The sequence below is a fragment of the Zingiber officinale genome, chromosome 1B (genome assembly GCF_018446385.1).
Source record: "Zingiber officinale cultivar Zhangliang chromosome 1B, Zo_v1.1, whole genome shotgun sequence".
Classification (NCBI taxonomy): Eukaryota; Viridiplantae; Streptophyta; class Magnoliopsida; order Zingiberales; family Zingiberaceae; genus Zingiber; species Zingiber officinale.
In genome coordinates this window covers 57,036,316-57,097,263 of record NC_055986.1, presented here as the reverse complement: position 1 = coordinate 57,097,263, position 60,948 = coordinate 57,036,316, and the positions used below count along the sequence as shown (strand labels likewise).

Below are 60,948 nucleotides of genomic sequence, written 5' to 3'. Positions count from 1 at the left end.
TGTTGCTAATAGAGCAATGGCTAAAATCATCGGTGTTGATTCAGCTAAAATAACACCAAACATAAGTTCGAAAAATGTTCTTTATGCTCCCACACTAGATTGCAATTTATTATCCATCGGTAAATTGACTCATGATTTAAAATGTTGTGCTAAATTCTCCCCGCATCATTGTGAATTTCAGGATATGGGAACGAGGAAGACGATTAGCAGTGCTAAGCTGTGTTTAAGACTCTACATTAATCACGAAATTCCACCTCTACCTAGTCATCTGATTTTTAGTAAACGTGCTGAAATCATGTTATGTCACCAATGGTTAGGTGCTTATCTTGCCAAGTTATTTCCAAATCTATTCCTTAATGAAAAAGTACAATCTTTTCAATGCGAGATTTGCCAACTTTCTAAACATACACGACCCTCTTTTAAAAAATTCGCTATAAACCATCCAAACCTTTTGCATTCATTCACAGAAATGTTTGGTGTCCATTCCGAATCAAAACTCTCATAGGAAATCGTTGGTTCGTAACCTTTGTTGATGATCATATATGACTCACCTGGTGTTTCTAATGAGAAAAAAAATCTAAGGTCGGTATATTCGAAAAATTCTTTGTCATGATCCAAATAATAGATGAATTATAAACCACCTTTAAGACCGTGATGAGGGGCACTCTACTAGTAACCCTTTTAGTTTTTCCCATGCTACAAACAATGATTCTCCTTTTGTTAGTTGAAAATTCATGATTTGACCTCTCAATTTTGTTGTCTTAGTCAATGGGAAATACTTATCCATCTGTTCCCAAGTCATGATTCTTCTTGGTGGGAATGAGTATAATTAATCGCTAGCCTTGCTTATTAAATAGAAACTGAATCCCATTAATCTGATTGCATCTTTAGAAACCCCATCCCTCTTTATTGTGTTACAATATGTTAAAAAAAAATTCAAATGCCGGTATGGATCCTCTAATGGCATTCCTCAAATTACTGTTGCTAAATGATAAGAATTACCCGGGATTCAGTTCAAAATCTGTAGCTTCAATCGAGGGCCTCACAATGCAAGATCTCAAAGCCTAAGACACGGGCGTAGAAAAATCTCTTAGAAGTGATCATCCTCATAGCTTCCACTTAATCATCAATATATTACAACTTTGAAAAAGGAGAAAAGTAGACGTAAACAAATAAAATAGGAAACTATGTAAAGAAACAGTCTAATCCAGCCAATCTAGATTTCAGCTAATATCAATCAAAAGCAGTCCTGGTAATAATGTCAAAAACTTGATGGTGATAAATCCAAAAGTGCACGGAAGTGTTGTCAAGTAATAAAAGATCGAATCCATATGGACTAGTGATTGAGTACTAACCTATTACCCAAATTTGACAGTCTAGACTAATCGTGGATGTAAACTGTCGAGAACAAGAAATAGTAAAGAAGAGCGAGGGAAAGGAATAGAATGTTGAGTCAAGAGGGCAGTAGAACGCAGGAGTAGAACGCAGTAGGAAATAGTAAAAGGCAGTAGGAAACAATAAAAGGTAGGAGAAAACAATCAGTGAATGCAATTCTAGGATGTCGGTTTCATCACATTGTTAGTAAACACTTGATCTTTATTTGAAGATCTATTTCTCAATAGTAATTAATGTAGGTAGACTAACTTATTATATCTGATGTAAACTCTTGGAACTACACCGACATATCAATTCCAATTATCGCATACTTTTCAAAACAGTCAAAATTAGAGATCGCTTACTAAGGAGACCCTATCACAAGATCTCACAACCCCCAATTGCCCCCTCTCCTACTATATGATGATGAATTAAGATTGATCTGTTAAGCTCTATATCAGCCTAGAGTTCCTCACGACATATTGATCTACTCTTGTAGTTGACTCTCCGTGTCTCGGTTGTCTATGGGTCAGAGGATTAGGTTCTTCTCTCGGTCCATTCTCGAATCCTCGTGGGATATGAATCTCGTACCTCTTGGCATCAAGATCATGTTTACATAGTAGATTTGGACCATTAATCAACAATTTATTGAAATAGAAAGATCAAATATACATAGATCAAACGAAATAGTATTTACATTACAAAGGGCTAATCTCTAATCCTAGAATCAAGAGTTTATCCTATAGAGACAGGGTTACAACCACAAAACATGTTTAGATCGATTACAATACGAATCAAATTCAGAAATTCAGAGGAAAAGGAGAAAAGCTTAGGCTCGATATGAAGAATCCTCCTCCTAGCGTCTCTCGATCTCCCTTCCTCATGCAAAGGGCGTTGGATTTGGTCTAGAACATCTCCAGGAGCTTCCTTGGGGTCCTTGGATAACACCCGGTTGAGATCCCCAATCAAAGAGGTGGGATCAATTTAAATAGGCCAAGGTGCGATCGCTCGACATGGGCCGTGCTCGCGGACACGGGCGCCTGTGTTGGGCACAACAATTTCAGAGCAAGGGCGACCACGAATCATGCCTGTGGACAAGGGTGCCCATGGCAGGGCACCTGAACGAAACACGACCTGTGTCTCTAGGCACAGGCATCCATGGCAGGGCATTGCAACAAAACACGACCCGTGCCTCTCGGCACGAGCACCCGTGGTAGGGTGAGAAGCCTCCAATCTTGATTTTCAACTTTCGGTTTCTCTCCTTTTCACGTCCTACCAAAAAAATAATCGAGAGCAGTATTTCGAAATAGGAAAATATCGAAACAAAGCATAAAGATATAATTTCGTGAGATTTATGTATGCAAAGTAGGTCAAAAAGTGCGTTAAACCGTATCAAATCCCTATATAAAATACGCACATCACGTGATCACGAAATTTATTTTTTTCATTACTATTTTTATATAGTTAATTCCAGAAGGGGAGTCTTGGCACAATCATAAAGTTGTTTCCCTGTGATCTACATATCACGTATTTGAGTCTTGAAAACAGTCACTTGTAAAGTAGGTTAAGGCTGCGTACAATAGACTGTTCATCGGAACCTCTTATTAGTGGGAGTTTTGTGCACCGAGCTGACCTTATAGTTAATTCCAATTTCTTTTCCTCTTTTAATTTTTTGTCTGTTTCGCCGTTAATGTTTTTTCCTCTTTCATCTATCTATAAAGGTAAATAGATAGGTTAATTTTTTTCCTCTTTCATCCATCTATGAGATAAATAGCGAAAAAAATTCTAATTATTTTTTTTTCTCTCATTCATCTATCCAAGAGATAAACTGATTGTTAGGAACAATAAAAAAATTAAATATAATATAATATAATATAATATAATATAATTTCTAACCTTGTAAAATATACTACTATGAATTAAATATTTGTTGGGTTTTTCGGGCCGCGAAAATCGCGTTTTCGCGTCGCGGAAACCCCGAAAGCCCCAGCCACCGGATCCGTGCAAAGAAAAATGAAATAAAATACGAGTACGAGTTTACAAACTCTAGATCTACACTAGATAAGAGTATTACCCTTGATGCGCGCCCTACGCGAATCCCGCTCGTCCAATGGTGCCGGATCTCAAGGTTGTCAAAGTAGACAACCCTCTAGAAGTATCCACACGAACACAAGAAGGAGATCACCAAACTAAAGTGTGCTAGCACCTTAGTTAGGTTCGGCAAGATGAGGAGAGGGAGAGAAGAAAATGGAGCAAGGAAGAAGATGATAGAATGAATGAGAATAATTCACAAAATGAAACTTATTCCTCCCATTCATGTGGCCGGCCACATTAAGAGCATGTGTAACTCCCATGGAATGCCAAGAGTCACAACTCTTGGTAACTCCCATGAGGTGACATCCCACTTAAGCAACCATGATGATGTGGAGCATCATCATTGGCCCACTCAATGCCAACTCACCAATGAGGTGACATTAAGTCAAGTCAAACTTGACTCTTCATCTTCCTCCCAAGTCAAGTCAAACTTGACTTAATCTCTCTCATAGTTGATCTAATCCAACCATTTAATTCAAGCCAATTTAATATAATGAATCTAATTCATTTAATTAAATTGATTTAATGAGTCATAATCTAAATTAGACTCATTGAACACATGAATCAACTTGAGTCCAACTCAATTAGTCTAATTAGGATTACTCTTAATCCAATTTGATTCATCAAATGAATCTAATCCTCTTGGTTCATCATATGAACCTAATCTCCATCTAATTGTCCTTAGTGTGTGACCCTATAGGTTCTTGTAACGTTGGCAATGCCCCTAAACCCATTTAGGAGCATAAGTAATGAGCGGTATCTAGCAACACATTATTACTACCCAATGTTACAAGAATGTTGAGATCCAACATCACCTTGTGACTACTAATTGTGACTCCTCACAATATATGACAATTGTCCTTCTATTCTACACATCTAGATTGATCAATATGAGGCATAGACCGTGTCATCTTCTGACAAATCTAAATCTTGAACTCCAAGTAGACTCACTAAATCAAATGAGCTCAATATCTCATATTGACTCATTTGGGCATGACCATGCACTTCGTGGTCTCACTCTATCAAGAATATCGATGTCTCTCCCGTCATATAGGAGGGATAGATCCCATCTACATCACTCACATCCCTCTACATAATTCGTTACATACCCAGTAATCACCTTTATAGTCCACCCAGTTACGGGTGACGTTTGACGAAACCAAAGTGCATAACTCCTTATGTAGGGAACCATGGTGACTTCAGGTCTAGTAGTCATACTAATAGCCACATGAGAAAGTATATGACACTCATATAACGATCCATGATACTTTCTCATGGAGGTCATTCAGTATACATTCTCCAATGCATACCCATGTGTCAACTTGATATCTCTATATCCATGACTTGTGAGATCAAGTCATCGAGTTGACCTACATGCTAGTCTTATTGCATTAACATTGTCCCTGAATGTTAATACTCGACTAGGAATGATTAAGAGTAGTGTTCCCTATATCATCTCACTATCGGTTCAACTAACCGATTGATATAGGTGAGAACCTTCTACTCAAGGACGCTATTATACTTAGTTTATTTGGCACCAATGCAAGTAAGTATAATAACCAAAACAATAAATGCCTTTATTTATATATAAGAATATGATACAACAAGTCCATAATATAATCATCAAATGATTGGCTCTAGGGCTCTAACTAACAATATTATATATAAAAATTTGATTTAATTTTAAATTGATTAAAATAAATTCAAATTAAACCTATGTATCTTGCCATGTGTACTTAGTGGACTTCAATTAATCCTAAATAAACATCAAACATTTTCGCTATATAATATCAAAACTTAAACTTAATATTTAACATCTCAAATATAACTTAATAATAAGTATCTATAACAATTAAATATTAATAAAAATATTTTTTTATTAATATATTATATTTTTAAAAAGTACCAAAACCGTATCAACACGACATAATACAGTATCGAAACAATATCATTCTAGTTATAAATTGAAACTTCGACATAACCTAAAATTTTAAACCTTGAGTATTATATATTTCAAGTTATAGTCTATTGACCAGTCCAATAGTAGTTGACCTTTGTGCAGGCTTGTGAGCAAGATTCAAAATCTCAAACTGTGTTATAGTTTTAAGTCTTTTGGTATTATGTTGATGTTCTGATATATGGTGTCAATGACAAATGGGAAGTGGAAGGAGGAAGGGGATGAAAAAGAAAAAGAAAAAATAGGACAACTATATACTTAGGTTCAAAATTTGTTTTTCAATTAGAATAATATGATTGTGATATTATCTTGTATAGAGACAAATTTAAAAAATCTCAATTTGTTTTTTTTCAATTTCTTCCTTTTTCCACTTCCTCTCGTATTATGCTTTACTTATCCACACCATTGATTTCTTTCCCTCCTACATGTGTCCATGAGGGTAAACAAATAAGATAAGGGAGGAAAAAAAATACCTTCTTGTAGTTGACGATGGAGTGGACGTAGTGGAGGAAACATATTACTAGGAGAGATACGAAAATAAATTATAATTCCTAACCTTAGAAAATTCTAATTAAATACGATTGAATCAAATTATTATATATATTAATTTGATTTAATTTTAAACTAACAAAAATAAATTCAATTTAAACCTACTTGATTGTAATCGTCATATCTACTTGGTTCAATCCACGTAACCCTAAAATTGACTTGTATTCAACTCTAATTTTTAAAATATTAGTTTGATTTAACTTGATTAATTATTTATTTTTTTTAAAAAAAAATGAGATGTAAATTTTTTGAATAACCAGCTGACCCCACCTAGTGGGAAAATGTTTGGTTGTTGTTGTTGTAAAATTTTTGAAGAAATAAAATTTGGTGTAATTTTTTTTTTGTGTTCAAATTTTTGTGAAATCAATAGAGATCGAGAGAAATAATGTTAGCATGCTATATGAAAATTAAAGTCCGATGAGATTGTGTGGAGCTTCTCCCTTTTGTTCTCTTAGCATTAGTTCAAATGCCAATAAATAACTAGATTCAACACAATAATTTATTTAAGGAAAAATTTGTTTGATTAAGTTAAAAATAAATTATTTATCTTTATTATTTATAATTTATTAAAAAAATATTATTTAAAATACATTATACTTCTTTTGATATTAGTAATTTCCCTGTTAGTAAATATATTAAGTATTTGTATAAATTTTAATTCAAACTAGTGTTATATCATTTGGAAAAGAGGGAAAGAAATATATTTATTTCTTTAATCCAGATTGTTCGATGTTTAAAAACTTACAAACACTCTTTCATAAATGATCATAATTATATATAATATAATATATTCAATATATTAATAAATCAAAGTCATTTTCCCCTTACACTTTTACTCTCCAATAGAAAATTTAGGCAATACTTGTATATATTCTCAAAATATAAAAACTTCATTAATCCATAAATAATTTAATGTTTTCAAATAAATATAACATAATCAATGCCTAAAATCAAAATATATTTGAAGATATCAAAATCGAAAATCATTAAGTTTTTGGAGTTCATGCCTCTACAATCAAATTAAAATTAAAGATCAATCTTCATCACTGTTATAAGTGCAACTTCTTTTGAACTTGATGCCTTTGTATAATAATAATAAAAATATAGATTTTAGATTAATACATCGTCCAATAGATTTTTCAAGTTAATATCAAAACTTGAAATCAATAGTAAGCATCTATAGCAATCAATTATTAATAAAAATATTTTTAATTAATATATTTATAAATTTTGCCCAGCGTACCTATTTGATTTATCTCGCTCAGCATATTGTTTGTTTACACAGAGAAAATGTGCATTAACTATATTGCTTATGTTATAAACAGGGTCAAAGTAATGCTGACATGAACAAAGAATCTAGTGAGAAGGAAACTATAGAAATAAGAGAAGTGGGAGCCTTGGGTTTTATTGTAGTAGCATCAGCATTTCTGGTGTTACTCTTCTTCTTCATGTCCACAGGGTTTGTGATGCTGCTAACTGTAATGTTTGCCATTGCTGGTTCACAGGTATATATGGGATATTAATGCAGCCGTATCGCTGTGTTGTGATTTGGTGTGCAATATTGTCAATTATAGCTACATAACTTGCTAGCTTTCCAATTATTTAATTTACATATTTCAACCCTGATATCTGTTTTGAAGTTTGTGTGTATCAGGGACTGCATGCCTGTCTTGTTTCACTAATCTCAAGGTACTTTAAGGATCACATCTCACAGTTGGTTGCACACAATTATCTTTAGCATGCTTTGTTTTGTAAGCTTAAAATCTTGTATTGTATTATTGTGCAGAATTTTCAAAGGGTGCAAGCAGATGAAAGTAAATATTCCCCTTTTGGGGGATGTTACAATTCTTGCTATTGTGCTCCTGCCATTGTGCATAGCCTTCTCTATTCTTTGGGCAGTAAATCGACATTCACCACAGGCATGGGTTGGCCAAGATATTCTTGTAAGATAACTACTACTATTTTACTAGTATTGACTTCCACAAAAAGTAGGGAGATGACATGTGGTTAGTAAGAAATTAACTCATTTTATGTAGCAAATTGATTTCTCACCTGCTATATGGATTTCCGAAAGGACAAAATAAATCAATATAAAACCAAATAATCCTCTTTTTAATCAAGTGCTTCTGCTCTAAAATTTTTGCCTATCTTGTTAAATACTAGGGTAATACACTTGCAAGTACTATTTTTTCCTTATCAATAGCAAAGAGATGAGGGATTCAAGAGCATAGATGATGGGGCAAAAATTAAAAGGGTATTCACTTTTAAAGAATCATTAAAGGAGCCATCCTTTTTGAATTATCATCAAAAGAGTGTCCAAGATGTCCCACCTAATTGTCTACAAAATCTGTCTTTCTCAATCAGCTGCAACTTCACTTGGCCCTCTAAAATATTAAACAGGTTGTTTAATTGGTCTAATGTACACAGTTAAGCTACCTCATGTAGTTTTGGTTAAAACTGTTAAATTTTTAAATTTAAAACATGTATAAACAATCAAAATAAAAATAAAAACAAAAACAAAAGTGATAGATTATTATGAATTTTAAAAATTGTAATCTGAATTATAAATTAAAGAATTATTAAAAATGCATGTGTTTTTCTAACTTAGAGTAATTTAGGACTATATAACAGATTTGTTCAAAACTACTATGAGAACCTAAATTGATCTAATTTCACAACAAGCACTCTATGTTTCTTTAACCCTAAAAAGTCATTATATGTCTTCCTTTTCTAATTTTGGACATTTTAAGTCTATGTAACATATATAGTCAAATTCTATATGAACCTAGATTTGATTAGTTCATAACACAAAACTCTTGTGCCTTCTTATATGCCTTCTTTTTCAAATTTAGACTAGTTTAGGACTTTGTAGAATTATTGGCCCAAAAAAATATTACATGAATCTAAATGGTTTAAATTCACAAACAAGCACTTTTATATGTTCCCTAAACCTTATGAAATTTTTGTGTTTTTTTTCCCTAATTTTGAACATTTTTTATCCATGTAATAGTTTTGACCATACCTACTATATAGACCTAAATTTATCTAATTCATAAACAAGCACACTCTTATGTGCTCCCTATAATATATGAAATTGTTATATGTATTTTTTTTCTTCCAATTTTGAACATTTTAGATTTATGTAATAGTTTGTTCAAAACTACTAAATGTATTAAACCCAATTTAAATTTATAAATAAGTACTCCTATGCATTTACTTAGATGTTATAGAGTCATTATGCCTTTTCCAATTTTTAACATTTTAGATCCATGTAACAATTTTGACGAAATTGCTACATGGTCTTGAAGGAAGTTAAAAAATAAGGTAAAGGTGCTTGTGAGTGAAGGTCAGAATCTATGTATTTTGAATTTCTTTAAGGTTAGGTAAAGGTGCTTGTGAATGACGACAACTTTAAAAATAGATACATGAAAATAGAAGAGAAACAAAAATAGGAATACTCAGAGAAGAACAATAATGAAGATCAAAGTAGAAAAAAGAAGCTATTGATGGTAAGGAGATGAAGAGACATTTGTAGGGAGACGAAAAAGTACACGTATACCAAAGTTAAAGACTGTAGTAATATTATCACATTCCTTGATGGATTAGGTGGGACATAAGCTAGAAGAGGACCAATCTAATTTTATTTACTTAAGTGGTGAAAGTACACTAGTCTAAACGGGTTTAGAAGAATATGTTTGGTAAAAAGCATAAAGTGGGATGCTCTTATTGGGACAAGATTGAGTAGATGATGGATGTGCTAAAGGGGGTGAACATTGTATGTACTTGCAAACACAAATATTTAACTACTCATTCTATAGATCTATTAAGGTTACACAAGTTAGCATAGTAGTATAAAAACAATATAAGCATATACCATTCAACACACGACTTATACTTGGTTCACCAATACCCCCGAACTCCTCCTCGATCTTTGATCCATCAGTGGATTACTCTCACTATCTTTTTCTTTCTTACTTAATTACTAAGAGGTGGAGAAACGCCTTAGAAGATCAAGATTACATACAAGTGAAAGGAAAGGAATAGGTTTTTTCCAACTCTATTTCACTAGCATTGAAGCCTCCCCGAAGCCCTTCTTTTATAACCTTCAAAACCACTTGTTGTAATTTATCTATGACTAGTCTGCACCTCGACCATTGTCGAGATCCAATAGCCCTTTTCTACTTTCTTTCCTTGGCATCAACTGATTAGAACTTTACCATTAGTTGATTGATGTGCCACTAGTTGACTTATCGTCTAAACTAAATATTTTGTTCATTGCCTTAGTCTCAGTTGATTGCTTCACCATTCAACTAGATTTCACATCAGTCGATTGGTCAAACTCCAAACCTTGAATCTTTGGCGTTTTGATGTCCCTATTCCATTAGTTGACAAACCAATTCTAAGGCCGAGTTTGCCTACCCCATGCGTACAAGTCACTCATCTCTTACAACTCACCATGTAATTTTACCACTCATAACTTTTTACGACTTGACTTTACCCCTTGGCTATCTTGTGTCAAATTACTTTCTCTCGGATGCACATGAGCCTTTATCTCCTCCACATTATTCTTCATGTCTTCACCCACGCAGTTTGCCTCCATCATCTATCGTCCTCACTCCTCATTGCTTCTCATTCTGTTATCCCTTGGTCGCTTCGTGCAACCCTTTTTGATCTCTTCGGACCTCGAACCATCGAGCTTCCAATTTGGCCAAGTAGTCGTTCCAAAGCTACTCCAACTCCACCTTAATGCTTCTCGTTTGTGGCCCCTTGCATGCTCCATACTATCCTTTACCAATCTCTATGCACCTCAAAGTCATTGAGCGTGCCACCTTTGCTATCCCAAGTCATCATCCACATCATCAATCAACCTCGTCAAGCACAAGCTCTCAAATCTCTATATGTGTTCTCGTAAATCTCTGCATATTTAAACACACACATATAAAAAATATAAGACATTTAATTTAAACTCTGTACCCAAACATAAAAAATCCTAGGTCGCAGCTAACCATTTGGGGCACAATTGCACCAACAACTCTAGGGCGTCCTTTTAAAAATAATGCAAAAATCGATACCCCTTTAATGATAATCTTAAAAAGTTGCACACTTTTAATGTTTGCCCTAGATGATTTTGTTGGAGTAGCAAAGTATGATTTATTAATTATAGCATGCTCAAATCTTTATATTCAATTGTAGATCAACAATGACAATGTTTTAAGTATTATGCACTTTTGCAATTAAAGATGACAAAATAGATTGGTGTCAATGTGTTGTTGCACATGATTCAACTTTGTTAGGAACTATACTAAGCCAAGTATAGCTTGTGCCATTTCTGGTCGTGTCAAATGGCTAATGTCAAAACCACTCAAGCCCACATGCCCTATTTTATTGATTTAATATATTTTAAATTTTTTTAAAAATATAAAATAATAAAAAAAAATTAATTAGGCTTGATACTTGCAACAAGTTTGGTACAACATTTTAAAAAAAAATTATCAAGGGTTCAATTTTTTCATCATAGTTGAATATTGCATGTGTGCCCTTATCTTGTAGGTAGTTCCATAGTTATTTAAGGTGTGAGGTGTCCAAAAGCACATATGTGCTATGGGGCTTGAGGCACACGATGCAAGATGAGATGCACGCCTTATCGAAGTAAGGCACTCTATGTATAAAATTTTACAATTCAAGCATATATAGGGAATTTTTGCCAAAATATTTCACTAAAAAACTATAGTCCATAAAACATTAAACAATAATGTAAATATTAAATTCACTAGCAAATAAATGCATTATATGCATAATTTAAATTAAAAAAACTTCAAATATCTAAATCATCAAAGTCTTTATCATCCTCCTCAATCATATCATTATCATTATCATCGTAACTAGATATTTTATATTTGTATAGCTGAATTTTTATTAGTTTCCTCAAGGCCAATTTCTTCCTCCTCTTTACCAATAAGTTGACTTGTAGATCTTCTCTTAGTTCCTTTTAATGTAGTTGCTTTTTTTTTGAAGAAGATGAAAATCACGATCTAAAACTGTTGGCATCTAAGCTCGTGCAACCTCACTCCAAGTCAAATTGTCATCATCAAATACTAAATCATTTTCTTTATTTGTGTTATCATAGGATCGATAGTGTCACGCATATCATATTGATGCCTCAAAATCATATTATACTTAATAAAAACTAAAGCATTTAGTCTTTTTTGCTTCAACCTATTTCTTCTTTTGGAATGAAGCTTCATAGAAAACAAAAAAAACATTCTAATTTTATTTTGTATAAAAAATTTATTTAATATTTGCTTAAATATTTATACTTACATATTCAAAATCACTCAAGTTTCATTCAAGTGTCACATGCATACTATGTAATTAATTAAAATGGTAATTAAAGGCTGCATGCATGTTATGTAATTAATTAAAATGATAATTAAAGGTATGGGACACTTTAAAAAGTTTTTCGGGCCATATTTGCATATGTATGTCACACTTTAGTGAGGAGAGAAAAATCGCGCCTCACAAGGCGTGTGCTTAAGGCAACCAGATGCAAGAGGCTCACTTGGTTGCACCTTTGAGTTGATATTAAGTTGATGCACATCTCTAAACTTTATTCACTCAAGTGACTTCATGTAGTTACTTGCACAAACACAATAGCCCTCAGCTTACTTAAGACATTGGAATTGTTAGTACATCATCAACTATAGATGTTAAGACAGAAGAGACTCCATTTTTTTTCCACTTAGTCTGGCACATCTATCCCCATAACTTTCAATTAACTTCCAATGTCTCACCTCAAGTGTGTCTCCACAGCCATTGGCATCAGATAAAACTCGTAATGGCCATGTGACAATTTCTTCAATATCTATTGAACATTATTCATTGATATAAACAAAGCATAGTTTGTAAAATACTCCCTAATAAACACTGTCAAGATTACACAATCATAATATAACAAAAGTAAACTTTATTTGCAAAGGACAACCATATAAGTTTTTTCACATGCTGTGAAACTCAAACAAAATGTAACAACAAGGTCTAAAAAAATATAAATATAGAGTTCTACAACATAACAATGTTAAAGGAGCTACAAGTGAAATCCCAAAACATCTCAAAAATCACATAAAGTATTTCACTAGAGAAATCCTAGAAAATCTAACTCCAACCTACCAAGGAATTAGATACTCTCTCCTTGAAGCCTTGGAGTGGTAACTATTAATGTTCCAGGTTATCTATTAAGTCAAAGGTCTTATATGCCATCTAATATCTTCAATACATCCATAACAAGTGTCTCAACATCCAAAGTAATTTGTTTAATGTTGTGTTATGTATTATGTTCACTAGATCCTAACATAAGGTACCTTAAGGATCTATTTAATGTGTTATCTTCATTCGGTGTCAAAACTAGTTGCAATATAAAACTAAAGCTTAGCATACAACCAAATAAACAAACTATCATATAATGGTCTATTTACAGCATATGAATATCACAATGAGGATATACTAAAATATATTTAGCATAAAATAATCTAAGGCATGCCAATTAATACTGTGTATTTACAAGGAATCTGTTATAACCAAACAAATCAATATTAACAAGGAAGACTAAAAAAGAGTGACAAGGTAACATCAAAATTTTCCAATAAAGAATCGGCACTCCAAACTCCTAGGTCCATGACACACTATCACCAACTCAATTCCACTTACAACTTCACATCTGAGAAAAACCACCAACATTGACAAATACCTCAACCTCACATAGAACATTGAACTACCATCTTAACTCTCCACTCAAACACATTATTTGATATCACTCGAATCCTTTCATTTCAGGCTTATGGTCTTCTTATTTTAAAAAAAAAATCAATCATGAATTCTTGAAATATGCAATTCATGAATGTTCTTTGAATACTTAGATGATGATTCGAAGTTTTGGACTAAGCCTAAACTAAAAAAAATAGTTATATCTGCTGCATTAGAATAATTATTTTTCTTCCATGTGCTTCAGGATGGTCCAATTCTTATTTTTTCTGCTTTGTCTTATTTCAATTGAAAACCTTCTTTGTAATTCATTCAGGGAATATGCTTAATGATAACAGTGTTGCGTGTTCTCCAGTTACCAAATATCAAGGTAAGTAGGTAACTCAAAAGACAAAAACATATTTCACGTAACACATTTCTCAATATAAGGTTTTGCTCTTGTATTCAGGTGGCATCAATTCTTCTTTGTTGTGCATTTTGTTATGACATATTCTGGGTTTTCATCTCACCTCTCATATTTCATGAAAGTGTTATGATTGCCGTAAGTTATTATCCTGTCTCTCTTAACTTAATTTCTGCATAATATTTTAGTATGTTAAGCATTGATCTTATTGTCGTCATCATATAAAATAGGTTCATTTAAATTGATATCAAGGATGCATTATTTAAATTCATTTGTTATAAACCATGGAGTTTGTTTATTTTGTATCCACTAATAGCAAAAGGCTTGATTGACCTCTAAAGTTTGAAATATAGAATATCTTAATCTTAATTCCTTATTAAACAAAGTTGGGGATTGTTCCCATTTTTAGTCGAGAATTTAGTAATTTACCTTGGAGGAAATTGTTTTTTTGAAATATGATCTTTACATTGGCTGTGATATGAACATAGTGATTAAAACTAGTCAACTTATTGGGTTTTATTTGAACAAAATGTACTGAAAATTTTATGATCAAGTATTAATGTCCTATGTATACAAGATAATTATCAAATTGTCAATGACACACTATCGATTAAAATTTTGTGTCGTTTGTGAAACATCTTGTTCCGCCCATGGGCTGGCATTGGCACAATGCCGACACTCAGAGGCATCACACAGACTCGAAGAAGTACTTGGATGCGTTGCGCAATCGTGTGAGCCAGGTGACTCATCCAGACTCGTCGCATGAGCCTTGCGATGCATTCAGACGCGTCGTGCGTGCTCGGCGATGCTTCTAGCTGTGTTGCACGAGCTTGGTGACGTGTCTAGACACGTCGCACGAGCCTGGCAAAGAGTCTGGACGTGTCACATGAGTCAGTGTGTTCGCGGTCGTCGTAGAATAGGGAACAAGAGTAGGTTTTATTAATCAACTCCCAACTATGATTGGAATAATTTAAATAGGCTTAATTAAAGCCTAATAAAATTATCCTATTAATTTAATATATATATATATATTATTAAATATTTTATTTTTTATATCTTTTTTTAAATTTAAATTAATTTTTTTAGTTAATATATTTTATATTTAAAAATAACTGACATTATGTCGGTACGACATGATATGGTACCGAAATCGTATTATTTCGGTTCAGGACCAAAACCTTGGTATGACTCGAGATTTTAAACCATGAACACACCCAAGTTCTATTTTTGCCCAAACCACACACCCTCACTATATCTTGTAAATGCTAAAAGATACATGTTCCCTCACCTTCTCTTTTTCCATATCCAGGAGATCACTGTCAATTTGTTTTGAGGAAAAACACCTTAATAGACTAAATGAACTGCAAACAACAGACATATGTGCATGAAATTAGAAATTTTCCAATATAGTTTTCAAATTCTTTAACCTTGAGGGGTAATCCTTTTGCCAATATTTTGTGCAAATTTTTTTTTTTCAAACATAGAGAATTTTTGTGATGCTAACTTCAAGCTTCTTGTTTATGAAATGCTTGTCAATTACACATACTTAGTTCAATCATGTTTGAAAATTTTGATGCAACCCCTGATTGTTCCCTTATTATCTCAACGCAATTGAATGTTGCTTCCTTCTCACTTTCAAGTCATCCAAGATGATCCTACTCAGTGTTCATAAATGTCAAGTTCCCTTGCTCTGAACTCAACCTCTAGCTTTGCAGCTTCTGTGATGACCATGAATGCATTTTCCATCTAAGTTTGACGACAAGTCAACCATAAGGTGTTGGCCTACTGTGAATGTGCCATCATGTGTTCCACATCACTTATGTTGATTGCTTCTTGATATCTCCACAAAAGGTTGACTCTAATGGCATTACCCACTTTGGCGCCTACTCACCAGCTCAACAAATCCTCTCCTTGGCATTGTTTCCCTTTTCATGTGATCCTCATCATGGCGTAATCTGAAAATTTCATCACTGCTAGATGCAACAAATTTCACATCAAAATTATTGAATCTACTGAATTATTTAATTTAGTAAATTTGCAAAAGTTCTCATCAATTCCGAATGATGGCAAATTTCTTTACTACCTGCTTGAAGCCTTCCTACCTTGGATCTTTCCAGCCTTTTGTCTCTCCATGATAATTACCATAGAGAAGTTGAATGGTAAAGACTATGCTTTATAGTCTAAGTGATTCAAGTTTGGTTCATGGGCCAACATAAATTGGAACATCTCACAGCCCAAGATTCTGAGATAAAATGAGTCCTATATAGCTTATGCTGCAATTTCTCCAACTATGAGACAAAAAAGCACTTGTAGCTTTATACAGGTGACAAGTCTCGAACTTATGATGTGATTATTTATGTCTTCCAATTACAATAGTCAGACACTAAGATGACCACTTACATTGGCTTACCCCAAGCTTTTGTAATTGATTTTCGAGATATCTTCCAGATCACTTCAGATGTTAGGGATATATAAGTTCTTACCATCATATTCCTTCTCACTATTCATCCTGAGTTAGAGCTAGTGAAAACTTAGATTTTGGGAATCTTTTACATTTCAACTCAGTCAAACGTGCTTATGTGGCTATTATTGGCTTCTATCATAGTTCACTATCCTTTGATCCCATAGTGGACTGATTTTCTTTAGCAATAAGTTTCCATATAATGGTTCTTGCAGCACTAGTGGAAATTGTCAGTAAGGTCATGATGGACGATCACGTGGATAAAGTATGCCTTGGTGCTCTTGCTATGGGAAACTTAGGCATGTCAAGGATGTTTGCTACCCTATCGTGTCCACCTAGTGATCCTGTACACAAATTATATAGCCAAGGTAAAAAAACCTTCTTAATAGAGTACATTAGCCCTTACCTCTGTTGGGTCTAATTCTAGTATAATAGTTGTTGTCAAAGAGTAGTCATGCTTCATTCAACTCCAAAATGCAGTTTAGAATCTCATTCTGAAATAAGGTTTCAGTTCCTGGTCAGAACCAGACTTGCTAGCTGGGTCAAGTGCTAGTGCCAGTGGTTGTGCTCCTCAGTGGAGAACTAGGTAGCAAATGAAGTGGAGTTGCATACCTTGTGGAAGCATTGGGCCTTTAGAAATCTTGTCATCATTGCGTTGCATTAACTCATAGAAGTGTATTACTAAATCACTTTTATTACAAACCCCCACGTGTAAGCCTCAAGCAAAGCCCTCAATGTCATTGTAGACATATTTTGTTGTCTTGAAGAGTTTTGTATGCCAATCAACAAGTAGAACACAATGATTTTCCCATGTCGACTAGCACATAATGAAATTATAAACTATGTCAAGATGGCCATCAACACTGCATCCAAGTACCTCTTGGCGTATAAAGGTATGACTACTAGCTTTTTATCTCATACATTTGGATTAAAGAAAGGGTAGTCTGATGCACGAAGCTCCCGCCAATGCAGGGTCTCAAGGAAGAGTCGATTGAACTCAACCTTACCTTGTTTTGCAAGAGACTGTTTCTAAGACTCGAACCCGTGATCTCTAGTTCACATGGTAATAACATTATCATTGCGCCAAGCCTCCCCTTCTTTAATTGCTAAAATTTATGATTTTAGGGCCTTTGAGCTTATTTTTTATAACATATTTTCTTTCTTTGCTCTTATAGTGCTAACAACTCCTATTAACATCACAAGGAATTAAAGATTTCACACATAAGTTAAGGGCCTTGGGTTGCCTCAATTTTATGTATTTTACACACTGAAATTTCTATTCTTTATTATTGAGTCATAAAAATTCATTAAATGGAATTGTTCCTTAATATGCCATATCACTTTGGTTTTGATTTAGGATTCAGGATTCATAGATGGGGAGGTTATTAGAGTAGGGGATGAATCTCATAGATTTCGCCAATTAGATATGCCATCATTGTTTTTTGTTCTTTAAGTAGCCCCATCACAACTTTATACTAGGCTTTAAGTTTAAAATATGTAGTTTCTTGTCTGTCTATACTTCAATCTCTTGGGCGTGAATCATGTAAATTAATGAAATGTTATAGGTATTTATTCCTTAGTAGCGTGTATAAGTTTGCATCTAGTGTTCTAAATTTCGAGTTAGACAGTAGCCTAGGTGCTAGGTGGCCACCTAGTCGCTAAGCGGCTGCCTAAGTATTAGGTGATCACCTAGTGCCTAAGTGGCTGCCTAAGTACTAGGCGATCGTCCCGGAAGCGTCGGCTAATAGATGTTGCGTTCTTGTTACCGAAAAAGATTTAATTAATTTAAACACTTCTCAACTGAAGTTTGATATTTCAAATTGACTTTCATAAACCCTAATTAAATTATTCCAATAAAATATATAAAAATATATTTAAAATTTTTAAAAAATAATAAATTTTATTAATTGATATTATTAAATTTTTTTACAATTTTAAATTTTATTTTATAAAATTATAATAAATTATATTTATATTCTGATAATTAGTTTTATTATTTTGTATTTTTGTACTGTTTAATTGATATTCTGATATTTTTTTACAATTTTAAATATATATTATTTAAATTAATAATTAATTAATTTATATAATTATGATATATTAATTTTAATTCGAGTTATTGATAGATCAACTTTCTTTAAAAACTATATTTAATTATTTTTTCTAATAATATTAAGTTCAATAATTGAGAAGAGGAAGAGGAGGATCACGATGATAATATTGAGTTGTGTCCGATGAAGAACAAGTTATTTAAAATTATGGAAAAGAAGCAAAATAAATGTGATATTTTATGTAATTTTGAACTCATTTTAAATTTGATGTTATTGTGTTATAGTTATAGTATGTGATTTATTATGTAATTTATGTTGATACGGTAAAATCCTCCTAGCAGTGCCTAGTTCCCGCCTAGGCGGTCTAGGTGCTAGGCACTGGTTTGACTCCCAACTAGCATCTAGCGAATTTTAGAACCTTGTTTGCATCTTTACCCTTTGTTTTAGTAAATTTCAATGTTTGGGTATGAGTTATGTTAGTTCAACTCTTGGATTATACTTTTTAACTTCTATATATTTTTCTCTTTTTACATTGAGATTAAAACTCAGTACAATCCAATGATAACGAAAAGTATTTTCATACTTTCTAATCATTTTTTAGGTTTAGGTATACCTCAAAATTTCTCTTGTAATCATACCCAATAATTGAATAGTGTAGTGGAAAGGAAGAATTTTCATTGAATTAAGACCACTCACTTAATTTTACATAAAGATGTTCCTTTTTAATATTTTAGGATAATGCACTTCTTATTACACTATTTATAAATCGTACATCGTCCTCTACTCTTCATGTGCAAGTTTCTTTCGTCTTTCTCAAGATGCACTATATCATTTTCCCCTATGGGTACCTTCTTTATGTATTTCTTATCTTATGCACAAAACAATTTATCCTCTAGTTTATTAAGAGTGTCTTTCCCTACTACTCTTGTCTCCAAAAGAGCTACTAACGCTTTTATCTAAAGTCATGTTGCACTCATCTCAATTATTGTAGGTGACTCTTTTTGTTAGTTCTTTACCCTCTCTTTTTAGTCAATACAAAATGTTCTTTATATTCTACTTTATTAGTTATTCTCATAACTCCCACCATAATTTTCAACCACAACAAAAGTATCACCTGTAGAGGTGTTTACTTAAAGGATAAGATTGTAGGATCTATGGTGAACAACTTGACAAAAAAATAGTAGATGACTAGACTAAATAGGCTAGAAGGGAGGAGGTGAATAACTTGTACCTGCAATTAGAGTTTTTTTTTCTCTTGCAAGGATAAATACAAATTCATCGTATATGCATTGTTTGTGTGTGGCTTCAGATGCCATGTAAGATGTATACATGTAGAGGAAATAATGTATAAATAATATTGATAATAAATCAATCTAACAATAAGATTTTACGTGATTCAGAGTCTGATTCTACTCAACGACCTAATGATTCGTCAGCTGAACCATGTTGAGTTACATGCTCTTCGAGACCTACACACTATGTCAGTGTCTCTACATATTTGATGCATATATCACTATTTCATACAAACCTAATTAAATCTTTTGCCAACACATCAAACAACCTGATTGCATTAGGCCACTTGGGAGCATCATAGTACGAAGAAAGATATAAGTATTCTCAACATTTCCTCAAGGCTTTCTAGCTCTTCCTCTTATATTGTCATCTTAAATCTTTTCTCTAATTTGGACCTTCCTAATGCTCTTTGCAAGGCTATTCTAAAGTAATTTTCTTGATTTATTCATCGAATACTTTATTGTCCTCCCATATTTTGCATTTTGTTTAAATTAGTCTCATGGTTAATTCTTATAATTACCTCAAGTCTTTTTGGATCTAGTTGGTTGTAGGCCATGATTGATGAATGAATACCCTTCACTCTAATGATTTTTAGAAGCTAGTTTCTCTTCCTCACAAAAAAGTTTATTAGGCACTGTAATCAGTTTTCAACACCTTCATGGTCATTTTACTAGGGAGATTTATATCAAATACCCTTTATGGTTTCTTGCTTGAGGGCAAATTTACCAAGTGTGCAAGTTGAGGAAATGTTGATCGCACTACCAACGATGTACCTTTATAGCATTTTCAAACAAAAGATTAAGAAGATCTCAATTATTTGGTCTAGAGGTTGTCTGCTGAGGAGAGCCTTGGTGTAACTTTGTTGCTATGTGACCTAGAGGTTATGGGTTCGAGTCTCGGAAACAACCTCTTACAAAATAGGATAAGGCTGTGTAGAATAGACCCTTCCCCAGACCTCGCATTGGTTGGAGCTTCGTACACCGGGCTGCCCTTTTTAGAGCTTGCTTCTTGATGAGCTGCTATATTACTCAATTGAAATGTGCTTGATTGGCTTTAGGCTACTAGGTTGGAAACATAATTAATACTTAAATGATTCTAATGTCAAACTAGTACTAATACAAGAGAAGCGACTTACTAATTTATGGAAGTATAGAGAATAGTAGAGAAATTGAATTACTTCATAACTATAAGAGCTAACATCTCATTTGCATTCAGTGTGATCCATTAGTTTCTAGAAATTATCTACCATAAATATTGGGAGTCATTCCTTAGAATCCTATGATACCTTACGAATGATAGATACTCTTGTTATCTTTAGATTATACAATAACTCGTGGTTGATTTTACAAGTTCTCCCACAATAATTTAAATTGAGCCATTATATTCTTTTGGTGGTAATCTGATCACTTGGACGATTAAAAAGCAGATGAAGTTAGGTCAAGTATAGAAGTGGATACGGTGTAAGCTTGTTTAGATTAAACAACTGTTGATTGAGTTATAATATACTTTTGTAGAGCAAATTAAGTACTATGAGAACCAAGTCATCATGCAAATAGCCTATATAAATGTTTTAAGAAGATAGAACATATAGTGGCTCATTGCCATTTCATCAGAGAGAAAGGTGTGGTCTAATGAAAAATTTCATAATCAGTGATTAGTTGACAAATTTACTACTAGACCATGAAGGAGCCCTAGATTGAATATATATGTGAACTAGATGTTAGGATCCATTGATGAGATGGCCAAATAAGCTAGAGGGGGATAAACAACAATTGTACATACAAATGCAAATTTTAGGATACTCTTGCTTATGCTTAGCCAGGTCAAGAAAAGATTGGCAGTGAAAATAAAATAAACAAAGAATTGCAAGCATACAAATCTCTAACAAGGCATTTGCGTGGTTCAAAACCCTTGTTCCTAGTATACGGTCTATGACTCGTCAATGAGTCACTTCCAAAAAGCCACTATCTTTCTCCTCTATGGTGAGCTGTCAGAGGTAGAGAAACCTTTTACAACTTTAATGATTACAGGCAAATAGAAGAGGAAGGCTGATGAACATATGAACACAAGGGAGAAGCTCTAATAGAATTTAACCAACTTTATTTTTGCCAACATTTAAGCCTCCACCTTGGTCCTCTTTTATAACTTTTATCATCTCTTCATTCTTCACTTGCTGCTTGCCGATCTATCGCCGATCGATTGCTTCCTCTAATCGCTTTAGCAAAGTCTACCAATTACTTCCGGGGTCAGCTAGATTCCACCTTTAGTAGATTGGGGCATTATAGCTTTTAGGTCTGCTACAACGCAACTTTGTCTGAGCAATGAATTCTTCTAAATTTTCTATTAGTATTAGTCGATTTGTATTCTTTATCAATCGACATTGACTCCTTAGTTGACTTTACTCTCTAGTCCATTGGAAATTAGAATCTAACTAATGATCCTAATAATTGAGTCTATTATGCTAGTAGAGTATAAGCCTCTCAACTTTCACACCTCACTAGAGTTTACTTTTGGAGCTTAACTTTGCCACCACGATCGTCTCTTGTTATCTTACTCGTCCCTCGGATGTATTATGTCCATGGCTCACTCCACGTGCCATCTTCATGCTTCACTTACATAGTACGCCTCCATTGACTGTCATTAATGTTGCACACGATGCCCCTCATCCTATGCCCTACCTATGTTCCTCGGATATCTCATTCTATACTTCTCAGATCTCTATAGACCTTAAGACACCGAGTTGCTAACTTTGTTGCACCAAGTTATACTCTATAGCGACTTTAACACCACCTCAGCGCTTCTCATCCTATAGTCCCTTGGTCACCTCACGCAACCTTCTCCAATATATACAAACCTCCAAGTCAATATGCATGTCACCTTTGCCACAACAAGTTATAATCTATTCACTCGACCTTGTTGAGTCACTAGCTTCCAAAGACACATATCAAAGGATTAACTTAAACCCTTTACACAAACATCAAAATCAATAGTCGTACTCGAGCACTTGGCGCACGATTGCACTAATAATGTTCCCTTTTTTGATATTTGACAATCCGTTTAATTTATGGAAATCAATGAATGCTAACGAAATGTAATTCATGCAATAAAACCTAAGCTAGGCTTATCTAATTTTTTACTAGAGAGGACAAGGTTTGTCTAAGTTTTTCTTTCTTCTTCCTCTAATTTTCAAACGAGGCTTCTTTTAATTCTAATCATAGAAGAAACTATAGGAGGAGAATAAGGTAAAATGCACCAACAATTCCCTTATTGTTGGTCTTTTATATCTACAATGATTCTCAACTTGTATTTATAATAAACAATGGATTCTAACATGAATACCAAGTTCCCTTGATCATCATCCACAATGTTGAATGCACCAATTAAAACTTCCAAACTTTCTACATTGTTTTAGTCAACTCCTTCCATGGTTCATTTGATTGAACACAATCTTATCGACTTTATACCACATCTAGTTGACTTGATTGAAAATGGTCTTAGTCCCAATTATGCTAATTTTTTAAATTAATCATAAATTTACCTACCTCTTACAACATCCAACAACATTCAAGCCTTATCCCACTGGGTGAGGTTGGTTATATGGATCCTTTTATGCTATTGGATTTTATCTCTTACTATATCATTATTTATATTTAAATAAATTTTATCTTATTTTATTATTACTAACTAAATTTTTTTTAGTCTTCCTCTTTCTCATTTGATGTGCACATTTGTCATAGTTTCACATCGCCTGACTTGAGCATTATTATTCGTCTAAGTACATGTCTCTCGGAGTTTTCTCTCAATAGGTACAACTCTGACTTTCTCTCTAATATTTGCATTTCTTATCCTCTATACCCTTGTATATTCGCACATCCACCTTAACATCCTGATCTCAACAACTCTCATCTTCTACTCATGTATTCGAGTCATGGCTATATAACATAGCAGGTCTAACCGTTATTTTGTAAAACTTTCCTTTTAAGTTTTAAAGATAATCACATTGAACACGTGAGACTCTCTTCTATTTTAATTATCCTGCTTGTATTCTACATCTCTCAATTCCTCAATCCCTCAATCCTTTTAAAAAGTGATCTTAGATACTTAAAATTCTTAGTTACTTGGAAAGTTTAAATTTACATACCTCTTATAATTTAAAATTTTTGGACATATTTACTTGGGAAAAATAGATTTAATTCAAAATCTTTGCAATTTCTAAATTAGACACTATTATCAAAACTAGCTAAATGGTTAAATAAACCTTTAACCTCAAGTCTTAGTTTTGATCCCAAACAACCCATTGCATTAGTTTATTGACATTTCATACATTTGAATACCATTTCATGCATCTTAAACCTATCCCATATGTTCCCATGCTTGAAACTATTCCAAATTGTCAATTTTCAAGGATTGAGCTCCCTACTTATCCTCAAATCTATTGGCACACCTTATAAACCATTTTTGATATCCTAAGCATCTCTTCATTAGAATCTAATGACCATGTGCGCCAAAATTTATAGGGGTCTCACTAAAGCCTCTACCAACTTTAGGCACCCTTTTAGATCCAAATGCGTTGCCTTCCTATCGCCATATCTAGACCCTTAGACTCATTAGTGAACTTCTCAAGGATCTTTTCTAAATGTTTAAGCTTTGATCTCAAAACTTGGTTCTACGATTCTAGTATCCTAATCCTAGAATTATCATTCTTTCCTTGTATATTTCTATGCTTAGGTATGTGCCTATTTTTCTTAATGTGCGTTACTAGGTCACCTTCTACTTTCCTATCCCTAGGCAAAGTAGTCCTGTCATGAAACTTACTTCTAGAAAGTTATCATGATATTTGAAACCAATATTTTGAATAGGTAAATAAACATACATGTAAGAATTTAACTTTGAATTTAAATTCAAGGAGATAATAACTTATCCTTTACTTTTAGAGGTCCCCTTTGACTTCCTTCGATTTCCTTCCACTCCTTATTTTGCTTCTTCTCCTTTACCACTTTCCTCTTGGGCATTGGGTGTGGTAACAGCTTATTTCATGGGATGTGAAGCAAATAACATGGTTTTCTTCTTTATTTTCACTTTTCTGCAACAACCAGGATTAGGTAAAATATTGGATTGATCAAGCATAGGAATTACGTTGCTTACCTCCTTGAAGAGTGGACACTTGTTCTCGTAATCTCTTCTTTAATCACATCCAAAGCATAAATGTACTCTATACTCTTTACTTGATTAGATGCACTTGAGGCTCTCTCTTCCAAAATCTCTTCTACAATTGTCGACTCATTTCATCCATTAAGGAGGTGAACAATTCTCCACTTGACTTATCCACCGGAGAAGGTCTAACATCCTCATTAACTTCCTCAATTACTGAACTTTGAGTTTCTTCCTCTTCATCTAATGGTGCTTTGGATCTTTCCTTTTCCCTCCATTCCTCTTCAATTGTCTTTTGGACTTAGCCTCTTGATGTTGGACTCCTTCCCTTTTCTTAGGATTCTCATGGTAATGCACAATCTTTTTCCAAAGATCTCTTGCATCCTCACATTCTGCAATTTCATCCAAGATTCTATTAAAAATAAAATATTAATTGCAAGCATGCTTCCCCGTTTCCCCTTGATGTCTTTTGGGCTTCCCTAGCTTCCTTTAATATCTTCTTGGAAATATGTGTTTCATTTACTATTCTCTTGTTTTACATTGTATTTATAGACTCTCTCTTGTACATTTGCTCTATCAAGAAATATAGAATCAAAAGGACAACTAGTCCTATTATTTTCACATCTCTTGGCATTCTTCATGGTATTAGAGCAATTCACGGCCAAGAAACTATCTCTCTGTTGAAACCTCCCTAACTGGATTGCCTTTCTTCTTCTCCTTTTCATATCATCATGTCATCAACCAATATATCCATCACCGACAGTTCATATATCTTTGGCTTCAAATTTAATGGCCAAAATTACCTTTAATGGTCCAACTCTGTTAGAATCTTCATTTACGGAAAAGGGAAAGAAAATTTCCCAACCACCCCCAATCGACGAACCAAATTTTAAGTCTTGGAAGGTCGACAACAACCTTTAATGACTTAGCTGTTGAACTCCATGACTAATGAAGTAGGTGAACACTTCCTACTTCATCAAACTACAAAAGGCATCTGGGATGAGGTGAAAGAAATGTACTCCCAAGTTGACAATACCTCTGAATTATTTGAAGTCAAGCATAGCATTCACGACCTTAAACAGGGAGTCCTTTTTGCAATCCAATATTTCAACATTATGTCTCGTTTCTAAGAGCAAGTGGACACATTTGAATCATTGGAATGGACAAACAAAAATGATGTTCAAACTCACTGAAAGCTCACTGAAAAAAGAACCTTCCAATTCCTTTTTGGATTGAACATCACATTCGACAACTTGCGAGCACAAATTCTAAGCCTCAATCTGCTACCTAGCGTGCGAGAGGCATTTGTTGAATTTCACTGAGAGGAAAGTCGACAAAAGGTAATGCCTAGTTCAAACACAACTGTTGAGGCCACTGCACTCTCCACCCAGCGATGCCAGCAACATCATGCAAATCGAACTGAGGAGCATCAACCTCGCCAAATTCGCTCTTGGTGTGACAACTATCGATGGCCATGCGAGGGAGAAATGTTGGGTGCTTCATGGAAAGCTAGTCGATGGAAGCCAAGGGTTGATCGTTCCCACCATGCGTACGATGCTACTCCACATATGGGAACATTACCTACCTCGACGCTTGCTTTAACGCCTGTCTCGATCACTGCCCTTCAAAACCCGATTGAGTCCCTTATGAAAAACCTTCGAGATGCAGGACTTACACTATGAGAAGAATGAGCCTCTTTCGCTAGACCAAACAATAGAATTGGCCTTGACTTCTAGCAAAGGCAAAATAATGCTCCTCAAGCCCAATTTGATGGGGCCTTTCTCTACCCACTTAAATCCCGCATCCCACTTAGATATTTGAAAATAAAACTAGGTTGTTTGGGCGATGGATTATCGATTTAGGAGCATCGGAACATATGACGTGTAATATATCTTTACTTCATAACTTTGTGCCATGACAAATATCTGTGTTGCTAATAGAGCAATGGCTAAAATCATCGGCGTTGATTCAGCTAAAATAACACCAAACATAAGTTCGAAAAATGTTCTTTATGCTCCCACACTAGATTGCAATTTATTATCCATCGGTAAATTGACTCATGATTTAAAATGTTGTGCTAAATTCTCCCTACATCATTGTGAATTTCAGGATATGGGAACGAGGAAGACGATTGGCAGTGCTAAGCTGTGTTTAAGACTCTACATTAATCACGAAATTCCACCTCTACCTAGTCATCTGATTTTTAGTAAACGTGCTGAAATCATGTTATGTCACCAACGGTTAGGTGCTTATCTTGCCAAGTTATTTCCAAATCTATTCCTTAATGAAAAAGTACAATCTTTTCAATGCGAGATTTGCCAACTTTCTAAACATACACGACCCTCTTTTAAAAAATTCGCTATAAACCATCCAAACCTTTTGCATTCATTCACAGAAATGTTTGGTGTCCATTCCGAATCAAAACTCTCATAGGAAATCGCTGGTTCGTAACCTTTGTTAATGATCATATATGACTCACCTGGTTGTTTCTAATGAGAAAAAAATTCTAAGGTCGGTATATTCGAAAAATTCTTTGCCATGATCCAAACACGGTTCCATACATCCATCCAAGTACTTAAAACCGATAATGCAAAATAGTACTTCATCTCAAAACTAGGAGTGTTTCTTAACTCCAAAGGTATCATTCATCTCATTTATTGCATCGACGACACTCCACAACAAAATGGAGTTATCGAATGTAAAAGAAGACACCTAGAAGTAACTCATTCTCTAATGTTTTCATCTAATGCACCCAAAATCTTCTGGGGCGATGTCTACTGCCACATACCTCATCAACCGTATGCCATCACGCATCCTTAACTTCCAAAGGCCAGTTCAACGTCTTCTCCAATCTTTCCCGCACAACAAACTTCTTTAGTCACTCCCACACATCAAAATCTTTGAGTGCACATCCTTTGTCCACATCCACAAACATCATCGAGGCAAATTTGACCATCAGTCCATCAAATGCATTTTTCTTGGATATTCATCCCTTCAAAAGGGATACAAATGCTACTCACCTACCACCGAAAAAACCTATATTTCCATGGATGTTATATTCTTTAAAAATCAACCATACTACTCTAAACACTATGCCTGAGCCGACTCTAACACTAATACTATGCCTGAGCCGACTCTGACACTAACACTGCCGCTACTGAACCTAATCCACTAGAAGAAGTTCATATATATACTAGATGAAAAACATGCTCAGCACCAGTCCAAAAGTTGGAACAAGATCCTACTAATACTCATACAAGTACTACCTTAAATCTAATTTACCCACCGTGATGACATGGAGATACCAATTGCTTTAAGGAAAGGGGTCAGATCATGCACAATGCACCCCATTTCCAATTTCATCTCTTATGAAAGGCTATCCTCGAAATACCGAGTATGTATAGTCTCCTTCGACAACATTTAGGTCTCATCCAACATTAATGAAGCTCTAAATTAGACATAATGGAAACAAGAAGTAAATGAGGAGATAAGTGCACTGCAGAAAATGACACTTGGTCCATTTGCGAACTACTAAAAGGGAACAAAGCAATCGGGCAAGTCGATATTCAAAGCCAAAGACAAGGCAGATGGAACAATTGAAAGATTGAAGGCACGACTGTTCGCAAAGGATTTCTCACAGCCTTATGGAATAGATTATCAAGAGACCTTCGCTTTTGCCGCTAAACATAACATAATCAGGATCCTCCTTTCCTTTGCAGTTAACAAGAACTGGCAGCTCCACCAATTGAACGTTAAAAATGCCTTTCTAATTGGAGACTTAGATGAAGAAGTCTATATGGAAGTTCCATTTGAAATCGAACCATACCTTAACAAAGTATGCAAATTACACAAATCCTTGTATGGCCTCAAACAATCCCCTAGAGCATGGTTTGACAAGTTTGCCACATTTGCAACCAAATATGGGTACAAACAGTGTTAAGCGGACCACACTTTGTAAAAATCTGCCAACAAAATCTCCACTCTTATTGTTTATCTCGATGACATCATTGTCACGAGGGACACTGAGAAAGAAATACCTTAACTGAAGGAGCTCGTTGTAAGAAAATTTGAAACCAAAGATCTTGGAGATCCAAAATTCTTACAGGGAATGGAACTGCCAAGATTGAGACAAGGTATTTTTATTTCACAACGAAAATATACTATGAAGCTATTAAAGGAAACTAGAATGCTTGGATGCAAACCAATGGATACCCCAATGGATAGATTAAATAAAATTGATTCTTAAAAGAACCTAGCACCAACAAACAAGGGGAGATACCAATGACTTGTAGGCAGACTGCTCTACTTATCACACACTCGACCCAATATCGGATTTTCTATAAGTGTGGTAAGTCAATTTCTGAATCATCCTATAGAAGAACACATGAAAGCTGTTTACAGGATTCTCAAATATCTTAAAAGTACTCCAAGCTAAGGAATACTATTCTGGAAAACTGAAGACAGACATACCCGTTTACACTAATGCAGACTAGATCAGAAACGTTAATGATAGACGATCAACTTTGGGCTACTACATGTATGTAATGGGAAATCTAGAAACTTGGAGAAGTAAAAAGTATACAGGGCTCTTGCTCTTGGAATCTGTGAAAGAATATGGATCTGAAGAATTATGAATGACCTCAGAATTTCCATAGAGAAGATTGTGAAATTGCGGTACGATAATCAACTAGCTATCAGTATCGCCAAAAATCAGGTTCACCATGATAGAACGAAGCCATTGAAATTGACTAACATTTCATTCAGAATGTGACGAACGGAAACATGCAACTCTCATACATTTCATCTCGACATCAAATAACTGACATTCTCACAAAGGCTCTCCTACGCAACAACTTTGAAGAGCTACTTGGCAAGTTGGGCATGTACATGTACAACCCAACTTGAGGGGGAGTGTTGAAAATAAAATATTAATTACAAGCATGCTTCGTCATTTCCCCTTGATGTCCTTTGGGTGTCCCTAGCTTCCTTTAATGTCTTCTTGGAAATATGTATTTCATTTACTTTTCTCTTGCTTTGCATTGTATTTATAGAATCTCTCTTGTACATTTGCTCTATCAAGAAATAAAGAATCAAAAGGCCAACTTGTCCTATTATTTTCACATCTCTTGGCATTCTTCAGATTCTCTTGGGCATAACCAAAATGAGTGACTTCATGATCTTCTTGTTTCCATCATAAACTTCGGTTTGTAGCTTCGTTTATTCATTTCTTTTAATTCTTCTTCCTTCCCTATCTTAGGCTTCTCATACCCCCATGTAAGACAAGATTCCTTCCAAGCTTGAGCTTGAATCAATACTCCACCTTCTCCTTCCAAAAAATAAAATCTCTATTATATGGTGAAATCTCAAAATCTATCCTAGCCATCATTTTGATAATCTCACCATTGATACTCTAAAATCCACTTGATATCCGTGGACTTCTCTAACACATTGCTAGATTAGTGGTTAAACCTTTCGGGTGACCAAGCTATAATACCATTTATTGGTGATATGTTCAGATAAGCTAGAGTGGGGAGGGGTGAATAGCAATTATACTTCTGCAAATGTGAATTTTGGCTACTCTTGCTAATGTTTCACAAGTTCACAAAAAATTAATAGTGAAAATAAAACAAATAAAGAATTGCAATCATACCAATCTCTAACAAGACATTTACATGGTTCAGAATCCTCATTCTAACTCAATGGCTTACAAATTGTCGATGAGTCTCTCCTAGAAAGCCATTATCTTTTTCCCTCACGGTGAACTATTTGAGGTGCAGAAGCCTTTTACAACATTAACGATTACAAACAAATAAAAGAGAAAGGCTTAAGAATACAATAACAACCACCCCGCCTTTATCCCACAAGTGAGATTGGAATGCTTAACAATACAAGGGAGAAATTCTAATGGAATTTGATCAATTCTATTTTCGTCAACCTCAAAACCTCCACCCTCGTCCTCTTTTATAGACTTCATCATCTCTTCATTCTTTACTTATCTTGTTCAAATCTACCAATAGTTACGTAAGTTGACTAGATTCCACCATTAGTCAACTAGGGTAGTATTGCCCTTAGGTCATTTGACTATTGCAGCATAACTTTGATAAATCAATGACTCCTTTCTACTATTTTTCTATTGTTGACTGGGATTCTTCATCAATCAACTATCTAGTCAACTTAGCTAGGGAAAAAATATTTGTTTATTGGCTACTCATCTTCAGTTGATTCATTTCTAATCACTACAATCATTCTAATGAACGACTCTCCCTTAACTTGAAGACTATTCTTGCCTCATTGTACAAGTCACTTAATTCCTATAGCTCATTAAATATTAGCTTTGTGACTTGATTGCACTGTTATAGGAGTCTTTTATCAGGTTACTCGGCCCTTGAATGCACCATGCCAATGGCTTTTTCCATGTGTCATGCTTCGTACTTCACCTACGTAATGTGCCTCCATTGGCTATCGTGCTCTCAATGCTCCCTATTTTTCAGTCTCTTGAATGTCTTATTTCATCATTCTCCAATCTCTCCGAACGTCAACCAAACCACCAACGTGGCTATGTTAATTCATACTCCAAAGTTGCTCGAACACAACTTTGGTGCTTCTCATCTTAGAGTATCTTGCTCACCCCTTGCAATCTTCTCCGATCACCACGAACCTTTAAGCCACTAAGTATGTTGCCTAAGTCACACCATATCATCAATCGTATCACTTGACCTCTTTGAGTTATGAGCTCTCTAATATCTGTGCTCATTCTACAAGTCTTTGCACATATTGAATCAACATACAAAACCTAACTTGAATCCTTTGCATAAATATCAAAATTCAAAATTTAAGGTTTAACCAAACCACTTGGAGCACAATTGCACCAACATTAGATCTAGCTTTAAACTACCGTAAGGATGGTGTTAGGATTTATAGAGAATTTTTGTATATACCATCTATTATGAGGTGTGGATTGTAAAGATTATGTTAAACAATAGATATAGGTAGATGGGTCAACCTAGGATAAGGAATCCTAATTTTTTTTCTCTATTACTCTAACAATTACTAATGATATTACATGTGAAACAAGTTGAAGATGGTGTGGACAATGATGACCATAATGGAACTTCCGCAAGTAACTATGAGGGCTTGGCTTTTGCTAGCATAAGGCTTATGGTTTCATCATTTGACGAAGATGCTTACACAATGGGAGTTCCTTGATGAGGCAACAAGGGATCTTGTATCAGCGACGATGGGAGTTCCTTCATATTCTCCCTTTTATGTCCTTTGTGTATTCTTCTTGTTTTCCTCTTCCTTCTCATATTGATGTCTCTAACATATGTGTTGGCATGCATAGCATGACACCAGCACTAAATTGTTCCAATTGGATCAAAACAATAGAGTAGAATGAAATCTTGAATGATATAACCTTACATAAAGCTCATAGTAAAATGAAAGAATATGAGATCATAGATTCTATGGTATGTGATTATCTTGTTAATAATGAGGTGAATGAAAAAAAATGAATAGCCCAGTGCACGAAACTCCCACCAATACAAAATTTTGTGACAGATCTATTAGTATGCAACCTTACTCTCTTTACAAGAGGTTATTTCCGAATGAGGTGAATGAATATTTGTGATATTTGAACTAGAAATAAAAATTTGACATATTAGTGCCCACATAGTTACAATCATCATAATGCCGCACTGTACAGGCATAATTTTAATTTCGTGTTCCCCCACTAAGAACCACTTGAATTCATATATACAAGTGATTTGGAAATTACAAATAAAATTTATGAAAAGCATTAATCAAGAACTTAGTATAAATGCATTCATTCTTTTAAAGGAAATGATCAAATATAGTATATTTGAATATAGGTACTATCTCAATTAAGTTTCAAAAAGGAAACAAGATGGAGATTGACCGGTGGAAAATGACAAGATCTGATAACCATAAAATACCTAAAAGCTAAGAGTATATTTTAGAAATGATAAAAGTTATGTGCATAATCTTCCATGTTAGTCTAATGGTGAGAACATATTATTTTTCTTCTGATTTATTGTAGTTAATGTTTTTTTTATGATTCATCATTTAATCTTTCGAACATCTAGAAGCATATTATTAACTTAAATTAAAGGTGAAAATCAGCCTTTCCTCTTGGACGGATGCTTTACATCAAAAAATTAAAAATTGTATTAACTTTAAACTTATTTAATATGTGGGATCTTAAATCTTTTTATAGTTTGATAACATGACTTATTTTTTATAAACTAATAAACTTTTCTAATTAAAATCTAAAAAATATAATAGGCTTTTTTAAACTGGCATCTAAAAAACCTAAAACTAGCTATGCTACTATGTCTCATAATCCTATGTATGGTTACCTAATATTTTTTTTCCACGCTCCCCTTAAGTTGATGAAAAAATATTTATCATTTCCAACTTTGAAACCACTAAGCTACTTTCCTGTAGTAATTATATCTACAAGTTGTCCATATGTAGATACATAAGTGTACAAATTAACCTGCTCTCTAATCTCTTTGATGAGGTGTCTATTTCGTTTGATCATGTTGTACTTGATTGTGAGCTATGCTAAATGCAGACTTATTATCACAATAAAATCTCATTAGGTTATCCCACTTGATCTTCAAGTCTTCAAAATTATCTTTAACTAAAGTAGTTCACATACATTATGAGCCCTCAATTGAAATTTTGCCACTACACTAGACAAACCACCATTTCTTTTAGATAGTCTATCCTTTCTTTCTTTCTTTCTTTCATGGTGTTCCTTTGAGAAACTGGGCGAGCTACTTTGAGATGAGCTTCTTTTGGATTATGTATGAATTGACTAATCACACTTACTCCATATGCTATGTCTTGTTGTGTATGAAACAAATAATTCTTATTTATTGTGATATATATATTTTTTTCAATAGTGGGATAAGACTTCGTTGTTGGTTGTTGGTATTTCAAGTCTGAGATTTGAGTTTATTGAAGTAGTTGTTGGCTTACATACTAGCTTGGTTGTTTCTTTAAAGAGATGTGTCATTCCTTATCTTTATTGTGAGATAAATATGTCTTTCCTAGAGTGAGCCATCTCATTTCCTGTTATTGTTCTATCATCAACATACTAAAAGTATTACGACTCCCCTGAAAAAGACTTTGTTTATACCCATAACAATCATAACTCTTGCAAAGCATGCCCATGGTGATTGCTTAAATCCATATAAGGCTTTCATATAATATGAGCTTCTAAATTCTTTCCATATCCTAGTGGGACCTTAAGATAAAATCCGTCCTCTAGTTCATCTATATATAAACTGCAGTCTTGACATTAAACTCATTTTAAGTTGGATTCTTAAACTTGCATTAGTGCGGGGACAACTACCTTTTTCCTTGAGTATGTCTCGTTAAGTCTCACATTTTAGATATTGGAAGTAATGACAAGATGAGTAATTCTACCCTAATGATACAGTGTGGTGAAGTAAAATTATTGTTCATTGAAAGTAATGCCCATCAATATAAAACTTTTTTAATGGAGGATAATAACTGTGCCCAACAATTTTTTTCATTGAAAGGTAAATGCTTTATAAGATTAAATGACTAAGTACACTAATGCACAAGTAGTTTGGGCTTGCCAAGGTTGCCAATAAAAGATCTCAACCCCTCGAGCTCTTTTGATTGCACTATAACTAACATTTTATGAATGCCAAGTAATTGAGAAAAACCTAATTATTAAGGCCCATAAAAAAACAACTTTAAAGGCCATTAAAAGAAAATAAGGAAAAAATAGCGACACAATTTTACTAAACCACACTTCACTTTCATTAATACCCGAATCATGTACCACACTTTTAGATTTACCAAATTACACACCTGTTTCTTAAAATACCCCTCCATCTATACATGCACTTGCCAACCCACCTGAACCACCAAAGTACATTTAAAATCTCAAAAAATAGACTATATTTTATAGGGTTTTAAAACTACTATTTGTCTCCTAGAAAAAAGCTAATTTTTTGAAAAAAAAAAAAACTCACAGTAGGCTAAATTGAGGTTGGAGCTAAGATTGGATGACATGGTTACACTCAAGAGAGTCCTAAGAATACACTAATCCTAGTTTAAGTTGAATTTGATAAAGCCTAAATCTATTAATGAGATTTGATCAAAACTTACTAATGGTTTTACAAGGTCTAGATTCAAAAGATTAGAATATGGTCAGACTCGCAAGTGTCCCAAGAATACGTAGGTGGTGTTGTTGAGTAAATATGATAAGTCTAACTCCATAAAATTACATAGGATTGGATTTTTTTTTAAAAAAAAACTTCACAAGCTAAGTAGAGTGTGGAACTAAGGTTGGAGGGCATAATTACACTTAGGAGACTTTTAGGAATGCATTGATCTTGATTTGAATTTATCTAAGGCCATCTGTAATTTTTGACTAAAACTCACTAATGACCTTAGTCATATCCAAATCAATTCAAACTAGGACCAATGCATTCTTACAAATCTCCTGAGTATAACCATGTCCTCCAATATTAGTTTCAACCCTTAGATAGCTTGCTATGAGTTTTTAAAATTTATACAATTTTTAATAAATCTGACATAAACTCTGTTGGGCACTATGCCTATTATATTCACCCAATAATAGCACTAATATATTCCTACGATTTCCTTGACTCTGACTATGTTGAAAATTTCAAATTGTGGACATTATATGACCATGAGTGACTTTTGACAAACTCACCGATGAACTTAGGCTCATTTGGTTCAATCCAAACCAAGACCAATGCATTTCTAGAAGACTCTTGAATCTAACCATGCCCTTCAACCTTGGTTTCACATCCTAGATAGACTATTGCGAGTTTTTAAAATTTACACAATTTTGAATAAATTTGGCACAAATGCATTGTTGGATATGAACTTATCATATTAACTTAACATCAACACTAATGTTTTCTTAACTCTGACCATGTTGAAAATTTCAAATTTTGACATTGTATGACCATCAGTTACTTTTGACCAAAACTCATTAATGAACTTAGGTCTAATATACTTACTCAACAACAGTACTAATGTATTCTTGGAACTCTCATGACTCTAACCATGTTGAAAATTTTAGATTTTAGATATTGTATGACCATTAGAGACTTTTGTCAGTGATAGGACTCATGGACCATAAAAGGAATATGAGTTTTTAAAATTTATATAACTAAGTAAATTTAACACAATCTCACTATTAGACTTAGGCCTATTATATCCACTCAATACCAATGTGCTCCCGTTACTCTCCTAACTTTAACCATGTTGAAAATTTCATATTCTACATTGTATAATACCCATAAGTGACTTTTAGCCAAAACTCATTAATGACCTTAGTCGCATCCAAATCAATTTAAACCAGGACCAATGTATTTCCAAAATGTTGGTCCCACACTATCTATATCCTATTGTGATTTTTTTTAAAAAAAAATACAACTTTGAATAAATTTGACTCAAACTCATTGAACTCAGGTCTATCATAATCACTCAACAAAAATATCAGTGTGTTCCTAGAACCTTCCTAACTCTGACTATGTTAAAAAATTTAGATTTTGGACATTATACAACCATTAGTTACTTTTGGTCAAAACTCATTAATGAACTTAGGTCTATTATATTCATTCAACAACATTCCCAATGTATTCTTAGAACTCTCATGACTAACCATGTTGAAAATTTTAGATTCTAGATATTGTATGGCCATTAGAGACTTTTGACCAAAATTGAGTGATAGGGCTCATCAATGAGGGTTGACCACAAGTCATTGATGGCCTTAGGCATATTCAAATTAATTAAAACCCTGGATTAATACATTTCTAGAAGTCTCTTGAGTATTGACCATGTCCTCTAATCTTTGTTCCACACTATCTAGCCTACTATGAGTTTTTAGAAAAATTTCAATCTTATGTAATTTTATTACAAAGTCACTGATGGACTAAGATTTATCATATTCACTCAACAACTGCACCTATATATTCTTGGGACTCTTGTGAGTGTAATCATGTTCAAAATTTTTGAATCTGGACTTGTACGGTTGTTAATGAACCTTAGCTAAAACTCATTGACGTTAGGCTTGTCAGATTAAATTCAAACCAGAACCAATGTATTTTTGCGACTCTTTTGAATGTAACCATGTCCTTCAATCTTAGTTTCACACCTTATTTAGCTCGTTGTGAAATAAAAAAAAACTATTTTTTTAAACAAATAATAGTTTCAAAATTGTATGAAATGTGGTTCATTTTTCAAGATTTTAAATGTGCTTTGGCTCAGGTGCGTAACACAAATGCATTATAGTCGCAAGGGCATTTTAGGAAAGATGTGCATGATTTAGTAAATATAAAAGTGTAGTTTGTGATTCGAGTATTAGTGAAAATAACAATGAAAGCTCAGCGACAACAAAAAATATAACTATGAAGGCTTGTAAAAGAAATTCATTGGTAAGGAAAAATAGGCAATGAAGGCCAAGCTAAAGAAAAAATAATCTAAGGCTAGCTATGAAAGTTGGTAAAAGGAAAGTTGACAATGAAGGTAGAGCAAAAGTGAAAGTTGGTAAAAAGAAAATTTGACAATCAAGGCTGGACAAAAGAGAAAAGGACAACTTTAAAGACTAGTAGAAGGAATTTAACTATGAAGGTTGTTAAAAGCAATGAAGGCTCACCAAAAAGGAAAAATCTAGCTATAATATTTGGTAAAAGAAATCAACAATGAAGGCTATTAAAAGGGAGTTTAGCTATAAAGGCTAGAAAAAATTAGTAATGAAAGTCAAGAAAAAAAAGGCAGCTCAGTGCATGAAGCTCCCGCCATGCAGGGTACCAGGGAAGGATCCATTATACGCTACCTTATCCTGCTTTTTATAAGAGGTTGTTTCCAGAATGAAAGTCAAGAGAAAAAAATTGAGATATGAAGTTGAGATATAAAGGTTGGTAAAAGGATCCTAGCTATAATGGTTGGTAAAAAGAAAAATCAATGAGCAAAAGGGAAAAATCCAATTATAATAAAAGGAATCCAATAGCTATGAAGGCTAGTAAAAGAATTTTTTTTAGCAATGACAGCCAAGAAAAAGGGAAAAAACCAACTATCATGGATCATAAAAGGAATATGAGAAAAATTAGCAATGGAGGTCTAGCAGGATAAACTACCAATGATGAAGAGTAGAGAAAGGAATCTTTTGCTATGAAGGCTTGTAAAAGCAATATGAAAAATACTCTTATTTATAGTTAGAAAATAAAGCAAAATAGGGAAAAATAAACAGTGCTGGTGGTGGAACATGATAAATACTTTATTTTTATATTAGGATCCAAGAATGGAGAATTAATGATGTTCGTGTGAGTTAATTATTTGAATCTGAAGAATGGGGCAATTTCTTCTTGTAATATGGTTGTGGTTCACAGGGAGAAAAACAGGTGCAAATGTAAAAGGAAATTATATCCCATAAAGGAGGAAGAGATAAAGAATGCAATAGAGAAATAGAAACAAAGGAAAGATAATTAGAAGGAGATGAGAATAGAAGAGGGAGTTTTATGGAAAAAAAGGAGAGAAACAAGAAAGGAGTGGCATTTTTAGAAAACAAGAAATAGGAAAAAAAAAAGAAAATAGAAAAAAAAATGTTCTAGGACTTTTTAAAAAAAAAGATAACAATGGTGTGATTGTAGGTAAGAGGAAAAAAAAGGGAAAAGTATGTCGAAAAATTGTCAATACCAATCACCAATTGCCAAGTTTCGGCTTTGTACCATGTCGAAAACTTGTAATTTTAATTAACTCCAATCCTATCTAATACATGGGATCCTAGCCTATTTTTATTATTTGATCACGTCTTATTCTTTATGAAATAACCTACTTTCTTAATACAAATCCTAAAAACTCTTAACATTTTTTTTTAAATAGACTTATTAAAGAAAAGTAAACAACTGTTCTAAGAGTACAGTGGTGCCTACCAATTTTTGTAGTATTTTAGAACTATGCATTATGTACCCATCTCAATGTTATTGGGATTCCTTAACAAGAATCCTGTCCTCAATAACAAACTGAATGGTTTGTGTAGAATCAATAAACAAATGGCATAGACCATGAATTTATGTTTGTTTTTCATACCTATTCAATGTCCTTTACCTCCTCACAAGTTGTCATCATTGGTTTAATCAAAAGGAGAATAAATCCAAATTTATGTTTGTCGATCAGCTCATGATATTTCAGCAATACAACTGATGCATCTACTTCATTTATAGGTTGCTAAGGGTAGCAAAGCTGGTGGAGAATCCATCCCTATGCTTCTGAGAATACCTAGATTTTTTGATCCTTGGGGAGGAGGCTACCAAATGATTGGTTTTGGTGATATGATTTTACCCGGCTTACTTATTTCTTTCAGTCGCAGGTGCCCTGTTAATTAAGCTGTTTTATGTTTTCTATAAAGTCTATTCTTGTTTTTTAATGCCTTAGTAATGTAATTATGAGTTCATAGATTCTAGTGTCATATACAGAATTAAGTACCATATAATTGTCTCTGTTTCAAAGGTTTATTGAGGCAATTTAGACTTTGAAATATACGCTTTTTCTCTTCAAAATTATGATTTAAATAAGTTTATAAATTATTTATGAATCAAACCATGTTGTTTAGCACAAATTACTTAAAGACTCCATGAACATCTAGAGACCTTCACATCAAGCACAACTTGTTAATGGTATGTGCTAAACTTGAGATCCATTGACTGAAGAATCATACATGTTACACAGCCTACACTATAAATGGGCAGTGTATTATATTGATATACTTGGTTGATGAAGTATCCTACAAGTAGATGCAAATCGTTATGGCTTCTCGATTTAAATATGAATTAGGACAATAAAATATTTAGTTCAAATGGAAACAAATTGTAAATTGAGGTTCAATGAGTTAATTATCACTCAGCAAGTTAGATTTTTAATCTAGCTATTTGAATATCCCCAGAAATGATTGTATTAATTATATCAGCTACCAAATGATATTATACGTGAACTCCATATGCTTCAGAATCTTAAAGTGTTAAGTTAAAATTTTGATCCTTTTTATTCAGACAAGTAAATGTTGAAGAAATTGGTTTACATTTTGAAAGGAATGAATTTTATGTTTGAGGTTAGAATTTGACATTTTTACATGCACTTATAAATGTCAAGGCTGGAAACCTTACTTCCTTGGCCGTTTGTTTCTTTTCAGGTTTGATAGATTAACTGAAAAGACCAAGGGTACTGGTTATTTCCTTTGGCTTGTAATTGGCTATACTATCGGTATGTCATTCTTCTTACTCTAGGTTTTAATTAAAACTGTCTTTCTCCAAATGGCAACCCTCCTTGGTCCATGATTACTATACTGGGTGAAGCAATCCTGGGATTCAGAAGTTTGGAAAGCATAACTCACAATGGAATTCTGGACTTCCAATCAAATGCTTGAAATCTGATTTTTTTTTTTTTTTTGTATGAAATTTGAGATTGTATTTTTTGATGCTTATTGGCTTAATACAATTATTCTACAGGTTTATCGCTTACCTACCTTGTCCTATACCTGATGAATGGGCATGGCCAACCTGCTTTGCTCTACTTGGTACCATGCACATTAGGTATTGATGCATTGGGTTTCTTACTCTTATTATTACACGCTTTTCATTTGGCCTCATAGACTAGTTTGGTTTAGTAGTGTCCAATTATTTGGATGGAAGACATGAGAAAGAGATGGCAATACAACATTTTTCTTGCTCTCTCCCTCATATCTTTCCAAAACTATGTAGCTAAAATTCTTATATTGTCAACTTCTCAGGTCTTACTGTTATATTGGGTGGCATTAGGGGAGAACTTAATGAGCTATGGAACTTTAAAGAGGGAGAATATTCCAAATCTGATTCTGCTGGACATGCTCAACCGCTGCCTGTCTAAGCCATCGCTCAAACTCTTCAAATGCAAACTTGTAGCCGTAGGAAAATTAACACTATAACTTAATCAACTGAATTGATCTGAAGAAGATTTGATTTTTAATTTATTGTATGATACAACCCTCATTTTTGCCTCTTAGATGCAATGTGTTCTTGTATCAGAAATTAGTTTCTATCCTCAAATTTGGGTAGGCTAATTTTGAGAGCAAAGGGAATCATGAATACTTTTCCCCTTCTTTTAAATGACATGATGTATAGCAATAGTTTTCATTTTTTATTCTCGAATAAATAATACGTACGTTAATATGAAATCTTTATTCTCTTGCATTTTTTGTTCTTACCTGGTAAAATTAATCTCATATTTTTGTGTTTATTGACAAACACCACGGCAACAACATTCTACATAAGAAAAGAACATAAACAAATAAATGACTTTTGGCGCTACTCACGAGTTAGAGAATATACGAACGTTTATTGACATTGCAACGTTGTCAATCCGAAAGAGAATCTGATTTTGCTCCTTAGTAGTTTGTAAAGTTTTCAACACCTAAAGAACACAAATAATTGATTATGCATGAGACACTGAAATAAACATTTGCACGTTATTAATAAATGTTCTACGATATACAAATGGTGGATAATAATAGGATGTTCATCTGTTTTTATAATAATAATATGATAGTATTCACTTTGACTTAAATTCTCATGATTTTTCTTTTGGCCTCTTCTCAAAACGTTTTATACCAATGAAGATATTATATATTTTTTAAAATTTATGATCTTTTTCAAATTTTTTCAATGTGGGACTTTGATTGAATGCTTATAATTCTCCCTTCAAACAAAGGATCATCATTATTTTCATGGTATAGACCTTCCCGCAACCATATAAACATTCATGACTTGTTCCGGGTTTCCCCGCGAGCATCCGATCATCCTAACCTACTCTTGGCCTTCCGCAAACATCTGGATCCGGTCATTCTTGACCTGCTTCGAGCCTCCCCTTAAGCATCCGGTCACCTTGACCTGTTCTGGGCCTCCCTACAACTTTGTTCAAGACCATCCCACATGGCATTAGTTTAGATCATGACTCTGATACCATTTGTTATGCCCAAAGGATGTTCACATATCTCCATAATGACATGATATTGTCCACTTTGGGCCTAGTCCTTATGACTTTGCTCTTGAGCTCTTTCCAAAATGCCTCATGCCAATGAATATTGCACGTTAAAAAAAAAAAATTCAAGCGTTAAAACAAGAGTAGTGCAGCAAAAAATAAATAACAAGTTTCGGAGCTTAGGTCGACTTCTACTCCAAGGCCCGCGATCCTTACATATTGTTGGATAATCAACTAAAACTTTTCTTTTTGAAACCTTTGGAAAGAAGCAATTCATACAGATGAAATATAAGATAGTAGCGGACTACTATCTTATTTGAATTTAAGTACAATACAAGGTAAAATAAAGTATACTGAAAAAGAGTATAAATGAAGATCGTCGGCGTCTTGTTAGAGTAGTAGCTTGCTTGAAGAAGTGTTGCAGAGTAGTAGCATGAACAGAGCTTTTGCACAGAGGTGAACAGAAGACTTGATTACTGTCTCAGACCTCGAGCTCCCCTTTTATAAGCATGATTCAGTTGACTGATAAACTCATCGGTCAACTGATTCGTTCTAGCGATCGAACCTCCTATCGGTTGATTGATCCTTGTGCTTTCCTTCTTTACTGAGATCCAATCTTCATGCATTTATGATCTTTAATGGTTCAGTCGACCAATCACCATGTTCAGTCGACCGAACAGTGAACTTTCCCTATTTGCCGGGATTCGCATTTAATTCTTCATTAATGATGTGATCATTTGTTCAATCGATCCTTGTGTTCGGTCGATTTATAAACTTGGCTTTCTTCTTTGCTTTGGCTTGATCTGATCTCTGCGATGTCATCATGGTATGGTTGATCGATCGTTTGGTTCGGTCGATCAATCAACCTTTGATCGAACTCTATTCTGCTTTGGTCTGAATTCTGGTTAGAGTCAATCTGGTTCGGTTGACCGATCCTTGTGTTTGGTCGACCGATCAGGCTGATTTTTGTAAAATAGAGTTAAACACAATATATCCCTATAAAATAAGTTAGGACAATAATATAAATAGTAAGATGCATGAGTAGTATTTGACAGTAGAACTGTCTTGATCTCAACTTAGAAACCTTCCCAATTTCTTCAGTTGGATTAGCGACCTAGGGTTTGTTCTTTCCCGGAACACGACCTCACTGTCGTTCCTCTCTAGTTTTTTACCTCAATCTATCTGTCAAACATTGGTCCTCCAGACCTATTTAGACTTGTTGCTGAGCATCAGATCGACTCACCAGGACTTCCTCTCGATCTACAGTCCTCCAAACCTATCGAGCTACCCTGCCAAGTATCGGGTCCTCTCGACCCACCTGAGCTTCCTGCCTGGCTTCCACGATCTGCTAAGACTTCCCTAGTTAAGTAAACATCCTGTACACTTAGTTAACTTGTTAGATCACAACATGACTTAACTTGAACATTTGACAATATCAAAACTCAGGTTTGATTCTGGTGCACCATGCACCAACAATTTTCTCCCTTTTGATGTTTGACAACTAAGGTTCGCAGTTAAGTTAATAGCATATGCAAAGATAAGTAAACATGTAATTTCTAATTTAACTCTCCCCTGAGTTAACAACTCCCCCTAAATTCATTATCTCTCTCCCTTTGACATACATCAAAAATAGGGGAAATATAAATAAAAAGTTTGAACCAATGAAAATGTTAAAAATATGATTTTTTAAATAAGGACTGGTTAAAAAACATCGAATCAAGATTCCAAGATATGTAGATTTAAAAAGTAGACTTTTAAAAATTTATTCAAATATTATAAAGATACATTCTGAAGATAAATTTTAAAAATATTTTTAAAGATAAAAATTTAAAAGGAAGTTTAAAAATTTAGAAAGACAAATAAAAATTTGAAAGTAAGTTTGAACCTTCGTTAAAGTTAAATTTTTAAAAATTAGTTAAGTTAAATAATTTTGAAAAAAAATAAAACAATTTTAAAAATTTGTTAAGTTAAAAGTTTTGAAAATAATTTTAAAAATTTGATAAAGAGAAATTTGAAAATGATTTTGAAGAAACTTTGTAAAGATAAAGGTTAAAAATAATTTTGAAAATATGAAAAAACTTTTTAAAAAAATTTAAAGATAAATGTTAAAAATAAATATGTTAATTTTTTTTGAAAAATTAAGTTTGAATTTCCTTAGTCTTGAAAATTTTTAAAAATGATATTGAAGCTCTCCCTAAAATTGAAAAGTACCTAAAAGACCAAGCATGATTTTAAGAACTAAAAAAAATATCCTTATGATGAAATATCCAACCTTTATACTTAGCTAACTACCATAAGATAGTAGTTGCTGATTCAGGTTGATTAGTTTGAGTGTTTAGGTCTAACTAGTTGGTTACTAGCCAGATAACTCAAATTGATCAATATATTTGTTTAAAGTTCAGATTTATAGCAATGTACTAACATAAGCATCTAAAATTTTAGGCTAAGGCCTAAGCATCCCATATCGTTCTATGTTTCGAAATACACAAGCAAGATATCCTACTGTGCTTGTGAGATGCTGGCTGCTAAAACTATAGAAACATGCAATTCTACGGTAAGGACTAAGCTAGTCCAAAAAGATAAAATATTTTAAAATCTATTTTGAAAACAAATTTTGAAAGGGGAATTTTGGAAATATGATTTTGAAAAACTAATTAATAATTTTCAAAAATGTGTTAAGAAATAAAGAAACCTATTCTATAAAGCATATACCTAATTGTATTTTTAAGTTACTAAATTCAGTTTCAGGTAAAAGTTTGGTGAATATATCAGCTAGGTTAGATTTTGAATCAATATAGTTAAGTTCGATATTTCCTTTAGTAACATGATTCCTAATGAAGTCATGTTTAACTTCAATGTATTTAGTTCTAGAGTGATATACTGGATGTTTAGTTAGATTTATAGAGCTTATATTATCAATGTAGATTTTCACATTTTTATAATCTAGATTAAAGTCTTTTAAGGTATGGGACATCCATAGCAATTGAGATACACATTCGCCCAGTACTATGTATTCAACTTCAATAGTACATAAGGCAACACAATATTATTTTATGCTAAACTAGCTAACTAAAGAAGATCCTGGTAGTTGACATCCTCCCTAGTACTCTTTCTATCTAACTTACAACCGACATAATCTGAGTCAGAATATCTAACTAATTCAAAATATGATATTCTTGGATACCACATTCCTACATTAATGGTTCCTTTTAAATATTTAATTATTCTTTTAACATAAGATAGGTGGGATTCATTAGCGCATGTTTGATATCGAGCACACATACTACTATAAATAATATGTCGGGTCTACTTGAATTTAAGTATAGTAAACTATCTATCATGCTTCTATAGTATTTTAAGTCAACTGATTTACCATTAGGGCCAATTTATAGATTAATGTTACTTGCCATAGGTGTTTTTAGTTCTTTAAAGTGTTCCATATCAAATTTCCTAATTAGTTCTTTTGTGTATTTAGTTTGATGTACGTAGTTTCCATCTTTAGTTTATTTAATTTATAGTCCTAGAAATTAGGTTAACTCCCCCAACTAGACTTATTTCAAATTCATTTTCCAATAAAGTTATAAATTCTTTCAAAAATTTCTAGTTGGTTGACCCAAACACTATGTCATCTAAATAAACCTAGGCTATGAATATGTCTGAGCCAAGAGTTTTTATGAAAAGTGTAGGATCAATTTGACCTTCTTTAAACCCTTTTGAATTTAGGAAGCTAGATAGTCTTTCATACCAAGTCCTAGGTTCTTGTTTTAATGCGTATAGTGCCTTTTTTAGCTTAAAAACATGGGTTGGGTATTCTAAATTTTCAAAACCTGGTGGTTGACTTACATAGACCTCTTCTTTAATTTATCCATTTAGGAATGTAGATTTAACATCCATTTATTATAATTTAAATCCTTTATATGTTGTATAGGATAGCAACATTCTAATCGATTCAAGCCTAGCTATCAGGGCATAAGTTTCTGTTGGTGCAATCGACCCTTCAAGGTTTTAATGTCCGACAAATATATTTAAGTATATTTAATTGAGCTTGATCATGGGAAGTTCCAGTTGTGGCTAGGCAAGGGTGTCAATCGAGTGACTAGTCCTAACTGTGGTTAGGCAAGGGAAGTCCTAGTTGCAGGCTAGGCAAGAGAAATCTCGGTATATCATGGAAGCCAGATAGATTCGATAGGTTTGGAGGACTTGATCCCTGGGTAGTCGAAAATTGATTCAAAGGAAATCTCGGTAGATCATGGAAGCCAGGTGGATTTGATAGGTCTGGAGGACCTGATCCTTAGGTAGTCGAATACTGAGTCTTGGTGAGTGAAGCCAGGTGGAGAAAATCCTAGAGGGTGGTAACCTTAGGTTCTGGTGAGTAAAGCTAGATGGTGAAAATTCTAGGGGGAGGTAACCTTAGGTAGTGAGAAGTCTTGGAGGAGTGAACTCCAAGCAAGGTTGATCAGATGATTTTCGATCAATCGTGCACGGTCGATCAGACCAGCGGATCTCAGTGAATCTAAGTTTAGATTTACCATAGCATTTTGTATTACTATTATTCTTGTTGGCTAATGTAGTATTGTAGGAAAAGTCTTAGCGGATCAGGCGATCAGACACTGAGCAGGCAAAGTCCAAACATGTCTGGAGGACCATGTTTGCCAGGTAAGTTGAGGTAAGCAACTGGAGGAGCGACAGTGAGGTCATGTTCCTAAAAGGAATAACCTAAGGTCGCTGATCCAACTGAAAAAATCGGGAAGATTTCCAAGTTGAGATCAAGACAGTTCTACTGTTTAATATTACTCATGCATTGTATATATTACTGTGCTAACTTTTGTGTTGCAGGAATACTCTGTTTAGCTCTGTGTTGCAGGTTTGGCCTAATCGGTCGATCGAACATAGGGATCGGTCGATCGAACTAGGTTAACTTAGAACAAACTCCAGTTTAGACCAAACCAGAGTGAAATCTGATTAAAGCTCGATCGATCGATCAAACCAAAGGATCGATCGACCAAACACTGACGGTGTGACACAGATCAGTTCGGTCAGAAGCAATGAAAGAAACCAAGCTGATTGGTTAACCGAACAATACCTCATCAATGCAGCATTAAGTGCAAATCTCGGTGAACGGGGAAATTCTCTGTTGGATCGACCGAAAAGGGTGATCGGTCGACCGAACACTTTAATATCATTAAGTGTCGAAGATCTAATCAGCATCAGATCTTATCGAAGATGGAAGGGAGCTGGTTCGGTCGACCTAACCTGGGGATCGGTCAATCGAACGTCGATGATTCTTATAAAAGTGAGCTCGAGGTCCAAGGCTGGGTAACACAATCTATCAAGTTCGAAGTTCATCAATGTGCTAGCTGTTACTGTTCATGCTACTGCTCTACAACTCATCTACACGCAAGCAATTACTTCGTTCAAGTGCCGACTAGCTTCAACTTTTATATACTGTCGGTATACTTTTATTTTTGCATTGTACTTAAATTCATATAAGATAGTAGACTATTACTATCTTATATTCTTTTTTTGATGAAAAGGTAAATATATATCATCAAAATGCACAATCATACAAAAATGATCCTAGAACCCCTTATGTCATGTCTAACGAACTGTCAAATCTGGAAGGGGATCTGTGGTCACGTACATGTGCTCACTCGTGTACCATCTATCCATGTCTCCTCTGCACAAGCGGGATACAATCTCATCCTCAGTACCATATACTGAAGCTAAGGTATCATCCAGCACTGCCTACTATCTCTGTCCAGCTGCTCGTGTGTTCGCATCATCATTGTCCACGCTATGTCGTGTGTCCAGGAGTTAGGTGCCCTGCACCTCCTCCATGCCTCTCGCATCTCCCATGTGGCTGTGAGTCTCCAGTGACTTCAAGTCATCTCAATCCATCTCCTCCTGTGTCATGGGCCAAGGCCCCATGATGTCACTTTGAGCAAGTGACCAGCTATCAACGAATTTGGCGTGCCTTTATCGCGAGCCGTTTGCTGTGGGCAAGATAGGTATTTATGGTGGACCTATGCACCCTCTTGGGCTTTTTGGAAAAGCCCCAGCTATAAACAGATTTGGTGTTGTCCTTACCGTGAGCCGTTTGCTGTAGACTAGATAAACTTTTATGGTGGACCTATTCACCCTCTTGGGATTTTTGACAAAGCCTCAGCCATAAACGGATTTGACATGTCTTTACCGCTAGACGTTTGCTGCAAACTAGATAGACCTTTCTAAGGTGGGTCTATGCACTTGTACATCATTCTCATCTCCTACATGCCCTCTCCACATACAGTCCTCATGCTCTACTACATGACTCCACCCGCTGTGGTCGCTCCTCACATACATCACCCTCAGCCCATAAGGTAACCCACATGCAGTCCTCACGCTCTACTGCATGACTCCATCCACTGTGGTGTCACCACGCTGCTCACCTCCTCTCTCACTCAGACTGTAGCATCATCTATAGCTCCATCCATGGCATCTGTGTGCTCCAACAAGTGTCCAGCATCCCCTCAACATCTTGCTCTAGTCGCTATCAATGTACCCCTCCAGTCAGCTGTTAGGGGCGTCTCTGTATCTAGGCCATCCACCGGTGGGTGTATCCGAAAGGAGGTATCCATCGCCATGGTGGTGTCATGGAGTGCCGATGCCCATGGTCCTCCATGTGTAGTCTTGGCCGCCACTAGCTCCTGATCAGGTACAACATTTTTTTTTTACCGAGGCAGTACTTGGTGTGACAGAATGTCAGCTGGAGTAGCGCCTTAGTTCTATCTCTGTACAGGGTATATGCTATTGGTGCAGTTAGCACTAACAGTCTAACTCAAGTTTTGATGAATGACAAAATAGGTTAAGTTAGTTTCATTGTTATCTAACACTCTGACCGAGTGTACAGGAGAAGCCCAGACAGGTCGACGAGCTGACCTGATGTCTGGCACGAAGCCCTGCTAGGTCGACGGGCCAACCGGATAGTTGGCACGAAGTCCAAACGGGTCGATGGGCTAACTGGACGTTTGGCATAAAGTCCAGCTAGGTCGACGGGCTGACCGGATAGCTGGCACGAAGCCCAAACGGGTCGAAGGGCTGACCGGACGTCTAGCAGGTAAGTGGAGGTAAGTCATTGGAGGGGAGTGACTGTGAGGACGCGTTCCCGGGAAGGGAACATTAGGCGTCGATCCGACTTAGATCCATTTCGGATATCAAAGTCGAGATCGTGACTAGATTCCGGTCTCGAGGAGACGGAATCTAGCTAATACTCTACTTGTTAATTTAAAACTGTGCTAATACTTTATTTTGCAGGATATATATATCGTATGTTTGCCTCCGGACTAATGTTTTCTTGCAGGAAGGAAGTTGCTGGAAAACCAGGGTCCGGGCGCTCGGGAGGGATCTAGGCACCGAGGGTGAATTTTATCCCCAAACGTCACTTCGCCGCATGGAGATCCCTGGTTGGCTTGGCTACATCATATTTAGGGCGCCCGAAAGTATCCAGGCGCCCCGAACCTCCTATATAAGGAGGGTAAAGGCTGAAACTCAAAACAACAATGAAATAACGAACAATCTGCTCTCCTGTGCTCTTGTGATGCTGCGAAGGCTCTCTGACAAGTTTTTGTTTTTCTTATTATTCTCTTATTATCGGTTTTATTTTCCTTTACTAAAATTCCTGTACTACATTTGTAAATACACTTCAAATTATGTAATTGCCCATCGAAAGCACCCTTGTGTGAGGACCTTGGAGTAGGAGTCGCCAAAGGCTCCGAACCAAGTAAATCTTTGTGTTTGCTTTGGCTTGTTTATTTTCTGCTGCGTTTCTCATTTTTTTTAATTGCTATTCACCCCCCCCCCCCCACCCCCCCTTCTAGCGAAACTCATGATCCAACAAGTGGTATCAGAGCAGGTACCGCTCTGATTTGGTGCAACCATCAATTAAACAGGGGGTGAAACTAATTTTTTTTCTTTTTTTGTCGGTTTTTAGTTTTTCACTTTATTCCAAACTGGTATTATTACCTTTTTGGAAATTTTCTTTCGTTGCTATTAATCTGATTTGATGTAACACCAATTCAGTTTTTCTCCCACACTACTAATCCAAGACCAAGTCTTAGGACTCTCTTTGTCAATTTTTTCTTGTGTGCAGGTTAATTATGTCTCAAATTGAAGGCTTCAACACAGTACGCCCTCCCCTATCCAATGGGGATGATTTTCCGTACTGAAATAAACGGATGGAGGTTTACCTGAAGACTGATTTCGACCAATGGTTCAGCATCACAAGAGGCTATAAAGCACCAGTCGACAACTCCGGAATTCCACTGGACCCTGAACAGTGGACTCGGGACATGAAGAAGAAAGAGTCAACGGATTTCAAAGCACTCAACACGCTTCAATGCGGACTGACGAAGGAAGAATTGAACTGGGTAGGATCGCACCAGAACGCAAAGGAATTGTGGGGTAAACTGATCGAACTACACGAAGGGACAAGCGACGCCAAGGTAACGAAGCTCCATCTTTTGTTAAATAAATTATTTAATATTAAAATACAAGAAGGAGAAACAGCGAGTCAGCTTCAGCGAGGATCAAGGTTATCCTCAACGGTCTCCACGCGATAGGCCATCAAATGGAGAATCGGGATTTAATAAGGTATGTGTTAAATGCCTTTCCACGTAACATCTTATGGGCATCCATCGTGGATGCTTACAAGATTTCAAAAAATTTATCAAAATTAAAATTAGACGAATTATTTTGTGAATTAGAATTGGATGAGCAAACTAACGCCGAGACCGAGAAAGGTGTAGCTTTGTTTGCAGGTTCATCCAAGGAAAGGACGAAAAACAAGCCTGAGGTTGAGGATGAGTCTAACCAGGACTCTGAAGACGAAGAATACCTGGTGAACCTGGTAAGGAAAATGTTCACCAGGAGAAAGAAAAGCTTCAGCAAGAAGGACTTACAAAAGATCAACTCCCCAAATGAATCGAGGAACGTGACCTGCTTCGGATGCAACAAGAAGGGCCACTACAAGAACGAGTGCCCGAAACTGAAGAGCGACAGGACAAAGACATTCAAAAAGCAGGCTATCAAAGCAACTTGGGATGACTCTTCCTCAGACGAATCGGAGGTCGAAGATCAGAAGCACCAAAGCCACCTCGCACTGATGGCCCTCGAAGCAGACTCGAAGGATGAATCAGAAGATGGGTCCGAACCTGAATCGAGTCACGAGTCCGTACTCGTTTCCGAAGGTCCCGACGAGGTAAACTTTAATTTGAATAGAAAATTCTTTAAAATTGTTGCATGTCTAAATAGTAAATTAATTACATTAGAAAAAGAAAACAAATTGCTCTCTGAAGAGAATCAAAATCTTAAGGAACAAATCAAAAATCCAACTCAAGACTTAACACTTGAGGAGGAAAATTTATTGCTAAAAATAGAAATTCATAAATTAAAAGATCTCTTAGAAAAATTTACAATAAGATCTAAGAATTTAGATCTAATTTTAAATAATCAAAAAGTAATCTACAACAAAACTGGACTTAGCTACAAGTCAAGTTCAAATAAAACATTTAAATCATTAATAACCCAACACAAACAATCAAGTAAAGCTTGGGTTCAGAAAGCGTGCTTAACCACGCAAGTAGGACTTAATTAATACTACGTACCCAAAGAAAAAATATATTATGTAAAATCAAATCAAAAACCAAAATACAAACCTAGACCAACAAATTCAAAATCTAAATATTTTAAACCCCACCAAGACTTAGAATATCATCAAGTCAATTATAACTATAAAAAGAACATACATAAACCAAAAACTAAAATTAAAAAAATAAAGGCCAATAATTCAGGGGGAGGTTCCAAAATAGCTGGCACCCTGAAACTAACCTACTCGACAAGGTAAATCAAACTAAGCTACCCGGCAGGGTAATTAGGACTAGTTAGAAAGAGATCGAATTTAACTTGACCTATGGTACTGGTGAAGTTTTGGATGATAGTACGCTAGGGAAGCTTAGTCTATGCATGTCTAGGAAGATATGGCTTCGACCTGATGCATTTGGTTAAGTGGAACTAACCGAAGCTACCCTTTATGGATTCTAACTAGTTAGACCAAGGTTTTATATTAAGTTTAGTGGATATGACTATTTGGAAACCCTCGAAGGCATGGTTACTCTAATGATGTCCAAGTGACTCACCATAGCCTAAAATTTTATCCAGAGAATGTCTATTTGTTGAACTCAAAGCTAAACCTGAATCTAACACAAAGTTAAATCAAACCCTAAAACTAAACCTAATTCATCTCACAAAATTATAGGATTCCCTGATTGAAAATGTTGATCAGGTGGGATGACTAAGGATTCAATTAAATCAAATTAAAATAAAATAAAATAAAATTAAAATTAAATTAAAATTAAATTAAAATTAAATTAAATTTAAATGAAATGAAATTAAATTCAAAATTAAAATAAAATAAAACTAAATTAAAATTAAATTAAATTAAATTAAATTAAATTAAAATAAAACTAAATTAAATTAAATTAAAATTAAATTAAATTAAGTTAAAATAAAATTACAATTAAAATTAAATTAAATTAAATTAAATTAAAGTAAATTAAATTAAAATTAAAATAAAAATTAAATTAATTTAAAAAAAAACTTTAAAAATTCATTTTGAAAAATTTATTTGAAAAATTCTTAAAAATCATTTTAAAAATTCTTTTAAAAAACTTTAAAAATTCATTTTGAAAAATTCTTTTAAACTTTAAAAATCATTTTAAAAAATTCTTTTAAAAACTTTTAAAATCATTTTTAAAATTCTTTTAAAAACTTTAAAAATTTATTTGAAAAATTCTTTTAAAAACTTTAAAAATCATTTTTAAAAATTCTTTTAAAAACTTTAAAAAATTCATTTTGAAAAAATCTTTTAAAAACTTTAAAAATCATTTTAAAAATTCTTTTAAAAACTTTAAAAATTCATTTTGAAGAATTCTTTTAAAATAAAACTTTAAAAATTATTTTAAAAATCCTTTTAAAAACTTTAAAAATTATTATTTTAAAAAAAACTTTAAAAAATTATTTTAAAAATAATAATAATTATTATAATAAGTATAATTATTTTACTATTAGTCTTACCTAAATAGAATCAAAACATAGACTAACACTCAATTCCTACCTATTGTAGGAATCCAAGTGGATCTTGGACAGTGCTTACTCGAAACATATGACTGGAGATTACACCAAATTCACTCAACTTACCTACAAAAGTTTAGGAACAGTTGCCTTTGGAAACAATGGAAAACTCAAGGTAATTGATATAGGTAATATTGAGCTTAAAATTGAATTCATTATTATAAATATTTTACTTGTAAAAAAAATTCAAGTATAATCTCCTAAGTATCAGTCAATTGTGTGACACTAGGTATAAGGTTAAGTTCTTATCTTCAGAGTGCTTAATCAAATACCTAGATAATCCTACGATAAATCTAAAAGGGTTTATAAAAGATAACATCTATGGTATTAACTTAACCACTTCTTGAATTAAGTGTTATTTAACACAAAAAGAAGAAACTTGGTTATGACATAGAAGAATGTCACACACAAATTTCAGAAATATAGGTAAATTAAATGGATTAGTTAGAGGTTTACCAAAATTACCGAACTTAGACTCAACAATATGTAATGTTTGTCAACAAGGTAAACAAACAAAGTCTACTCACAAACCAACTAATCAAACTCAAACTAATTCAATTCTAGAACTTCTACACCTAGACTTATTTGACTCTCATGGAGTCAAATCAATAAATGACAGTCTATATTGCCTAGTAATAATAGACGACTATTCTAGGTTCACTTGGATAAAATTCTTAAAAAATAAGGATGAAACTTTTGAAATCTTTATAAACTTTTGCAAACAAGTTGAAAATGAAAAAGACCTTAAAATTAAAAGAATTAGGAGTGACAACGGGGGAGAATTTAAAAATTATAACTTTAATAAATTTTGTCTTGAAAATGAATATCATCATGAATTTTCATTTCCTAAAACTCCCCAACAAAATGGAATAGTAGAAAGAAAAAATAGAACCTTACTTGAAGCTTCTAGAACTATGCTAAATGAATATAATTTACCCAAGCACTTTTGGGCAGAAGCTGTCAGTACAACTTGCTATGTGTAAAATAGAACAACACTAAACAAAACACACAACAAAGCCTTTTTCAAAATATATTATAATAAGCAACCTAATATAAAATATTTTAAAGTATTTGGGTGCCCAACCTTCATCTTAAACTGTAACACCCCACCCTCCTCACTACTGGTCTGTGAGGGCGGAGCGCTACTGGACTACTAACTTATCTTAACTAACATTGCACACAGGTTGATAGTAATTCCTAAAACTCTCAGAGAACTCAAAACATACAATTAACTAGCAGAAGAAGACTAAATGACTCATCTAATACATTCTTAATAAATGGCAATCTTAATAAATTCTTATGCTAAATCCCAAGGCTTCTATAGTCCAGGCATCACACATCCATCCGCACCTCCTTGTCGCCTTCCTTTGCTATAACTTTTCCTTTCCTTTATCTGCAGTAAGAGGAAATGCAACTATAAGCAAAATTGCTTAGTAAGAGCTATCTAACTCACAAAACTCGAATATGCATGTGAATAAAATAAATCTAAAACTGAATGCTTTAAAGGAAATACTACACATGCTCATCTAATAGCAAAAGAAACAAGACATGCTGAAATGCTAAACATGTAAAGCTTATTTCACTTGTTCAAAACTTATACTTTTATACTTCAGAATAATAAGTTTAACTGAACTGATATATAAGCTGAGCTAAACTGATGCTAGGCTAATGTTGAATCTGAACTGTATTTATGTAACTGATTTGTGAAGTTTTGAAAACTATTTTCATAATAGATAAAAATAATAATTAAGCTACTGATGGGCCCGGCAACTGTACTTGCTATGCGCGCATCTGTAACTAGACCCGAGGTAGCTAGTCCCGAATCTAGTAGGGTATACTAGGTTATCTAAACCTAGGGATGACTATGGGAGCCCAACCCAAGGACAACTAAGAGTCCAGCACAGTGTCATTGATAAAAGTAAAATACTGATTCATAAGCTGATTTATCTTAATTACTTCTTCTTTAAATGCCTTGGCATTTTAACGAGCACCTTGTGTGCCAAAATCCCTAAAGTCTTGACTTTGGGATCTACTTAAGGCCTTGGCCTTTTTCTTTCTTTTCTTTATCTTTCTTATACTTGTTAATACCTCTAATAAAAGAATGCTTCTTTAAAAACTGAAATGTTTAAACAAATTCTAACTTTGAAATGCATAAACAAAAATCTGCATACTATGCTAATCAAAATTCTGCATACTATACTAATCAAGATTCTGCATTCTATGCTACACTATTTCTGCATACTATGCAAACATAAATTCTGCACTATAATACTTAACCAAACTGCACTATAATCTTATTTTAAAAAACTGCACTATAAGTTCCACAAAAAATCTGCACTACAAGTTCCACCAAAAATCTGTACTATAAATTCCACCAAAAATCTGCACTACAAGTTCCACCAAAAATCTGCACTATAAACTTAATTAAAATCTACACTATAAACTTAATTAAAATCTGCACTATAAGCTTACATAAAAATCTACACTATAAGCTTAATTAAAATCTGCACTATAGTCTTAATTAAAATCTGCACTATAAATTTCACCAAAAATCTGCACTATAAACTTAATTAAAATATGCACTATAAGCTTAATTAAAATCTGCACTATAAGCTTACATAAAAATCTGCACTATAAGCTTAATTAAAATCTGCACTATAGGCTTAATTAAAATCTGCACTATAAATTCCACCAAAAATCTGTACTACAAGTTCCACCAAAAATCTGCACTATAAACTTAATTAAAATTTGCACTATAAGCTTAATTAAAATCTGCACTATAAGCTTACATAAAAATCTGCACTATAAGCTTAATTAAAATCTGCACTACAAGCTTAATTAAAATCTGCGCTATAAGCTTACATAAAAATCTGCATTATAAGCTTAATTAAAATCTGCACTATAAGTTTAATTAAAAATCTGCACTATAAGCTTAATTAAAATCTGCACTTATAAGCTCACATAAAAATCTGAATTTCTAATTACAAGGGAAAAACAAATCTTGGATCTACTCTAAATTCCCAAGCAACCACAATCCTTTACAGCATATTCCGAAAACTAAAAGAAACACTAAATCAAAGCTCGAAACTACCCTTATCGCAGGTGAGTAGCACTTACTTTGCTTCTTGGACTCACAACCGAACAAGAAGGGCTTCTAGGACCTTGGTCGGCCGCCGGAGACGATGCCCTACTCCCTTTTGTTTTCTGCTCGAGCTCCGCCATTGTACGCAGAAGAGAAGGAGAGAATGGTTTAGGTCACGGGAAAACAGAGCATCAACTTATCCCTTTTTATAACTTAATATTTCTGTTAACTCCTTAAATAAATTTTTCTATCTTTTCTAAACATATTCGTCCGCTTGGATTCTTGGTCCGCTGGATTCTGACCGGGTCAGAGGTCGCGGGTTCGATTCCTCAGCCGCCCCTTTTATTCCCATTTATTTTCTGTTTCCTATTAACTATTACTTAAATAGATTTCATTCCCCTTTTTAATTGGCAACGCTCGCTGGGCCACCTGGTCAGCCACGTTTTGCTAAATCTTGACCGGGTCAGAGGTCGCGAGTTCGATTCCTCAGCCGCCCCTTTTTATTTCAATTTATTTCCTATTCCTCAACTACTGCTTAAATAGATTTTTGTTCCTTCTTTAATCAACAACGCCCGCTTGGGCACTTGGTCAGCCGGATTTGCTTAAAACTTGGTTCGGCCGTAGGTTGCGGGTTCGAATCTCGGCCGCAACCCTTTTATTCCTATTTATTTTCTGCTTATTAACTACTACTTAAATAATTTTCACTCCTACTTTAATCAGCAACGCCCGCTTGGGCACTTAGTCAGCCCCGCTTTGCTAAGTCTTTGACTGGGTCGCGGGTTCGATTCCTCAATCGAACCCTTTTACTCCTATTTACTTCCTATTTATTAACTACCGCTTAAATAAATTTTTCTCCTTCTTTAATCAGCAACGCCCACTTGGGCACTTGGTCAGCTGGATTCGCTTAAGAGTTGGCTCGGCCGGAGGTTGTGGGTTCGAATCTCGGCTTGGACATTATTTTTGTCGAAACTTCTTTCGTTTAGTAAAAATACCAAACGAACTCCAAAAATTACATAAAAATACTCTAAAAATCTCTAGAATTTTTCTAAAGCATTTCTAAATATTTTAAAATGCTATTAGGACTTGGAATGAGGAAATTTGGGTCGTTACATAAACATAAGAGAGCACTTAGGAAAATTCACCTCTAAAATAGAAGATGCAATTTTGATAGGATACTCCCTAAACAGTAGGGGGTACAGAATATATGTAACAACCCACCCTTCTTACTACTACTCGCTAAGGGCGACCGTTACCTAACTACTACTCTACTTACTAGTGTCACTAACGCTATTATTAGCAATACTTAAATTTATCACGGTTCAGAGGAATTCCTACCGAAAAATTTTGACAAAATCTCCCCTGTACCGGTGACCAAATCCATAGTACATAAGATATATACGCAGCCACAGGCGGCTGGAACTCATTTTTCACAACCACGCAGTTATAAAAACAACAGTAAAGACAACCAACTATATCACTCCACAAATAATTAAAGTGACTAAATGCATATGCGGAAATAAACTCAACTACAATCTCACAAACTTCATAATAGTGTTAAAGAAAAGAACTAAAGCATAAACTCTAATCAAATAGGTCCTGCAGGTTTGATAACACTCTCTGGATCTCTCCATAGTCGCAGTCATCACACACCTTCATCACCACCACCATCCTGTCGTCTCCCTTCATATCTTAGCTTTTCCTTTATCTGCAGTAAGAGGAAAGGAAAAAAGATCTATAAGTGAAAACGCTTAGTAAGTACTAATCTATCTCACAAAAACTCGAAGTGTATAAAAGCAATGCAATAATACTGAAACTGAAATGCTAAAGCAAAGCTACATGTACTCATGGTATATAGAAATAAAACTGAATACTAAACATGCTCACTAACTGACAGGAAAGTAATGAAACAACTACTGTAAGCTTAGAATTAAAGAACTAAACTTTTATTGATTCTAAGCATAAACTTGTTTCATGTTCTTATATCTTTACACCAGAAATTAATCTTTTAATTTCTCTTTTACTTTCTTCTTCTTTTCTTTTTCTTTTCTTATGCTAGAAATTAATCTTTTAATTTCTCTTTCACTTTCTTCTTCTTGTTCTTCTTTTCTTCTTTGGGCCCAGGCTTAGTACCATCTTTGTTTTGCGCGCTCTCTAATAGTGGCTGGGGTAGCGAGCCTCCAGCCCTATGAAGATAAAGACCTCGGTCTTACCAGGGCCAAGACCTCGGAATTGGTCACCTGGATTTGTTTAACGACAACCTCGGAAGTCGGGTACTAGCCTCTTATTTTAATTTACTTGTTATCTCTTTTTAACTAGACTTTAGTCTTTTTCTTGACTTATACTTCTCATACTCTTTTATTAGAGTCCTGTAAATGTATTTAACAGGTATAAGATTACAATTAACTAAGCATGCTATATACAAATACACTAGGGAAATCAGTTTGAACCCTCTAGCATGTTATAAAACCAAATCAAGGAGAGTGATTTTGAACTTACTAATCATGCCATATAAAAGAGCAAAGGAAAGTGATTTTAGGCTTTCTAAACATGCTGTAAAAACAGATTTAACTACTAGGCATGCAATGGAATCAAGTTAAGCATACTGTGAAGATCAAGCTGTGAAAGTAAAACACATTCAACTACTGCTCATGCTTAAATCTATAGCAAAGAAATAGGACATGAAGTCCGATCATGCATGTTCAATAGCAAAGGGAAAAACTAAACAATACTGCTCAAGTTTTACTAATAGAAAAATTAGCAATCTGCTCATTGGAATAAAACTCTACTGCTGTGAAAAGAAGTTTTCATGCCCGGTTGCTGGAAATAAACAAGTTTAGGGCTGCATATCAAAAGAATACCACTCCTACTTAGTAAACCAGCAAGAAGAAGAGTCTAAAGCTGATCTGAAATCTAGGGGTTGTTCTTGTTCGGATCTTAGCAAGAAATCTGCAGCTGAAATGCTAAACTAAGCCACGAAAGTATCTAACTAATTCATGCTCATTGCTTGGCAACAAAACTAAATTCCAAGGATACATATACATAATCCGAAAATGGCATCTCCACAAAGCATGGAAGAATTGAAGAATTCAACCTACCTAGCACTACACGGCACATAACATCTCATGTTCATTGTGACAGCAAGGAGAGAAAATTGAGCAACGACACTAACCATGGCAATTCCACACAATCAGGAACAAAACTTAAGAAATCTCCTCCTTCTATTTCCCCAACCCTTCTCTTACGGCAGTATCATCAAACAAAAACCCAATCCTCCCTCAAAGAGCTCACGGCAGCAACCAAAAGATCTCAAAATCCATATCACTTCAATTCCAAAAGCCAAGAAATCAAAGTAATACTCGGAACTACTCCTACTGCAGGTGAGTAGTACTTACACTTGCTTTTAGGACTTACAACCGGAAGGAGGCAACTAGGGCTTCGGGAGAAGCTTGAAATCTCGGCTCCTCTTCAAGTTTCCGAACTCCCCTCGTCGAGGTGATCACGCACGGTGAAGACCGGCCAAAAAGGGCCTTTCGCCGGCGCCGGAGACAAAGCCCTAATACGGCTTCGTTTCGCCCGAGCAGAGAGGAATCGCGCGGCGTGAGGAGAAGAGAAGGAGTTAGGGTTCGGGTAAAAGAAATTAACCCTTTATAACCTAGGTTTTATTTCTGATCCTTACTATAACTTAAATACATCACGCTTCATACTTGATTAACAAAATACGCGTAGCCCAGTTGGTTGGCTGTGTTCGGTTAAGTCCGGTTCGGCCGGAGGTCTTGGGTTCGAGTCTCACCTTCCACAAATTTTTGGTCAAAACTTCTTTCTTTTTGTAACCATACTAAACGACCTCCAAAAATTGCATAAAAATACTCTAAAAATTTCTAAAAATCTCTAGAATATTTTAAAAGCATTTCCAAATATTTTTATGGACATTTGGAACTCGAAATCAGGAAAATTGGGTCGTTACAATCCCACATACCTTATAAAAAGTTCGTCCTCGAACTTAGAATAGCTCTAGATACTTCTGTCTCATACTGTCCTCCCGCTCACAAGTGATTTCCTCGTGCTTCTGGTTCTGCCAGACGACCTTCACTAGTGGTACTTCTTTGTTTCTCAATCTCTTGATTGCTCTGTCCACTATCTGTGTAGGTCTACTCTCATAACTAGGATCCTCTTGGATCTGCACTGACTGAGGCTGAATCACTTAGCTAGGGTCATGGAGACACTTCTTTAGCATGGAGACATGAAACACATTGTGTATTGCTGACATGTCTTGTGGTAAGTCCATCCTGTAAGCTACTTTCCCAATCCTCTCTATGATCAGGTAAGGTTCTACATAGCGAGGACTTAATTTGCCCTTCTTGCCAAATCTCATCACTCCCTTCATAGGAGCGACCTTGAGGAAAACTGAATCCCCTACTTGGAATTCCAGTGGCCTACGGCGTGTGTCAGCATAACTCTTCTGTCTGCTCTGGGCAGTCTCAATTCTCTGTCTGATTTTCTGGATCGCCTGAGTAGTTTCATCTATCAACTCTGTCTGAATGCCCAGCTCTACTTCCATTTCTT

At 34.5% G+C, this 60,948-nt stretch overlaps 1 protein-coding gene across 1 annotated transcript; it reads left to right on the top strand.

Moving 5' to 3' along the window:
- The first annotated feature begins 948 nt into the window (after window positions 1–948).
- LOC122038492 (signal peptide peptidase-like 2) lies at window positions 949–40,408 on the top strand. Its single transcript, XM_042598266.1, has 8 exons — window positions 949–1,023; window positions 7,300–7,479; window positions 7,629–7,663; window positions 7,761–7,917; window positions 14,049–14,102; window positions 14,181–14,273; window positions 39,350–39,495; window positions 40,315–40,408. Exons 1-8 carry the CDS (start codon window positions 949–951, stop codon window positions 40,406–40,408), a joined length of 834 nt encoding a protein of 277 aa, XP_042454200.1.
- The last annotated feature ends 20,540 nt before the right edge of the window (window positions 40,409–60,948 follow it).

Coding starts and splice junctions, on each gene's coding strand:
- LOC122038492 (XM_042598266.1), top strand. CDS start 949: ATGGATCCTCTAATGGCATTCCTCAAATTACTGTTGCTAAATGATAAG. Junction 7,918..14,048: donor GGGTTGGCCAAGATATTCTT/GTAAGATAACTA, acceptor TAATTCATTCAG/GGAATATGCTTAATGATAAC. Junction 14,103..14,180: donor TCCAGTTACCAAATATCAAG/GTAAGTAGGTAA, acceptor TCTTGTATTCAG/GTGGCATCAATTCTTCTTTG.